We start from the raw sequence: 55,152 nt of genomic DNA, 5'->3' as shown, positions 1-55,152 counted from the left end.
CTGCCAAGCAAGCATTACCGCTTGTTTATCGTCCTGCAAAGCACTTTCTCGGTGCCGTTGCTACTACTTATTCATACCACCTGTATTTCACTATCTCTTCGCCGAACTAGTGCACCTATTAGGTGTGTTGGGGACACAAGAGACTTCTTGCTTTGTGGTTGCAGGGTTGCATGAGAGGGATATCTTTGACCTCTTCCTCCCCGAGATCGATAAACCTTGGGTGATCCACTTAAGGGAAACTTGCTGCCGTTCTACAAACCTTTGCTCTTGGAGGCCCAACACTGTCTACAAGAATAGAAGCTCCCGTAGACATCAAGCACTTTTCTGGCGCCGTTGCCGGGGAGGAAAGGTAAAAAGGCACTCATACTCCGGTCCCAGGTAAAGTACTTTTCTGGCGCCATTGTGTTTGTGCTCGAAGTTATTTCCTTTAGATCCTGCAATTGCATCTTTTTGTTTCTTGTTTACACTAGTTTGGCATAATGGACAACAATGAGCTTCTTATTCTATTTCCCGATTTAAAACATGGATTGTTTGATGCGAAAATTAAAAAACCTATGAAATCTTATTTGCATGTCGGTAGTAATATTAGTATGAACGCTTTGAACACCATTGTTGATAATAATATAGAAAGTTCTAAGCTTGGGGAAGCTGGTTTTCATGATCTTTTTAGTCCCCCAAGCATTGAGGAGAAAATTTTCTTTGATGATACTTTGCCTCCTATTTATGATGATTATAATAGTGGTCTTTTGGTACAACCTACTATGGAGAGTAAATTTTATTGTGATTATACTATGCCTCCTACACTTGATGAGAATAATAATGATAGCTACTTTGTTGAATTTGCTCCCACTATTACTAATAAAATTGACTATGCCTATGTGGAGAGTAATAATTTTATGCATGAGACTCATGATAAGAATGCTTTATGTGACAGAAACTCAATTCGGCTCCCGGGTGCGTATGATCCCTCTACCATAAAAACATATTTCCAAGTGTTAAAAAAATTTGACAAAAAAATTTACATGTACATCTTCATAATATATGTGTATTCGTCAAGTTTCACGAAAAAATGATATTTTGTGTAGTCTAAGCGAAAAAGAGAAAATTTATCTTGTGACAAGTCTTTGTTTCAGCACCGAATTTTGTATTTTTTACACACACCACATGACATGTCGATTTTTTATGAAACGACTTTGTGAGCGTGTAGCACATGAAGATGTACGTGTGAAATTTTTGTTTCAATTTTTTTGAAATTTTAAAATGTGTCTAACATGTATTTCGAAATAAAGGGAGCATACGCTCCCATGTGCCAAAACATCACTCCCTTTATGTGATAGTTATATTGTTGAGTTTGCTCATGATGATACTGAAAGTTATTATGAGAGAGGAAAATATGGTTGTAGAAATTTTCATGTTACTAAAATGCCTCTCTATGTGCTGAAATTTTTGATGCTACACTTGTTTTATCTTCCTATGCTTGTTACTTTGCTCTTCATGAACTTGTTTATTTACAAGATTCCTATGCATAGGAAGCATGTTAGACTTAAATTTGTTTTGAATTTGCCTCTTGATGCTCTCTTTTGCTTCAAATACTATTTCTTGCGAGTGCATCATTAAAACTGCTCAGCCCATCTTAACGGCTATAAAGAAAGAACTTCTTGGGAGATAACCCATGTGTTATTTTGCTACAGTACTTTGTTTTATATTTGTGTCTTGGAAGTTGTTTACTACTGTAGAAACCTCTCCTTATCTTAGTTTTATGTTTTGTTGTGCCAAGTAAAGTCTTTGATAGTAAAGTAAGTACTAGATTTGGATTACTGCGCAGTTCCAGATTTCTTTGCTGTCACGAATCTGGGTCTACCTCCCTGTAGGAAGCTCAGAAAATTAAGCCAATTTACATGCATGATCCTCAGATATGTACGCAACTTTCATTCAATTTGAGCATTTTCATTTGAGCAAGTCTGGTGGCCTAATAAAATCCATCTTTACGGACTGTTCTGTTTTGACAGATTCTGTCTTTTATTTCGCATTGCCTCTTTTGCTATGTTGGATGAATTACTTTGATCCATTAATGTCCAGTAGCTTTATGCAATGTCCAGAAGTGTTAAGAATGATTGTGTCACCTCTGAACATGTGAATTTTTATTATGCACTAACCCTCTAATGAGTTGTTTCGAGTTTGGTGTGGAGGAAGTTTTCAAGGATCAAGAGAGGAGTATGATGCAATATGATCAAGGAGAGTGAAAGCTCTAAGCTTGGGGATGCCCCGGTGGTTCACCCCTGCATATTCTAAGAAGACTCAAGCGTCTAAGCTTGGGGATGCCCAAGGCATCCCCTTCTTCATCGACAACATTATCAGGTTCCTCCCCTGAAACTATATTTTTATTCCGTCACATCTTATGCACTTTGCTTGGAGCGTCTGTATGTTTCTTGTTTTTGTTTTTGTTTGAATAAATGCTTGTGTGGGAGAGAGACACGCTCCGCTGGTTCGTATGAACACATGTGTTCTTAGCTTTTAATTTTCATGGCGAAGTTTCTTCTTCGTTAATTTGTTATATGGTTGGAATTGGAAAATGATACATGTAGTAAATTGCTATAATGTCTTGGATAATGTGATACTTGGCAATTGTTGTGCTCATGTTTAAGCTCTTGCATCATATGCTTTGCACCTATTAATGAAGAAATACATAGAGCTTGCTAAAATTTGGTTTGCATAATTGGTCTCTCTAAAGTCTAGATAATTTCTAGTATTGAGTTTTGAACAACAAGGAAGACGGTGTAGAGTCTTATAATGTTTACAATATGTCTTTTATGTGAGTTTTGCTGCACCGGTTCATCCTTGTGTTTGTTTCAAATAACCTTGCTAGCCTAAGCCTTGTATCGAGAGGGAATACTTCTCATGCATCCAAAATCCTTGAGCCAACTACTATGCCATTTGTGTCCACCATACCTACCTACTACATGGTATTTCTCCGCCATTCCAAAGTAAATTGCTTGAGTGCTACCTTTAAATAATTCAAAATTTATCACCTCTCGATTTGTGTCAATGTTTTATAGCTCATGAGGAAGTATGTGGTGTTTTATCTTTCGATCTTGTCATTTACTTCGACGTGACTTTCACAATGGACTAGTGGCACATCCGCTTATCCAATAATTTTGCAAAAAGAGCCGGCAATGGGGTTCCCAGCCCGATTAATTAACTTGCATTAATAATTCTCTTCACATGTTTTGCTCGATTCATCGAGTAAGCAACTTAATTTTGCAAATAGACACTCCTTCATGGTATGTGATTGTTGGAAGGCACCCGAGGATTCGGTTAGCCATGGCTTGTGTAAGCAAAAGGTTGGGAGGAGTGTCATCCATAAATAAAGAAAAACTAAACTAAAGTACATGTGTAAACAAAAGAGAAGAGGGATGATCTACCTTGTCGGTAGAGATAACGTCCTTCATGGGAGCCGCTCTTGAAAGTCCGGTTGATGAGGTAGTTAGAGTGCCCACTACCATTCGTTGACAACAACAAACACCTCTCAAAACTTTACTTTTATGCTCTCTTTATGTTTTCAAAAACCAAAGCTCTAGCACAAATATAGCAATCGATGCTTTTCCTCTTTGAAGGACCTTTCTTTTACTTTTTATGTTGAGTCAGTTCACCTATCTCTCTCCACCTCAAGAAGCAAACACTTGTGTGAACCGTGCATTGATTCCTACATACTTGCATATTGCACTTGTTATATTACTCTATGTTGACAAACTATCATTGAGATATACATGTTACAAGTTGAAAGCAATTGCTGAAACTTTATCTTCCATTGTGTTGCTTCAATATCTTTACTTTAAATTATTGCTTTATGAGTTAACTCTTATGCAAGACTTATTGATGCCTGTCTTGAAGTACTATTCATGAAAAGTCTTTGCTTTATGATTCACTTGTTTACTCATGACATTACCATTGTTTTGATCGCTGCATTCACTACATATGTTTACAAATAGTATGATCAAAGTTATGATGGCATGTCACTTCAGAAATTATCTTTGTTATCGTTTTACCTGCTCGGGACGAGCGTAACTAAGCTTGGGGATGCTGATACGTCTCCGACGTATCGATAATTTCTTATGTTCCATGCCACATTATTGATGTTATCTACATGTTTTATGCACACTTTATGTCATATTCGTGCATTTTCCGGAACTAACCTATTAACAAGATGCCGAAGTGCCGGTTCTCGTTTTCTGCTGTTTTTGGTTTCAAAAATCCTAGTAACGAAATATTCGCGGTTGGACGAAACGAAGACCCGTGTTCCTATTTTCACCGGAAGCATCCGAACACCGGGAAGGACCGAGAGGGGGCACCGGGCCCCTGGACCATAGGCCGGCGCGGCCCAGGCCCCGGCCGCGCCGCCATATGGTGTGGCCACCCCTTCGACCCTCCCGCGCCGCCTCTTCGCCTATATAAAGCCTCCGTCGCGAAAACCCCGATGCGAAGAACCACGATACGGAAAACCTTCCGCGAGCCGCCGCCATCGCGAAGCCAAGATCCGGGGGACAGGAGTCTCCGTTCCGGCACCCCGCCGGAGCGGGGAAGTGCCCCGGAAGGCTTCTCCATCGACACCGCTGCCATCTCCACCGCCATCTTCATCACCGCCGCTGCTCCCATGAGGAGGGAGTAGTTCTCCATCGAGGCTCGTGGGCTGTACCGGTAGCTATGTGGTTCATCTCTCTCCTATGTGCTTCAATACAATAATCTCATGAGCTGCCTTACATGATTGAGATTCATATGATGATGCTTGTAATCTAGATGTCATTATGCTAGTCAAGTGAGTTTTACTTATGTGATCTCCGGAGACTCCTTGTCCCACGTGTGTAAAGGTGACAAGTGTGTGCACCGTGTGGGTCTCTTAGGCTATATTTCACGGAATACTTATTCACTCGTTGAATGGCATAGTGAGGTGCTTATTTATATCTCTTTATGATTGCAATGTGTTTTGTATCACAATTTATCGATGTGCTACTCTAGTGATGTGTTATTAAAGTAGTTTTATTCCTCCTGCACGTGTGCAAAGGTGACAGTGTGTGCACCGTGTTAGTACTTGGTTTATGCTATGATCATGATCTCTTGTAGATTGCGAAGTTAACTATTGCTATGATAATATTGATGTGATCTATTCCTCCTACATATGCATGAAGGTGACAGTGTGCATGCTATGCTAGTACTTGGTTTAGTCTTTTGATCTATCTTACACTAAAGGTTACTAAAATATGAGCATTATTGTGGAGCTTGTTAACTCCGGCATTGAGGGTTCGTGTAATCCTACGCAATGTGTTCATCATCCAACAAAAGTGTAGAGTATGCATTTATCTATTCCGTTATGTGATCAATGTTGAGAGTGTCCACTAGTGAAAGTCTAATCCCTAGGCCTTGTTCCTAAATATCGCTATCGTCTGTTTGTTTCATCGTTTCTATCGCGTTACTACCGCTGCGTTACTACCGCTTGTTTACTCGTCCCGGGCAAAGCACTTTTCTCGGTGCCGTTGCTACTACTTATTCATACCACCCGTATTTCACTATCTCTTCGCCGAACTAGTGCACCTATTAGGTGTGTTGGGGACACAAGAGACTTCTTGCTTTGTGGTTGCGAGGGTTGCATGAGAGGGATATCTTTGACCTCTTCCTCCCTGAGATCGATAAACCTTGGGTGATCCACTTAAGGGAAACTTGCTGCTGTTCTACAAACCTCTGCTCTTGGAGGCCCAACACTGTCTACAAGAATAGAAGCTCCCGTAGACATCAGGCGGCACGGGATCAAAAGAAGAAGGAAGTAGCCAGAAATCAGGGGTTCAAAAAAATCCAAGAAAAGAAAAAAATATTCGTTCATAGAGGATGACATGCGGGACCCATGATCCTGCATCGTAAACAGCTCAATCGGAGAGCGTTGAACGAGATGGCGCGATCGAGAAAAAACAATGCTAAAGAGGCTGCCATCTGGACCCTACATCCCTGGGCGGTGCGGATTTGCGTTGACTCGGCCGGCGCACCCGAGAATTCATCATGCACCACGTCCCGGGCCACCATACGCGATGTTTTCCACGTTTTCGTCGGGCTAGGTGGCCTCAAAAACGAGAAAAAAAAGTTTTGACATGCACCACGGAGAGAGCAAAAATCGTCGGCCATGGTGCATCAGCAACCACGGCGCGACTTTCAATTCGTCAGCTATGGCAACTTTTCTTGTAGTGGCATACCCTTTTCCAGTATACCGGACCGTATCAATCAGGTGACCTCTTAATCCGGTCTCTCCTATCTGGATTATCCCTCAATCCGGTTTATAAGTATGTTACTTAGGCATATTTTCCATACTCTTGACCTACCGGGGGTCATCCCCCCGACAACCTCCACATTGCGAGGTACAACAGATTATGGCCAGACCTTGGATTTTCACCCTGAAAAGTAAGATTTTAAACTTCTCCTATTTTGTCGCTCCACTTGCATCCCACTGCTACGAATGCCAAAATCACCAAGAAAGTTTCTCATCGCCACAAAAATTTGAACCATCATTACTTGTCCTTAGATCTCAACTTTTATTCCCCACCTCTGACTTCACCATCGAACGAAAAAGACATGTTCCATGATGGCAACAGATAGAAGAGTTGTGGGCCGCTTCATCATGAAACCAAACGGTCTAAAAAAACATGGGTGCTCACGACTGATGGAGCTAACCAACACCAGCAAAAACTCTTAAAACGTTGGGACTAGATACGTCTCAAACGTATCTATAATTTTTTATGTTCCATGCTACTTTTATGATGATACTCACATGTTTTATACACATTATATGTCATTATTATGCATTTTCCGGAACTAACCTATTGACGAGATGCTGAAGTGTCAGTTCCTGTTTTCTGTTGTTTTTGGTTTCAGAAATCCTAGTAAGGAAATATTCTCGGAATTGGACGGAATCAAGGCCCACGATCTTATATTTCCACGAAGCTTCCAGAACACCGGAGAGGGACCAGAGGGGAGGCCCAGGGCCCCCACACAACATGGCGGCGCGGCCAGAGGGGGGGCGCGCCCCCCTGGTGTGTGGGTCCCCCAGACCCCTTCCGACTCCGTTTCTTCGCCTATATAAGTCGTCGTGACCTAAATCTTCGACACCAATAAGCCACGATACGAGAAAAGTTCCAGAGCCGCCGCCATCGCGAAGCCAAGATTCGGGGGACAGAAGTCTCTGTTCCGGCACGCCGCCGGGACGGGGAAGTGCCCCCGGAAGGCATCTCCATCGACACCACCGCCATCTTCATCGACGCTGCTGACTCCTATGATGAGGAGGGAGTAGTTCTCCCCCGAGGCTAAGGGCTGTACCGGTAGCTATGTGGTTAATCTCTCTCCCATGTACTTCAATACAATGATCTTATGAGTTGCTTTGCATGATTGAGATCCATATGATGAGCTTTGTAATCTAGATGTCGTTATGCTATTCAAGTAGATTTTACTTATGTGATCTCCGGAGACTCCTTGTCCCACGTGTGTAAAGGTGACAAGTGTGTGCACCGTGTGGGTCTCTTAGGCTATATTTCACGTAATACTTATTCACCGAGTTATGATTTGAGTTGGATGTCTCTATAAAATTGTGGTATGTTAGTACCTCCTATGAATGCTCACAAGTGACGGCGTGGGGTGTTTATTAGTACTTGGGAATACATCTTTAAGGTTTGCCTACATGATGAATTAGTGTTCGTTATCTTGCCAAAGAGTAATTCAGAATCGCATAGTGAAGTGCTTATTTATATTCCTTTATGATTGCAATGTTGAGAGTGTCCACTAGTGAAAGTATGATCCCTAGGCCTTGTTTCCGAATATCGAAACTCCGTTTATTTACTGTTCCACTGCATGTTTACTCGCTGCCATCTTTATTTCAGATTGCTATTACCACTCATATTCATTCATATTACTTGCATCTCACTATCTCTTCGCCGAACTAGTGCACCTATACATCTGACAAGTGTATTAGGTGTGTTGGGGACACAAGAGACTTCTTGTATCGTGATTGCAGGGTTGCTTGAGAGGGATATCTTTGTCCTCTACCTCCCTGAGTTCGATAAACCTTGGGTGATTCACTTAAGGGAAACTTACTGCTGTTCTACAAACCTCTGCTCTTGGAGGCCCAACACTGTCTACAGGAATAGAAGCGTGCGTAGACATCAGGACTCCAAATGCAGAGTGTGTAGTCTAGGAAGCAATTTTCCCCACAAAGGTGACTCGAGGATTACTATCAAACTCTCGGGGAATTGAGCAAAGAGTTGTCTCTCCCTCTCTTCCTCTAGCAATCCTACAAAGTAAAGTAAAGCTTTATGTCCCCAACTTTACCGTGTGGTTGTCAAGCACAAGGTTTCGCGCAAGTAAATAAAACAAAAGTAGTAATAAAACTAGTAAACTAGATAAAATAAAGTAACTAAGTAAAAAAAGTAAAACGGTTGATTGTTTTTGTTGTTTTGGATGCAAATAGGAAAACATATTTTTGTATTTTCGGATTAAAATAATGCAGCAAATAGAAAACAAGATAAAAGCAAGATAAACGTGTTTCTTATGATAAAAAGTGGACTGGGGTTCATGGGTTCACTTCACTATTATCTCTTTTAAGTTGTAGTGAATAATATCAATTCATCAATGTGATATAAAGATGCAAAATAATAACATGTGAAAGATACACATTCATATGGACATCACGTCCTAACATAGAGATGATGCAACACATCTCTCCTATACTCCACAATAAAGGGAAAACTCCATGCAATCTTGTATTAAGAATTAACATAGCATAGTCATAAGTACTTTGACATGATGTTTGAATGTCAAATATGATACCTTGAACAAACAAGATCATCACTTTTGTCACGTGACGAACATAGCACATGCATTCACTTTATCCTTAGTGAGGTAGCAAAAGAAAAGGCAAAACCATAATAAATCATGAAGTTATTGTCGCTATTCAATCGTTAAAATCATGCTACTCCATCTCATACACACATCACCCCACACACGCTCTTCCATATAAGTTGGATCAGAACAAATACTTAAGAACGGAGTACATAATATGCATCTATCAATACATCTTGCACATAATATGATCAGATCTCATAGCACAATATCAAAAAATAAGGATCCAACACATAGGTATTACAAATATGGCCATAATCATGTAAGGCAGCTCATATGATACTAAGAACTATGAATAACACCCTTCAAAAAAGAACTATGAATAACATGAGAGAAATATATCAAGCTACTGCCACAAACCCGTAGTCCAGAGGTGGACTACCCCTTGATTATGGTGATGATGATGATGACGTTTGAGAAGGTGGATATCCCTCCGGCGGTGATCCCGGGGGAGTTTCCCCTTCCAGTCTTTGTTGCTCCAGCCTCTGTTTTTGTGTTTTTGTCTTCTGCGGTGCTCTCCTCCCGATAACTCTTCGGGGCCATATATATAGTGATTTTTGGTCAAAATACGTCGGTGGGCGAAAGAATCAAGTGAATTGGACGATCGACGGTCGAAAGACCTTGGGTGGCGCGTCCTACATGTTTGGGCGCGCCACCAGGTGTCTCTTGGGCCTCAGGCCCATCCAGGTGTGCTTTCAGGTTCCAGGGTGCTTCTCCCGATGAAAAAATAACGCTCCAAAAATCCCAAGTCAATTTGACTCCGTATAGGTCTCTGAAAGTGAAAAATACGCGAAATAGAGAATTCTTGTTCTGCAGAGTTATAAACCAAATAAATGGGATCATTATTAAATCCCCATAAATCAATGTAAAACATGATATTATCATCATATATGTTACAAATATGTGGGAAGTCAAAATAATAAAGGACAAAGTTCATGTATGCATTTTACATGCATCAACAACCGAATTATCTGATCTAGCTATAACCATACATGAGGCTCCCAGGAGAGTTCACCGGCGGAGTCTTCCGGAACTCGACACTCCACGCAGATCAAGGAGGACAAGTATCAAGCAGATCTTCATCTTCGCGCATATTAGATTTCAGATTTTTCTATAAATCTTGAAGCCCACATTTGTGGCGGCCCATCTGAGTTTGATCCCATATTGGTGGCAACTCACAAGGGAGTGGGAGGTAAGTTTAGCCCCCCATTGAAAGTTGGGAGAAAGTTAAACCACTAGTAAGTGAGTGAGAAGATGAGTGATACACACGCTTCTTTTGCTCCTAGCATTCTACAACTGATCAGTACGTGAGAAGTTGGAACTGCATTGACAACCGCTTCATATACAACCAATCAATACATGTGACATATTCAGATCTATATAGTGATGGTTGTTGTACCCTATGCACTGAGGTTGTTCATGTTTTTTAATACATCTAGTATGTTCAAATTTCACATGATAGTAATTGTTGTTGTCATGCTTAATATTCTGAAATTAATAATGGTTATATTGCCTAATTATCGAACAAGGACTGCCGCCTTTATTAGGCATAACGAAGCCCCCACGCCGTCGCCCGCCGGATCCCAACAGCAGGTCGGAGGTCTCAACAGACACCACCGCCGCCACCCACACCACGTGGAGATAAGGTGCTTAGCCGTGTCGCCCTCGCGGTCACGACGATCGCCGAAGAAAACCGGCGTATGGTTCGAGGATTTCTATGGACAAAACCTTCGAGTAAAACTTAATGCAAATGTTAGTTTATTGGGATTGCCTTTAATTACCTAAATCAGGCATGGGGGCTTTATGCAGTTTCAGATGCTCGCATCGCTGAGGCGGCCGTCTCACGGATCATCCCCCGTGCACCGCCCGATCCTGCTCCTCGGCGCGCTCCGCGCGCACCGTGTCCTCCGAGTCTAGCTCATTTGGCAACAACGATTGGCATTGCAGCCTTCGCCTCCTCTCCCATGCCCTCGGCATACGTCTCGTAGAGCTGGGATCTCCCGTGCATCGAACGCCGCCCTGGCGGCGACCTCGGCCGACGAATGATCATCCAGGTAGCGGGCTAGCGCCATCTTGCTCGGATGGCTCCAAGTCTTGATCTTATTGCCATTCATTGGTGCTGACTAAGATTTTGCACATAAAGCGGCGACGCCGTCCATTTATGGGACATACAAATAGCGGGAAACGACAGACATATGAATGGCCCACCCTCGCGTGGGAAACAATAGTTGTTGTAGAAGTGACGACGAATGTTAATCGCCGGTCCAATTCAGCTCTTTCTGGTGTCCGCGTCGGGATCCAAACAAATCAAAATAGACACATTATGTATCTAAAATAGGTGGGGCTGATGGAGACGCCCTTACTATATGTGAGCTTGGGAGATTTGATCTATTAGTTCCACAATTTAAGACGCTTTGGTAAATTATTTTTAACCTGCCAAAATATAAGATGCCCTTATATGTGAGTACATTTTGGAACAGAGTATTATGGACGAAAAAGCGTGGCGGTTGGTACCGTAGAAACGAATAGGCAACTGATGAGTCGACAACAAGAGAAATGATGTGGATGATTTCGCAAGAGCGTGTTGTGCGTACGGGATCACCGACACGTAACACGTACGTTCGGTGGTTGGGTCACCACTCACCACACTGGCACACTGCCTTATTGGGGTTGGATGGATCTGATCTCTCATCCATATCTGCACTAATCTTCTGAGAGTTTCGGACCATCACAGGCGTAATGAGAGGCTCGGTTTCGTCTGTTGAGACGTCTGGTGCTAGGCTAGGTTCCAATTCTCGTGTCTCTTCACGCGTGATGGGCGCTTGATCAGGAGGACCATCGGTGGTTAGGCATACTGTTTTCATCGGTCAGCAGCTAGCATATGTTCAAAGACGATTTGGGGATACATTTTCGTCCGCGTCCACGAAATTCAGATCATGCTATCCCTCACACTAATCGACGCCACCAACATGAATCACCCGTTTTCGCCTCCCGCCCGAAAACAAGAAACAAATGAAATGCCGAGCTTCAACTGAACGTGTGCTAACTCTTGGGGTAGCATTGGGGCGCACACGCATAGTATTGCTCGATCTTCTGAATAGCACGGTGCACGTACCAACGTACATGTCCTAATCGAACCAAAAACCCTTCTTATCCACCGCATATTTCATCGTGATTATCTGGATAGCAACATCTACATGTCGGGATCAAGCTAGAGGCAGCTCCGGGGCAAATGGTACCGCACGGTGAGGCAGGCTACCCTGTGACTAACCACATTACATCATGGAGGTTTCGTCCCCTTTCAACCACGACGTCGGGTCAAATTATTCCTACGAATTCCCTGATAAATCAGGAGGGATATGCTTTGCTTTCCCGAGCAACGACTGCCAACTCGATCATTCTCGCCGGACGCCGGTCAAGATGCCAGTACGGTGGCGCTACGTTTGGTGTGCATTTTAGCCTTTTAGGTACGTAGTTTTACCTGCACGCACGCTCGGTTTAGAAATTGGAAGGATCGATCTCTTGCGTCGGAAGCACGTAGGATGCGATCGATGGCTTTCCATTAGCGGGAATGCGTAACGCGGCTTCAGGTTCAGAGATGGCGTACGATCGCCGACATGCCGGCATAGCACGTACGAAAGGTGTCATTCAGAGTTCAGCCTTGCAGTTGGAGTGCAGGTGGGGCAGGGTTGATGGGATCGTTGTGGTTGTCCGGGAGTGCTCGATCCGGCTGTGTTGGAAAAATGTCAACTGAAAGTGAGCTGGAAATCCACGCTGTTCTCTTCGGTCGCAAGGAAAGAGGAATTAATCTCGAGTGAAAGCGCCTCCCAGGCTTGAAAAACATTATTCTCATCTTTTTTAGAAACACATTAATCTTTTTCTGCCTGCTGTTACGAAAAAAAGGTTCCTCGAACAGCAGCGAAAGGTCCGATTAAGCTTGCATATCCATGCATGTAACATTAGACGTGTACTTTGATTGACTTCAACTACCTTATGGACACTATCCCGGAAAAGTAGCCATTTTTTCGAAATATGAAGTATAGGCGTGACCTTTGCATCAATCGATGCATATAGCCGCTTTTGTTGTAAAGTTTCAAAAATCAATCCTTAGTTTTCATCTCACGAATCGGACAAGCTGCGCAAGAAGATTAATCAGCAGAAGAATCAGAAGAATAAAGAAAGTGACTCCATATACATCATGCAATCTTCTGCCTCCTACCGTGGTTGTATATATCCCATGCAATTGTCTCTAGACGGATACACTCCGAATCCATATGCGATTGTCGCACCTCTAGAAGAAGATCGAACCGTTTGTGGATCCTATGAGTAGCCATACAAATAACTGGTAAGCAATGGGCAGTTCATGTCTTGTTAAAAACCAAACATTTCTGCAATTTCAAATGGCACATACTAATGCACAAAGCCCCACACGAATACGAGATTTAGTAGACATATCCATTCCCTAGATTGACGTACAAACCGACTTGGACCGCTATCCCAAAAGCCGGTAAGGCATAATTTCTCCTCGGTGAGTTGCAGCAACAAAAACTACTTCATCCTATCCATAATAAGTGTTAGGATTTTATTTCATTCTGGTTTAAATTTAAACTAGAAACTAAACACTTATTATAAATCAGAGAGAGTAGTATTTAAGCCATTGTGGCTTAGCATGTCAAGCAACTGGACACCTCATTGAAAGAAATGCAAGAGTTTTCCGTGATGTTTTCGCTCCAGCATGATCTATTATAGTGGAAATCAAATCATAAATAGCATCATGCAAATTGGCGGACACAGATGATTTAGAAAACATGGTTGTCGAAAGAATTTCTAAAATCACCTCCGTCAATTTTTTTTGGCGAAAAAAATCCGTATTTATTGTAGAAGTTCACACAAGAAGTACAAAGTGCCCCAAGCATAATATAAATTACATCGAGGTCCTTAGACCACCTACCGACCACTACTACCGCTAGAGCAAGATGCAAACACATCGTTGTAGCTAGTCCCCTACGGGCCTGACATTGTCAATGACAGTTGAGAAGTTTGCGTGCACGTTCCCCAAAGGACAAGTTCCCCATAGCCAAAGTCGCCGAGTCGAACCATTGTATTGATCCGAATCTTTTGACACTAAACGTGTAGCAAGTATAGACTGAGCAATATCCACCACTATATACGAGCAACGCCATAGCCGCCGACTCTAACTTTAGTGATTGAACTGCAGCGCCAAGGGCAGGTCCGAGATCCCCACCCCTTCCCACCGTCGGAGTGGCAAGCGGAGGAGGCGGGGACCTATTGATTCCTGGTCAGAGAGGCGGACATTGAGCAGCTAGGGTGGAACCCTAGGCGGTCGCATGTTTCCTTTTAACATGGGCACTCCTCCCTCGGTCTCTTGTTGGTAAAAGACTGAGGGGAAGTTCATGTCTTGCGAAAGAAAACATGCGAGTACTTTGGCGTGGCAAGTGCGGTGAAAACCCGTCAAATACTTGCCAAAATGTTGGCATGGCCGCAATGGTAAACACGTGACGTGAGGTACGGTCGCCCCATAGAAGCGTGAGATCCGAATCCTATCGTGGCGCCATGCATGGAAGCTGACTCGGAAAAGGTGCAGCGTGACAAAGCGCGCCCAGCGATGCACATGATACACCCGTCACCAGGACAGCAGGATGGGACACGACCAGTACATGCGATCCCAGATTCAGTGCAGGCTACCAAAACGGGCCAACGGCGGTACCATTCGCGTGAGGGCATCTCCAGCGGCGCGGACGCGAACTGGTCGCCGAGACGACCGTTTCGTCTCGCCGCGACCGGAATGCATTTGAGCTCTGCCCAGCGTGGCGACGCAAAGTGATCGGCCGTCCAGCGGAGACGCAAACCCGGCCCAAATATGCGCCAGGCTTATGCGTCTCCGCGGACGCTCGGCGGTCGCGGAAAATGTCCGCGTTGGGTACATCCGGCCCTGACCGGCAGTGACTAGATAAGCAAAATATTTTTTCATTACTATTGATTGGCCAAAAGGACCATCTTTACGGAGATGGTTAGTCGAGGTTAACCTAAAACTACAACGGCCGTACCTACTGCCGGCCGCGCGGCCTACACCGGCCTCGGTTACTCGCAGTCGCGCGCGCCCTACTACCGGCCTCCGGATGGGCCGGCGCCGTCGTCGAAGCGGGAGCGCTTCTTGCACTCCGCGCGCGCGCACGGCGGCGAACGGACATCTCGCCCGCCACGAGGCCGTCACCGTCGCAAAGGCCACCTTCGTAGCCGCCGCCTCCGCCGTCGCCCGGCCTCCTCCTTCGCCGTCGCTCGGACCGCCGCCGCCGCCCGGCCTCCTCCTCCGCCGCCGCGTCCTCCTCCCGCCTCGGACCGCCGCCTGGATCGCCGCCACGTCGGCGACGGAGTGGGCCTCCGTCCCTAGCCGCCGCCACGCCTTCGTCCCCGGCGGCGATGGCGACCTCCGGCCTCCCGGTTCTCCTGCTCGACCCGTGCGGGAGAACGGCCCCTACGCTGGAGCGAGTCCAGGTCGGAGCACATTAACCCCCTAGCCATGGCCGTCGCATAGCTAGCGGCTTCCTCCTCCGCCACCAAAGCCAGGGACTCGAAGGACGCGAGCAGAACCCGCTGGTCACCGGCGCACTCGACGTGCCTGGGCACGGGGGGGTCGTCGTCCGCGATGTCGTGGATGACGGCGTCGGCCGGAGGGGCCTCGAGGGCCGCCCGCGCCTCCGCGAGCTCGGCCCTGGCGTCGGCGAGCTCGGCCATGGCGTTGGCGATCTCCGCCTCGGTCGCCGCGAGGCGCCCTTCCGCGCGCTCGCCGCCTCCGCCTCCGCCTCCGCCTCCGCCTCTCGCGACCTCCGGGTCCAGCCGCTGGGCCTCAACGCCGGCGGCAGCTACCTCGTCCTCCTCCTCCTCCGGTGGAGCCGGCGGCAAATGTCAACAACTTACTCCCAACTCATGTGGTCCGCCATGGATGGATGGTAGTGTGAGGTGTGCCCGTCGCACCCGGCGGTGTCCACCGTATATAGCCACGGCGGGGCGGAAACGGCGTTGCGCGCGGGCGCTTCCGCGCGCGCGAAACGCCGGCGAAACTTGCGAATGTATTGGGCGCGCGCGGGAACGATCGTCGCCGCGCGGGAACAGCGACCGCCGGCGGCAGCCTCGACGGACGTAAACGCCATTAGCGACCTTGACGCTGTCCCCGGATAAAATATGCGTCCGCACCGCTGGAGCTACCCCCGACGCAAACGGTCGCCCTGGGCCACAACGCGTCCGCGGGCCAACGCAAACGGACATTTCGGACGTCCGAAATGCGTCGCGCCGCTGGAGATGCCCTGATCTCCCGATGAAGGCCGCCATGGACGTACAGTACTATGCTGCAAACATGATTCGCCGTCATCTCTCCCCACACGCGGGCTCCGTAGGTGCGCGTACGAGGCAATGCCAGGACACAGGCCAGCCATACGTCGCCGCGGCCGGCCGGTCACGGGCGCGCGTCCTACCTCTGTCCTCCCGGCCGTTCGCCACGCTGCACGCTGCCGTCCGCGCGTCCACAATATCTCATCATGTCTCGTACACCCGTAGTGAAACCAAAAAACCAGCTGATTACATCCAACTACGAGTAGAGTAGAAATCCGTACAAATTCCGAGTATAATCATATTAGTTTTGAAGTAATGTTTCTCGAAACCTATCGAACTGACATTTGATCTAGTTTTGTAGGTCTTCGGCGCGGTGATCTGAAAAGTGAAAACAATTCGTAATTTAAACGAATGGTTGCTGAGATATTTTATTTTAAATTAAATAATTTAAAATAAAAATTGAGACAACCCATGTCCTTCTCTTAGTTTCGAGCGGCCAACCGTATTCCGATCATCCAAAGTGACTGTTTTCGTCTGTTTCGAGCGGGCCGCGAACACAAAAATGCATTAATGGTTGTCCAACCTCGTTTGACTGTCTGGGTTTGGGGTTGTCCAACCTATATTTTCTTGCAATAATTTTTTATTGATAGAAATAAATTACAAAGTGTGAAAAAAGGAAAAAAATAACTAAAAATTAAACCCTATGGTAACTTCGACCGCCTCTGCCATTGATACCTACTCGTCGCTGTCCTTGATGAAAACGAACACTCGAGGCGGCCACGGCTATGCCTATAAGTGGTCACGGGCGGTCCACGACGCCGCCTGCCCAGCCCAATTAAATCCATTAAGTGAAGGCCCACAGTCAAGGGAGAAAAACTGATGGACAGTAGCGGCCTATCCACCACCGCCGCCACGCCGCTCCCTCTGCTCACAACCTCCAACTCCGACAAACGCCATGGAAGATCCACCCTCTCTGCTCACCACCTCCGCATCGAGGATCTTCCCTCCCTCCGTTAAATTGGCCGCCTCTCCCTCCCTCTGCCCCCTTCTCCGGCCACCACCAAGCTAACCCTGCCCCTCGAGCAGAGGAGTCCCGGCCAAATCCGTGGGGAGCAGCCGACCGCCGACCAAATCCGTGGGGAGCAGCCGACCGCCGGCCAGGTCCTTGAGGAGGAGATATCCGGCGAGATCCATGGGGAGATTCAGGGCGGTAAGGAGATCCTACGGAACAAGAACAGAGATCCATGGGGAGATTCGTACAGTGCAATTAATGTGTACTCCGTATTAGCGAAAGCTGAATGGGTGTACTGGCTGATTTGGCATTGAGGTGCTAGCCGCGTTGGCTTTTCCTCCTTTAGCGCTGGCGGGTTTAATCAGGCCGACGGACGCCCGCTAAGGATGAGCTATTTATACGGCCATGAAGTGACAGCCCGTTCAACTTCTACGGACAGAAAAGGGCACTTGGTGGGCCGCCGCTAGCCTGCCCACTTACAGGCTGAGCCACGGCCAGTACAAGGTGCCATGTGCGGGTGGAGTCATCGGTGCCGGAGGGGGCTTGCTAATGGTGCAGGAGCTACTGCTGTCGTGACTAGAGGCGGTGGCGCGATCGGGTGGTTGCACATAGGGGTCACCTGAGGGGTGACTGGCATGCCCTGTGCAAGCGCGAACTCGAGCAGCTAGACGGCGAGGCCATTCCATTCGTGCGAGCTCCTCCAGTTTTCTCTGTGTGATGGCTATCTCCATCGCCTCCTCTCGTTGAGGACAGGCGGCTGGACCTCCGGGTTGACAAGTGGCTCATCACCAGCTCATCATCGTCGCCTCCCTCATCATCAAAGGTGCCACGATCGAACTCGCGGGTGAAGAAGCCAACGTCGCTTTTGGAGATATGCCCTAGAGGCAATAGTAAAGTGGTTATTAGTATATCTTTGTGTTTATGATAGATGTCTACATCTCATGCTATAATTGCATTAACTGAAAACATTGATACATGTGTATTTCGTAAACAAACCAAGTCCCTAGTAAGCCTCTCGGTTAACTAGCTTGTTGATTAATTGATGATCAAGGTTTCCTGGTCATGACCATTGGATGTTGTTAATAACAAATCATATCACTAGGAGAATGATATGATGGACACACACCCATAGTAAGCATAGCAACAAGATCAATTCATTAAGTTTGTTTTGTTGTAGCTCTCAAATGCATAGTAACCTAATCGTTCGACCATGAGATCATGTTAATCACTAACTAACACGGGATGAATACTTTGATGACATCAAACACCGCTTCGTAACTGGGTGGTTATAAAAGTGGCATTAGGTACTCAAAAAGTGAGAGTTGAAGCTTATGGATCAAAACTGGGATTTCTCCATCCAAGTGATGGAGAGATATACTCTGGACGCTCTCGGTGAGATAACATCCAATCAGCTTACAAACCTGTGACTATGTCACAAGGGATGTCATATCATGGAATGAGTAAATAGTACTTATCAGCAACGAGATTGGACTAGGTATAGAGATACCGACGATCGAATCTCAGATAAGTAAAGTATCACGCGACAAAGGGAATTGGTAACGAATGCTTATAGTTCTTTCTATCACGAGGTCATTGTTGAATATGTAGGAGCCATTATGGATCAACGGGTCCCGTTGTTGATTATTGATCGAAGAGCTATCTCGGTCATGTCTACATCGTTCGTGAACCGTAGGGTGATACACGTAAGGCTCGAGTTGTTTAAATAGATATGGAATATGAGATGGAGACCAAATGTTGTTCAGAGTCTTGGATTGGATCCAGGACATCACGAGGAGGTTTAGAATAGTCTGGAGAATAAGATTCATGCAAGGTAAGTTACTTTTCAGGGTTCGAAAAAAGTTTCGGTGTTTGACCAAATGTTTGTAGAAAGTTTCAAAGGGTCACCGGTGGGCCCATGACCCGGGAGGGGCTACATGGGCCGAGGGAGTGCAGCCTGGCCTCTTGGTGTGGGAACCGACGAGCGCCCCCTTAAAAGGAAAAGCAAGCAGCTCGCCTTCAATTCCCTTCAATGTCTTGCTATTGAAGCCTAGCGCTGCCACCGCATGCACTGCCGAGCAGAAGGCAAGGCATGCCATTAACGCGACGTAGAAGACGCAACGACGTCGCCCACAAGTACTCGCGCACAGCGTGTGCGTCGGGGCAGACCTATATTTTTCATGACGATGTAAACAGTCACTTTTAGTCTTTTTATGTCGTACACATTCTTTTTCCTTGCAACAATTGGCGGACAGTGATACCACATTACTGTTTTTTTCTTTTAGGGAAAGCTATCATGGCGGATTTTATTGATTTGGAAATAGAGTTACATCATCTGATAATACACCTTTAGTATAATCAGGTTGATACCACATTACTCTAATTTTATGGCACCACAATAACCTAGAGAGTCCTCCACCTTTTGGAAAGTCGGCCATTTTTTACGATTTCCAAACGGTGAACGTTTAAACAATAACAAATTGTAGGAAGAAATGGGCTTAGCCGGGCCATATTCCGAGCTGCACTTATGAGCTCTTTGCCAACAAACAGGCTTGCCGCACAATCAGCTGTAATTCTATTTTATGGGCCTGTGGGCTTTCATTTGGTCGCCTCTCGTCCCAGCTGCGGTCAAGTCCAGACCCTGTTTCGCAGACGAACACGCCGTAGCCGCCAGCCCTCCTCTCTTCCAGCCGCCGCCCGCCGGAGAGTATCGCGGTCCTCGCCTCCCCCGGCCGTCTGCCAGTTCTGCGAAGCTCGTGCCTTCGGAGAGATATTAGGGAAGGCGGCCAGCGCGGCTGCGATGGGGGAGGAGGTGCACCTGGGCCTGCCGGGGCCCTGGGCGGAAGACTACCGGGAGAAGGCCGACCACTACACCACCAAGATCGGCGGAGTACCCGTACGCCACTGCTAATTTGTTGCTTTCCTCTCTATCTTTCCTTGATTTTCGTTTTCCGCTTAAGAGTCGCTCCTAGAGATGAAGGCTACGCGCTCCAAGTTGGAAACAAAGCTTGTTATTGAGTAGTAGTTTGTTGATTTTTCTGCAGGATTGGCCGAAAGAGGATCTGGGCATTGAGCCTGAGTTGCTCCAATGCGGGCTATGTGGAACCAGGCTCTGCCTTGTTGCGCAGGCGAGTTTTTACCAAATTTTAATAGCTGAAGCATGTCTTGCTAGATATATTCATACAAGGGAATGGAGTACTACGAGTTTCTGATATTTGGACATACTAGGTCACAGCGCCCTAAGTTCTTGTAGCATAGCTTGTTTCTATGATGGTAACCAACAACTCTATCTCAGAGCTAGTAGTTTTGCTGTATTTTCTTATATGGGTGTAGTAATTTCAGGTTTATGCTCCTCTGGCAAAGCTTAACATCGAGGAGAGGACACTGTATGTGCTTGTTTGCCCCACACCAAAGTGCAGCCCTAATCCGCAAAGGCAAGTATGTGTCCGTGGTGTCAGTACAATTACAAGTCATCCAGATTGTCCGTTTGGATTGAGGTTAGTTTGTCTGACAATGTCTTTACTTCTTAAAGTTGGAAGGTCCTACGAGTTCAGAAGTGTCTTAGTGGTATGCAAACAAACGGTAAGGAGGATGAATTACTCCAAAGGAAAGAAAGGGTTTGCTCAAATGAGCCTGCCCCTTCAAGTTCTGTTGGAGAACACAAGGAAGAAAGCAATAGTCTCAATAGAAATGATGATGACTTTGATTTAGATGCCTTGGCTGAAGCACTTGAGCAGGCTGCAACGTTGGCATCTAGCACAAAGAAGAAAAATAAATCAAAGCGTGCTAATAATGTGCCGACAAAATGTGCTGTAGTGAAGGAGAAAGTAAATGACCTGACTATACCAGGTGAGGACAATTTCTGAAGAACACATTAGTCCATTACTCTAAGCGTAAAGTCTGAGTGTTTTGTCTCATGATTTTGTTTTATGCAGTTCTTCCTTGTTTCTACATCTATTATGACAAGGAACAATCGAGGGGCAAAAGCAATGTGTGTTCAAGTAGCAATGAAACAGTTTTGACAGAAGAGATCATGGACATGCGAAATGATGAAGAAGAAAAATGGGAAGGTGAAAAATATGAATATGATAGCGCTCCTGGTGCTGACAGAACTTTCTTAAAATTCAAGAAACGGTTGGATGCATATCCTCAACAATGCTTTAGGTAGAACTCATTGCATCCTTATATAAGTATCTTTTGAGTCATGCTACTTTCTACGTGTACATCTTTATTTTCAAAACCTGAATCGAGTTTTGGTGTGTACTATTCTGTAGGTATTCCTTTGCTGGCAAGCCGTTGTTAGCTGCGACTAACTCACGAGATGTTGGCACGTGTAAACTTTGTGGTTCACCACGCCAATATGAACTCCAACTGATGTCCCCATTATCATATTTTCTCCACCAAGCTGGCGATGGTTCCTCAAATTGTGCACCTAATGCCTGGAGTTGGCTGAGTCTTGTTGTCTACAGTTGCTCTAAGGTATGATCTTTAATCTGTTTTATTGAAAATGATAGAGTTTAACGATATGTTAAGGCTACTACTGTAATACCTCGGAACCAGCCATATTGCTTCATAATTTGGTGAATATGCACAGTGAAAATCTGCTTTTGGACAACAATAACTTGGAACGTTTATAAGGTTAAAATACTATACCATCAATACATTACTTCAGATTTGTACTGCGAAATATTCATCTATCCTGATTGATGTTCCTTTTGCATTTCTAGAATGACCAGGTAAGAATAAATAGATGTCATGTAAATGACTTCTTGGAAATAGTGAAGTCTAAATTTAGAGTCTGGATGGTCTCAATGTTCGAATAACGACTTTGTTAGATTTGAGTTTGTTATTTACCCCATAATCAATAATAGACACAAGAAACTCCAGATATGTATTGAGAAGTTGTGTATTAGTATTTTTTACCATTTATATCTTCTAAGTCGGTTTATTTTGTCAATTTGTTTATAAGCAGCTTGTTTTCTCGGTGAGTATATCATATACCTAACATTAATCTACCTTGCACAGAGTTGCTGTCCTTCATCTTGCGGTGGAAAACCGGGCAATTGCTGCTGGGGAGTAGTGGAGGAGGAGATAGTGATGCAGGAGGATGAAGCATGTAATGCGTAACTTGTTTAGTAACTAGTCTGAAGTCTGAACCATGTCTAAAAATTGTTTCACCATTATCCTGATGTCAAGCTATCTGTAATGTTTTTTCTTTGCCTTCTTGTAGTCAGTCGATTCGACGGGTCAATTTTGTAGAAGTTCACCGAGGTATAGAAAGTTGATTGCCTCAATTTATAAATTGAAAGGTGGAAAACATAATTGCACTGTAATTTAAACTCTCCATTCGTTTGTTTTTTTTATCCGTCTCCTCGGTAACTTCAGGGGTTAATGTTCCAACAACATGTAAGCTGGAGGTATGAACACGAATCACGGAATACGAAAGCAGAAGCACTACTGGTACATCCAGGAGGCCCTGAAGGCTGCACGGATTAACGTTGTCCTCTTGCTTCAATCAGATCATCGAAATACTAGTGGTACATCCAGAAGGCATGAAAGCTTTTGTTTTATTTTATTCATGGGTGCAGGGGCGAAGGAAAACTCTAACGGTGTCCTCCTCCTGATCTTGCTTCCATCAGATCGTGGAGCAGACGATGCAGATCGCTGTAGGAGGAGCCTCCTTCCGCGACGGCTGCCTGAGCTTTCACGGCGAGGGCCATTGCCCTGGTCCTCGCGACGTCCACTGGTCCTCCGGGTTGCATGAATGCCGTCAGTGCCCGAGCCACCGCCTCGGCAGGGATCACCTCGTGCTCTTCGTCCCTCGTGCTCCGTACGTCGGCGCCGTCGGGCCAGAGCCGCTCCCCGATCCCAAGCACCTCCGTGAGCAGCCTCTCGTTGAGGAACTGCTCGAACACCATCGGCCATGTGAGCACCGGCACGCCTGCCGCCACGGTCTCAATGACAGAGTTCCACCCGCAGTGCGTCACGAAAGCCCCCACGGCCGGGTGTGCCAGGATGGCCGTCTGCGGAGCCCATGCCGTGAGCAGCTTCCCTCTGTCCCCGACACGCTCCACCCACCCCTCCGGCGGACTCCAGTTTCTCAAAAAAAAAAATGTTTTGGGTTTTGGTTTTGGTTGGTTGTGTCATGCAGGCGACCGTAGGCTGATAGGGAGGCGGCGAGGATATTTTTTGGTCGTGTCGTGCCGGCGGCGGCCGAAGACTACACTAGGGCGGCAACATAGATGTTGTCCTAGGTTTTAGGGTTTTGGGTCGTGGGCGGCCTCCGAAGTTGGGAGCTTGGGCAGCGGCAAGGTTTTTGTCTTGGTGTGTGGTGGCGACAGGGCAAGGCGCTGCGCCATTGAAGGTTTTGAGGCGGCCACGACCAGGAAGTCTAGCGGGAGCAGCGACGGTCTTGAGATCGATCGGCGGCTAGGGTTGGAAGAGAGCTGGCTACGATATCATGTAAAATGACGTTAGCCAGTTCAACTAAAAGATCGATCGGATGAAGAGACTAGACAGGGGCGTACGCAGGAGGGTGTTTGGGTGGACCGGGGCGTAGTGGCCCACCCTAAACTTTTTTAAAAACATTTTTAGTTAGTCATTTATGCAAATTTTTATCAGATAGAAGCAGTGCAAAAAAATTAGTAACGTGTGTCCATCTACGGTAATTTTGTGCGTCACTCAGACTAGGTAATTATTATATTCACACGCATGAGCAGGCCTGATCACGGTCTATGAGCCGCTAACCATTATTCTCATCTTCAAAGTCCAAAATGTAGGTCCCTTGTGCAGCCAGGCATAGATGGGGTTACAAAAGATTTTAGACTGGGTTTAGATACGAAATCTGCATAGGTTTTCTCATCGTTACGTGTGATGCATTGGGGTCAGCTGCACGGCTGCACCCTATCCTTGTACGGGAGCTCCGCCCCTGCGTACTGTGAAGATAGGGTGTGTTCGGTTGCAGAATTTGCTGGAATGGAATGTCACGGTTCCATTCCTGGAGGCCATCCTCGCGTTCGGTTCTGGTATAGGATGGAATTGAGTGATTCCACGAAAGCGAATATTCGTCAGAGATGCGGAACGCACCCGTCCGCCCAAATTGGCCGAACGAGGTGGAACCGAGCGCAATGGAAAAAGAAAAAAAGAAATCACGGGGCGTGTCTCACCCTCCATCCCTATTCTCACCTTTCTCTCCACCCCGCACTTCCACCACGCACGTTCGCCGGCACCTCCAGCCCGCACGGTCGCCGCCACCTCCACCCGCGTCGGCGCCGGAACTCGCACCCACGCCGGCGGCGCCGCCACCAGTCGCACCCACGCCGGCGCCGCGACCGTCTCCCACGCACGCAGCGGCGGGATCGAGCGGGAGCAGGCGGGATCGATGAGCAGGCGCAGCGGGGACGGACGGGGCAGAGGCACCCACGCCGGCGGCGCCGCCACCACTCGCACCCACGCCGGCGCCGCGACCGTCTCCCACACACGCAGCGGTGGGATCGAGGGAGCAGGCGGGATTTCGGAGGTGAGCTGCTCGAATTTGTGCACAATATGTGCTGATCTATGATGCTGCTCTAGAGTTCGGTTGGGGCATGCCAAGTCAGAGCTGTAGTTCACGGGTAAATGCACGGTTCTTTTGAGAGTCACTTTCTGTCTTTCGGCACAAGGGAGTCCAGTTTTGAACAGCCCCTGGAGTCAATCTACAACGATAGCTTGAGTCCCTTATCTGCAACAAATGCTGCTCTTCTTCCTGTTTTTTTTTAACCTTCAGAACTTGATTTCACTCCACTCTCACTTTCATATCAGGAACGAGCAAGGAACATCATGATGAACTTGAACTTAGATATGAAATACATGAAATTTGTGAAAAGTTGCTATGAACTGTATGAAATTTCTTGGAAATATACATGCATCATCTTTATTAACAGTGTATAAATTGTTTGTATGCATGTATATTCTTTATTAGCACTGTATGAATTGTTTGTATGCATTGTAGATGGGCAAAAGCATGGATAAAAGGAAAAGGCTGATTAGGGGAGCTGCTGTTTTTGTTGTTTGGGCTGCGATTGTTGTAGCTGTTCGGGTCTTAAAAAGAAAGAGAAGACCACGTATTTCCTATGGGCCAATGCATGAAAGAGATCGGATGAGAATTGATTATCTCACTAGTAAAATATGGCACTCAGATGTGACTTGTATAAACATGTTGCGGTTTAACAGAGCTTCTTTCTTTAGGCTGTGTGAGATAATGAGAGAACGCAAGTTGCTAGAAAATAGTGTCCATTTATGTGTGGAACAGCAAGTGGCAATGTTCTTGCATACAATTGGACATAATCTTCGAAATAGAGTTGTTTCAACAAATTTTGGTAGATCGTTCAGCACAACTAGCATATATTTTAGGCAAGTCCTTCATGCCATTGGTGAGCTGCGTAATGAATATATCAGGCCACCTTCATCGGAGACCCCAGAAAAGATAGCAGGAAACCCTCGGTTTGACCCATATTTTAAGGTATATACCAAAACCATTACTTACCTACGTAGAATTGTATTCACCCATAGTATTGACATTTCTTCCACTATATAGGATTGTATTGGAGCTATTGATGGTACACATGTGCGAGCATCTGTTGTTAAAGATGTGGAAGATTCATTTCGTGGTAGGAAGCCTTTTCCTACTCAAAATGTGATGGCAGCGGTAGATTTTGACCTCCGGTTCACATATGTGTTAGCTGGGTGGGAGGGGACAGCCCATGATGCAAACGTTTTAGCTGATGCATTAGGGCGTGAGAGATGCCTGCAAGTACCAGAAGGTAACAAATTGACTTACATATGATTGTCCCTATATTGTCCAAAAATTGTCACCAACTTGTGTCTTTTTTATAGGAAAATATTACCTAGTTGATGTCGGATATGGAGCCAAGCCTGGCTTCATCCCACCGTTCCGTAATGTGAGATACCATTTGAACGAGTGGGGCAACAATCCCGTCCAAAATGCGGAAGAACTTTTCAACCTTAGGCACTCATCTCTACGTATAGCGGTAGAGCGAGCTTTTGGATCCCTCAAGAGAAGATTCAAGATTTTAGATGATGCCAAACCGTTCTTTCCCTTTCTGGTACAAGTTGACATTGTTGTAGCTTGTTGTGTTCTTCACAATTATGCACTATCCCAAGGAATTGATGAATTCATCTTACCGGAGGTAACTTGGACCGCCCAACCAATCCGGTCACAAACTCAGCAAGCAAGAGACCATAGAGCCACAGTTGACCGTAGGCAACAAATTGCTACCCAAATGTGGGCAGATAGGCAGATCATGTATGGTCATTGAGTGCGTCAAAACCATGTATTTGAAGTGTTATTTATGTATGCATTCGTTGTATTGAAACCATGGTCCATTTTATGTATTGAAACCATGTATTTGTGAAGTTCTACATCATATTTATGCTCCTATTTCATTGCTGGACAGTATGGTCCATTTTGTATATTGAAACCATGTATTTGTGAAGTTCTACATCATATTTATGCTCGTATTTCATTGCTGGACAGTATGGTCCATTTTGTATATTGAAACCATGTATTTGTGAAGTTTTACATCATATTTATGCTCCTATTTCATTGCTGGACAGTATGGTCCATTTTGTATATTGAAACCATGAACTTGTGAAGTTTTACATCATATTTATGCTCCTATTTCATTGCTGGACAGTATGGTCCATTTTGTATATTGAAACTATGAATTTGTGAAGTTTTACATCATATTTATGCTCCTATTTCATTGCTGGACAGTATGGTTCATTTTGTATATTGAAACTATGTATTTGTGAAGTTTTACATCATATTTATGCTCATATTTTATTGCTGGACAGAAATGGACAATTTTGAAAGCACCGATGCAAGTGGGAGCAACACGTAGGGTGCAACTGTGAGCATCACGCAGGGTACAAGTGCGAGCAACGCGCAGACTGCAACTGGAAGCAAGGCCAAGTCGCTGGTATGCTGGACCAATTCTATGTCCACCATGATGCTTGGCTTTTTGGCTGACCTTGTGGCTAGTGGTAAAAAAACATCAAGTGGTTTCAAGCAGTGTCACCACAACCAATGTGCTCAGGTTCTGAATGAACATTTCAAGCTATCATTGAATCATGACCATATTAGCAACCACCTCAAGAAGTGGAGGAAGATTTGGGGCAGGCTGATCCAGTTGAAAAATCTGAGTGGAGCTCTATGGGATGAGGATACTTGCACTATTCGACTTAGCGAGGAACACTACGTAGGGCATTGCGTCGTAAGTTTTATCTATTACATGCTATTTACTACCATGAAGTTATGTGTACTATATGCTTCTCACTTGTGCATTTTTTGTAGAACAACAAACCTGATATCCCATTCTTGAATACCCCAATTGAGCACTACCGTGCAATGGAAACAATCTTTGGGTCCACTACAGCAACAGGGAAGTATGCCAAGTCTGGGAATGACCCCTTGTCTATCGATCTTGAAGATGAAGGCCAACAGAGTGAGCTGAACACATCGCCAAACATGGGCGAGTCGGCTGGCAAAGCACCACCGAAGAAGAAGGCCAAGCTTGTGCATAAGGAAGATGATCCATTAGCACCACTCTCCAAGATCGGTTCAAGATGATGGCTGAAGCTCTTATCAAGTCGGGTGGAGATGGTGATGATGTACCTAATGGCTTGTGGGATGCGTTGGATGAACTGAAAGGATTTGATGATGAGCACATGGCTCATTATTATGCTCATCTTGTTGAGAGGCCCAAGATTGCAAAAGCATTCATGACTCTTAGCAAGCAAAACAAGTTGGTCTGGGTGGGTAGGTTCATGGAGAAGGAATTTGGAATGGTCTATAATCTGAATTGAAGTGATGGTATGAACTTCAATTACCTTTAGGCTATGTTTGGTACCTATTATGATATATGGACTGTAATGATGTAATGCCCGTAGGCAACTATGCTTTTGGATAACTACTACGCCATGAACTAGACATGGTTGAAATCTGTGGCATGAACTAGTATGTCATTCTTTTGGATGAATGTTGGACTATTTGGACTACTTTGCAATGAAGTTGGACTAGTTGGATGACTATATGTTATTTGATTTGAAATCTGCGTTGTGTTGTTCGAATATACTTATTTTCATTGTGAATATATATTTGTTGTTGTTTATTATTGAAAATATAGGCGAGGTGCTGTCAAAATTGCGATTAATATTGTGATACTAAAAATCGCACACAGCAGTGGTAAGCTCACCATTCCTGTTAAAAAGGTGACCACATGCCACTTGTAGCCATTCCATTCTCACCCCATTCCAAAACCGAACACATGGATGGAATGGTTCCATGACAAATTTTTATCGAAACCGAACGCAAGGATGGAATGGTTCCATGACACTAGAATGGAATGGTTCCATTCCATTCTATCCCATTCTACAACCGAACACATCCATAATGTATGGAATGGGACTGATCATCCCACCATGTTTTGCCCACTCGAAGTATCTCCAAACTTGAACCGGTATGTGAGCGTGAGCGGAAGAGGCGACCAGGAGAGGCGGTGGCCAGAACTCATCTAAGGTTTCGTTCTACTCCTCAGCAATGTCATTGGTATACTCCGTTTCCGGTGTCCTTGAAATCTTGAAGGTGTGGTGGACCACTGCCCCTCGTTGATGGGAGTTTTCCGTTCCTTTTTAGGTCGTTTTTAGTGTCTTTTTTGGATGATGCTACATCCTGTAATAAGGTACACCTCATCTTATTCTCGTCCGATCGGTTTTCGTATTCAATGGTGTGGTTTTATGTTGGTCTCTTCCGATCTACGGTTTTTATCATTGACGATGGTTGCTGCTATGGTGCGCTGGTTTTTGAAAACTTAGCACAACGATTTCCCATCTGCCTACTACAACAAACTGTACTACGACAAAATTTGCCCAACTCCTGTGATGGAGGGGCGAATACACGGGGGCGCGGCTATGGCTCATGATAGTGTTTGTAGTCTTCGCTAATTGGTCCAAGTACCTATTTATATTAATATATCGGTGAAACTTCCTAAAAAAGAATCTATACATAATGCAGTAGCATGTACTACTCCGTAGATTAATTAATTTGGACGCGAGAAGAGGCATGGAGTTTTGTCGGAATTGGCTACTGACAGTTGGACGCCAGGTTCGTTTTGGGGGAGTTTGACCTGAAGAAAACAATGCTCACTCGCTGGAACTCTAGAAGGGTGTTCACGTATCGCAAGCTTCCGAGTCCAAGACGGCACGTCGAGGGCGGAATGGAATGTGGCGCCTCGAGGTTGGACGGGGCCGATCGAGCGCCAGATCTCCTTCCACGCGCTCGCCGCGCCGCGCCGCGTGCACGGGTAGACGACGCGTTTCGCTCGGCGTAGAGCTCAGCTAGCCGACCCGTCGAGCCGCGGCTCGGCTCGGCTCAGGCCGAACGGAACGGAACGGTCGCTAGCTTTGCCTTCCCCTTTGTTTTCTGCAAATCGTTTGACTTTGCAGGCTGCGACCCCGGGCTGGGAGCCTTGTGCCCTGTGCGGCTACTCGATAGTGGAAGCGGTGGATGGATGGAGCACTACTGCAGCGATAGAATGATGGAGCATGGCTGCGTGCATGCAGTCTGCACCTGGACGGAAGTTTCCTTCTAGGACATGCGCGCGTCGGTTGCTCGATCTCGAGAGGGACGTGCGCGCCGCCGGGTGCGCGCGCGTCCACCGTCGCTGTCCGCCGGGAAACGCCACCACCCGCCCGCCGGCGACAGACACGGACCCGTCCGACGTGTCGACGCGCCTCTCGTCGCGCGCCATTGACTTGACACTGCTACGTACTAAACAATTGCAGATTTCTTCTTTGGGGAGAAGGTTTTAGGTCGACCAATAAAAAGATCGGTTTGCCAATTCTCGATCGACCGTACAATTAAGCTAGAGCTGAATCCAGATTTTTTTTTTTTAAAGCTAGAGCTCAATCCAAGAGATATTTCGCAGCAAAGCAACCGTATCCGTCCGTGCGAATAAAAATGGGTCTGCACCCCTAGCCGAGTGCGGTGACGCAAAATGATCGGCATGTTCGATGGGACGCAAACATGGTCCATGTTTAGGGTTGAAATGTGTCGGTGCGGAAGGAGCGCGTGATCACTCGCCTCTGCTTCGGGCCCGCCTACGTGACCGCGTCTGCTTCGTCTTCTGCGCGCGCGACAGCACTACAGACGGCGTCGCTTCCGTATCATGCCAAGTGAGTTAATGGTCGTGCAGCGATTCATACTCCCGAGGCCTAGCAATAGGTGCTCGACTTAATGGCGTCACCAGCCCCCCCGGCTGCCTTAACATATAAAATGGGGTGCTAGGGGCATCCATTCCATCACACAACCCTGGCTACCTCCCTAATCCCCAACACTAGCGCCACCATCCACCTTCTCTCCATCCAACTTCTCCCTACGCGCTCCATGGCAGGTCCAAGGGGCCGAGGCCTCGAACGCGAGCACCGTGGTCGGGGCAGGGGCAGGGGCGGCCGTGCTGGATCTGCATGCTCTACCTCCCCCGCAGAGTGGCAGTGCCCGTCGCCATGCACTTCGAGTTCGGCGTCTACATCACCGATGACTCCCTCGACAGAAAGAAACTCTCGGATAAGTTTGCGGAGTTGCTCGCCAGCGGGGAGCCGGGCTCCGTGAACCTGTGGGAAGACAGTTGCGTCTAGTGTCAGTGGCCCGTCGACGCCATGTTTGACGGGCAAGGCAAAATGTATCTCGACGCCGGCTTCGACTAGTTTGCCCGCGCCCACGGCCTGGAGGTCGGATGCCTGCTGCTCTGCCGCTACGAAGGCGATGACAACATGATCATCAATGTGTTCGATGGCTCATGCTTCCGAATGCAATACCATAGCGACGACTCCGGCGAAGACAGTGATGGCCAACTCTAGGTTCATGTTGTTCTTTCTTTGCAGTGAATATGGGGAATGCAAATTAAAGCCACCGGTGCAGGTTTCTGTATATTCTTCCTACACATCCAAGAACAAGAAGACATACATAACCCTCTAGTTTTTCTAGTTTGAGTGACTAGGTCACTACAAAGAATCGGGTCTATTGCAACAAAAAAAATTGTCGCAATAGATGCTGTTTTGTGGCAATATGCACCTATTGCCACGAAATGACGTTCGTTGGCAAGCGTTGCAATTACATGTATGGTAATAGGCTATTGCAACGAAAACGCGATTGTGGCAACAAAGCGATCTATTGCAACAACCATGCGGGAAGTTGCCACATATTTTCCCGTGGCAGCACTCACTTGTCTCCACAATTTGGTTTGTGGAGATAGCTTGTCGCAACATGCAGCTCGTGTCGTGGCGTTTGCCGGTTTGTGGCGATAGACATTTGTGGCAATAACCTATGCCAACGACCTAAGTTTCGTGGCGCACTCTCTTTCGTGGCGATAGCGAGCTGTGGCGATAACCTATGGCAACATCTACTGGTTTGTAGCATTAGCCATTTGCCACGAACCGCTACGCTCGTGGTATTAACTTATGGCGACAACCATTCCACTCGTCGTGATAAATAGGTATGGCAACGGTAAAAAAATTTGTGGCGAGAAGGTGTTGCGACAATTGTAACATTTCGTGGCGATACTCTATTTCAACAAAATCCAGTTTCGTGGCGCCAAATGCTTATCGCAATGGGGAAAAAGCTTGTAGCAAGAAGCTACTGCGACAATGCGAACTTTTCGTGGAGATACTTTGTTTCAACAAAATTCACAATTGTGGTGTTACATAATTTTTGCAGCGTCCAAAGTGTTTGTAGCAAGAAGTTACCGCCACAATTTGAAGGTTTTGTGGCGATACTCTATCTCAACAAATTTTTATTCCGTGGCGCCAAATAGTTATCACATCATTCATAAAAAGTGTGGTAACAATTTTTTGCAACAATAAAAAGTTATTCGTTGCTACATCCTAACGCAACAAAGCATGTAGTCCTGGCGACTAGGATTTGACGCAACACTATATTTTTCGTGGTGCTAACCTAAGGCAACAAAAAGTGAGTTGTGGCAATAGCTTATCGCAACCATAAAAAAAAATACAACCATTGAATTACAAAATTCAAATCCACGCGTATAATATGTAGGTTCATACAAATCATAATTCTCATATCAAATATCCATCAAATGCAACTAAAGTAAAATGTAGCAATCCAGTATAGTTGAGTCCATTAATTGCCACCATGGTAGTTCAACTCTCTAAAGTATGTGAAGTTTTCCGTGTACTTCAACCCTGTCCAGCTAATTCTTTGGGTCCTGCAATCAAAAAATGAAGAAAAAAAATTCCTTTTAGTAAGCATATGTATCTTCTGATTCATAACTGATTCAGTAAGCAAGTCCACAAGGATATAATCATAAGGAATCTGGTATCACTTTAATTTTAACTATGTATTACAAAAGCATATATCTAGAAATAAATATCTATCTAATTCTATAGGTTCTATGCAGAATCATGTTGATGATGATAAAGGTATATGGTAACTCTAAACACTGGCTTGTTACTTGACAGGTTGGAGCATAAATAGAAACTGAACTTAAATAGCGTAAGCTAGACAGTCGGATAGTGTTATGTATATTTCAATGGAGAATTAAGTGCCACAAGTGAAATGACAGCAGCATATCCATGATAAATATTGTATGTATTAGAGATTAAACATGAGAACCAAAAAGGGGGGCTCAAATTCAATTATCAGGTCTGAGTCTTGATGGTCTCCAGTTAGTACTAGTATTAACACATTTAGCAAGAATGCAATCTGTATAAGGCTACCCTGATGCACATGCCTCAAGGTCAAAGAGTTTTTTTGTACTACTTATGAGATAAATAAGACTAGTGCAATCAGGTTATGCCGAGAAAGGTGCATCATGGAGGCATGATCTCAAGAAGCAATGCGGCAAAGCACTTGAACATGCATCAGGTTAATTTTGCATGCCATACAGTGGCGGAGGACCCATTCTAGCAAGGTATGGCTCGTGCCATAGCTAGCTTTGGCTGTGCATACTACCACAAATGTTATCTTGTAAGATATTAACTCCGCCATAGCAAAACAATTGTTCGTCCTCCGCCACTGATGCCATATATACATCTCACAAATGCATATGAACATAACAAGGATAAAATCAAATGTAGAGGAAGAGGTTGTAGGGAAGTATTGTTATGCTACTACAAAGTTATATTTTTGAGCATACTAGAAACGGTAAATAGAACTGAGCAAGGATTCAGACGAGTAAAGCATGAAGCACAGATAAGTGATCTTATTCATAGAAGTGAGCAAGGTACTGTTGTGACTTACCATTGCTTTGTACATTCGAGAATTCAATGTTGCAGCTTGTAGGAGTGAATTTGTAGAAATCAAATTTGACTTTGCTCCTAGATTTCGTTAGGACTAGAGCTCTTTAAAAGAGTGGTTTGCAAATTTGAATTAATATTTTCTTTTTCATTCCTCTTCTTAAGCACCTGCGAGTAAAAGTGCACTTTCAGCAAGACAAGTTAGCAAAATAAACCTTACAAGACAGGAAGCATATGAAACAGATCACTGAACTCCACAAGGATGGGAAGGTCCACAAGGATGGGAAGGTCAGCAATCTTATTTATGCACTAGCCAAAGGACCTGACCACCTAGCTCGTGTTTACAACCGTACGATTCGAATGGATACTTCTTTCGAATTCCTACATAGAGCGAGGACTTGAGTACCCAAAATAGTGGCGTCGTAGTCAAGGGCGATGAAGCCACGGAAATATTGATTATCATGGGGTGATCAAGAAAATCATATTTCTTGACTTTCCACCGATAAGGAGGTTGTTCTATTCCGGTGTAGACTGGTTTGATGCGCCTCCTGCTAATAGAACTCAGAGCAGGGGGTATAAGAAGGATAAATATGGAATTATTGACCTTCGCACTACTGCACACCGATTCAAGGAAGACCCTTACATTCTAGGTCTCCAGGCTCAACAGGTTTTCTATGTGAGAGATGTGAAGAACCCTGATTGGGCAACTGTTATTAAAATGAATCCACGCAATTTGTTTGCTCCTTCTGTTTTAAATGGTGTTGGCCTTGATGAAGCTGCTCGAAGCCGATGAAGGCGGTGACGCGGACGTCATTGGATGTCGTCGATGCGGAAATTACGAGTGCCGAAATTACTCGTACACGAAGAGATCACTAGTTGGTGCGAAACGATGATGAAGGATCCGGCGTTGATGCTTCGTCATCAAAAGTATAAAACCTGTTGAGTTTGAAGATGTTTACTCCGAATCTGATGATGATATCGATGATGATGATGCTTACATAAATGATGGCCATGTTGCTCCTTTGGGACAAGAAGAATTGGATGATGACAACGGGTTCTTTGTGTAGTTTCAAATATCTTGGTAAGAATTTTCACATGTTATTTCTGAAGTTTTTTTCATCTTTATCTGTGAGTAGTATCTCTCCTAAAGTTAAATCTCCCTGTGAGGTGCTACTTATCTGTTATTCTGCTAGCTTAGCATGCTCATCTATCCCACATATTGCTGCTATGGTATATGGCCCAGCTCCGCATGGTGATGATGTTGTTTGTTGCCATGTGCTGGTTACTAACCCCCGGCTCAATCCTGATTACACTCGCTGCAACTGCCGTAGCAGCTTTGATGTTTCTACTGTAGGCTGGCATGCAATCTGGGTTGTATTTGTAGTTCTAATGTATTTCAAGTGCCATTTGTAGCTTTGATTTTCCAAGTGTAGGCTGTATCTGTATTTCTAATTTATTTTTTAAGATGTACCTCTGAATGTTCTTAGCTTAAATGCAAAGTCAGGTTTTCTATTTTGGATGTGCTTTTCCTTCCTGTTTTTGGGAGTTGCTGCATTTTTGCGAAAAAGCACTAAGCAGCTTAAATCCCAATTCATGCACTATTTTTGTTACTGTAACATGTGTTTACACATGTATGAGATCTGACTCCTCCGCTGCGCTATGGGCTTGTTTTTCTGAACTTTAAGCAATGTGGCTGAGTTTTGGAAAGGTTTGGTCCAAATATATGTACTTGTAGCTGATGGCTGAGTTTTGGACAGTATGTACGTTTCGCTCATTTAAACAAAAGTGAAAAAAATTAATTTAAAGTGAAGGAGTATATATCGAAAGGTAATAATGTATTGGCCCATCCTTTGTTGTGCGTCACGGTTCGCCAGTGGCGGAGCTTCAAAGAAAATAATGGGCGGGCCAGTCTAAGGAGAACAAAATTTCTTTATATTCTGAATCATACATCTTCACCAGGAATTAGTCATTAGTTGGCACTTTTGCTAGTTACATTATCAGCAGATAATCACATGTATGATGTATCTATCAAATTGCTAACTAAGAAATCAGGGAAAATGAAGACTATCTGAACAGGAAATTTACAAATGAGTAGTGGATCAATTCAGTGACTGGTTGCAGCAGCTAGCTCGACGAGCGACGTCGCCCAGGTGCTGGACCTCGGGCGGGTTCCTTGATACCGAAATTGTGGTGACATTCTAGCTTCGGATGGCGCTGCTGGCTTGATCCTGCTCTGCTGCTGCTCCAGTGTTTTCCGGTCCTTGTATTTTTCTGCCTAAAACTAGTGATCTAACGAGAGACGCTCCATGCTGCGAGAAGGATGACAAAAGATGAAAGGAATCATGGAGATACTTGAAGTCTGGGAGTCCAGAGGCAGCGGCCACAGAAATATGTGTTGGCACTTGGTAGGCTGGGCCACTCATAGATAGGTATACATTGTTATTTTGCAAAAAATCTTGGGCGGGCCATGGCCCGGTTTGGCCCTAACTAAGCTCCGCCAGTGCGGTTCGCCACTGCATGTCTGGACTTTTTTGTGTGCCTGCAATGTTCTATTTTTTATACTGTACATGATGCTACATGTTTTAATATCTCATTTTCTATACTGTTGCGCAGGGAGGGAATTCTTGTCATGTGGTTTTGGCTCCTGTTGTGTCCTTGTACCGTTGCGAAGCTACAGAAGAGGCCGGATGCGTGCGTATGAATTAGCTGCTATGAATTTCTCCTCAATGCTTATGAATTAGCTATTTTCCTGGAGTCCTATAGTTAAGAAATAAGTGATTTTGCTGTTTGAAAATTTGTCCAAGCAATGGATGTTTTCATCTATGTAATTATTACCCGTTGGTGTACTGAAGTCATATAATGGATGGGAATTTGTTTGTCCAATGCATCACTTTATGAGTTTTTAAGTAAAATTGTTTCATTCTTGTAATGGATGAGAATTTGTGTTTTCCCAAACTAAGTTGTGTACTGGTAGATGCTAAAGCATTATGGCATTCAGTATTTAAGGTTATCTGCATGTTTACTGGCAGGTGGTAAAGCATTGTGGCATTCAGTATTGAAATTTTGGTTTGTATGTAAGGTTGTGTGCATGTGTACTGACACATAGCAACATCAGGCTCTGATGGTGTTTTGATTTTTTTAGCATGCTGGCTGACTACAAAATAAGTGTGTCTCTAGTTTGTACCACAAATTAAGAGTAGGCCGGATGGTAATCGGTCCGCTCCAGTGTGCTCATGTTAGGTGCAGGGTTCGAATCACGCCTTTGGCAATTAACTTTTTCCTCTGTGGAAAAAATCGTGAGAGTTGCAAAACGCGTGTAGACATACTACAAATTAGTTTTTTCTATACTCCTTACAACAAGCAAGCCTTGGCTTGTTGGTAAGGAGCTCTAGCCTGCACATGTGAGGTTCAGGGTTCGAATCCTGCCTTTGTTAGTTAAGTTTTGCCACAATGGAAAAAAAACGAGAGAGTTGCAAAAAGCGTGTAGTACTACAAACTAGTTTTTTTACTCTTCAGGCTCTAGCCTGCACATGCGAGGTGTGAGCTTCAAAACATAATTCATCTTTTCAATAAAGAAAGAAAAAAAATCCATGATTGTTGCAATATCTTATATATTACCATGGATAAGGAACTTGTTGCAATATGCAAATAATTATTGCAATGAAATGGGGTTGAGGCAAAGTACCGGTATTGCGACAAATTTGAATTTTGTTGCAATACAATCTATTTTTTTGCAACAATGTGAATACTTAGCGCAACATGGGAAAACGTTGCAATATCTTTTCAAATATTTCCACGATTTTATGCTTTTGTTGCATTAGCTAGGCTCTATTGCAACAAGGTGGCAAGTTTATGCAACGAAGCGTAATTGTCGCAATAGGACCAACATATTACAACATCGCTATGTTTTGTTGCAATAAACGCCCTCTTTTGCAACAAAAAATGTGACTACCGCATCAAAACTAAATTGTGGCAATACGTGGAGGCTGTTACCACGAATGGGGGTTTCGTGGCAATATTGCGTTCTATTGCAACGAAAATTGTCCGTTGCAATAATTATTGTTGCAATAGACCGGATTTCCTGTAGTGGGTGTTCTTTCTTTGCAGCAAAGAAGCGAAGACCAACCCAACACACTATAGTTAGATTTCCTCATCTTGTAATGTTTCAAATCATGTACCAAAATCTATCCTGTAATGTTTGAAATCACGTACCAAAATCTATCATGTAATGTTTCAAATCACGTACCAAAATCTATCCTGTTTCAAATCACGTATCAAAATCTATCCTGTAATGTTTCAAATCATGTACCAAAATCTATCTTGCAAAATTTCAATTTATGTACCAAAAATAATGGGAAAAATATTTGGAAACTACTACGTCGGGCCACTGGAGACACCTCCAAACGTAAACGGACAATCGTGACCCAAAAACCAATTTCATGTCCACAGTCCGTCCCAAATCAGACGCCCGCGGTCACTTCTGGTGACCGAAATGCGTTCAGACCGCTGGAAATGCCCATACAAACATGAGTGTACCTGTTTCTGTCACCACCTAGTTTGCTTTGAGATTCGGGTAAAACGAGGAGAGAAAGAAATCTTTCTATCAAGGTAACTGAGAATCCAAAATTTATCTTTCTTCCACATCCCAAACGATAAGTCGATTTTCATGAAAAAATTATGCACGCACGGAGTATGTAAAGATTACATCAGTACATGTTAACTTTTTGTTTGTAAGTTTTAATATTTTAAAATATATTAGGTGTGTTTCGAAATAAAAGGAGGATATAAATTCGAGAGCCAAAACATCACTCCCTAAAATGCTCGTAACACATGTTGGTCAAACTTTATAGTGTTTGATTTTAACCAGAGACATGGTACCGAGGGAATACTCTACTATATTTGTGAAACTTCAGATCCATTGACTCTAGCAACTTTAGTAAATAGCATAGCTGTGTGTTCCAACCGAGGAAGGAGGTTTAACCTTCATTTTCGAAAGAAAAAAAAACTAATCGTGTTGTAGATCGATGGTCGTGGCCGATCGGACATCCAGGAGGCAGGTGACCCACGCGGGGAGTGGAACCAGTGCTTAATCGACACGGGCCAAAAACGAAGCTGTTGGTTGCGGCTGGGCTGGGGCTAAAGCCGAGCGAGCGAGCACCGGAATTCCCTAATCACATGATTGATTAATCGATTTCATCTCTGATGCTCCTCCAGAAGCCCCAAGGGCCAAATTCCATCCCCCCATGCCATAAAGCTCCCTGCTTTTGCTCTCCACGCCTCTTTATTTCCCACATCCCCTCATATCGCCTCACTCGTCTCCTCCACCCGTTCATTCGCTCCGCCGCCGGCTGGTTCTCCAATCTCTCTTCCTTGGTAGGGATCTGAAACTTTCCCTAGTTCTTGCTTTAATGCCAAAGTTTGTACTGTAGCATTCTGCTATAACTTGATAGTTCTTTCTTTTCCCCTGTTTGGTTGATGGAGTTAAGAACCTTGGAAACAGAGTGTTGTGGTAGCAGGGTTATTGTCTATTTGCAAGCTCTGGGGGCCTGGCCTAAATTAATTCAATTTAGTGGGGAATTGGCGAACTGAAGCGTTTTGCTGGGAATCCATGTGAATTATAGTGTAGTTGGGCTGTTGAGGAATCCATTTCCTTGTAGTAAAACTTATTAACTTTCTTCTGTATAATACACGATGCATGATGTGGCCTTGTTTAGTTATCTTTTTTCAGCAATTCCTGCACTGCATGTTGGTTGGCGGCAAAGTTTTAAAGTCAGGATTAAAAAAATCCTTAGTCCTCCTAAGCAAATGCAAAACAAATAAAATGTCTTTCTATTGTCCTTTGGATAGCTGAAGCATAATGAGGCATCTTGATATTTATAGGCATGCAGATTTTGGATAGTTTGATTAAATTTAAATTTTGAGCTGGCTTGCTTGTGGCTCCTAGTGTTTGTCCACCTGATGGTTGTCAGATTTTGCCTTTAGAGTATGGAGTAGGCTGACGATATATTTTTGGTTTAATCGATTTGTTAGTATTATTTGGGTGACTAAATCAATGCATGAGAACAACACATGTGCCCATAAAAATCAAGTAATGACCATACAACTTCTCTATTCTGCTGTCTTAATTTAACCCAGTATACATGTATAAGGAGCTCTGGATGCTGAGAAAATTCAAAAGAAACAATGTCATACGGAAATTTTACTGCCGTTCCTACTAGACAAGGATGGCTTGTACCAAAAAGTTGTAGCGTGTGTAACTGAAACCCAACTTTACAGAGTTGGTAATGAAATGAACTATACATTAAAGTACCACTCCTACCTAGTAAGTTGCGATGTTTAAAAAAAACTAGTAAGTTTCTATTTTATATCATCACAATTCACAATCAAAGATTATGCTGTATGGGTTTGTCTACTGTGGTTGCATGATTCTCTAGGAACTTATAGATCCCAATTTAAATCCACCTGCAGAACTGTAAAAACATTCAGCAGCGGGTCAGATATATTAGTTTCAACAATGGTTCTTGTTCTATTTCATTGCACCTTTGGATGCATGGTGCGTGCATATTGCAGAAACGTTAAACTGATCACGGATGAGTTCGTTTGATATTCTGAGTTCTGCATCATATTTCGGAAACATTAGCTTTGGTCAGTTGCTATATTTTGCTGAGCTCTAATCATGTGCAGCTAAATTTCACCTATTACCGAACTTTGCTTGCAGATCTCACAGGGAGTTTAACTGTGTGATATGAAGTCTGTCAGTGGATTTCGTACGCATAATATGATGTGCTCATGATTTTTTCTCGCGGTACTGCAAGATCATTCTTTCTCATTTGGGTATCAGTAAGCTGAATGCTCATGGACAGAGCTGATACTTCAGGCTTTGTCAGTAGTGGCTCACATTGCACAGACATCGACGTGTATTTTCATTTTGTGTATACTATATACTTCCTCAGCAGTGAAGTTATAAAACTGGGGTTCTGATGGTTTGACGAAGTTCTTGGTGACTGAACAGTGCTTAAATCGCGTTATATCAAAATCCTATTTGTACATATATATTAACTAGGATGGACCTTAGTATGACAAATCTATGGCTTCGAGGGAAGGAAGATATGGATGTTTCATTCTCTCAAGCTGAACCTGCTGGCATAAATTGCAGAAATGAAGACTTAGATGTAACAGCAGTTAACCGTGATTGCCTGGGCAGCTCAGAAGCAGTTGAGGCTTCTAGAAAATCATTCAACCAGAGGAATGAACTTGTCCCCGATGATGACTCCAGGCTGGTGCTAGGACTTGGACCATTGCCAAATCTGTATTCTGCTGATAGTCACTCATCTGGTGGGAACAAAGTTAAATTATCTGCAACTTTGTTCGCCCATTGTACCACAACTGATCCTGGATTAATTTTGGGGATTTCAAGTGACAGCTCAAGAAATTTACAGTCCACAATAGTGCCTGGCAGCAAGGAACATTCACATAAAAGGAAAAATGGTATTTTTCTCCCACTTATTGACGAGGGGTCAACTTCAGCAAGAAGGAAATCGGGTGAATATGTCCTGCCACTTCTGTTTGCTCCAAGATCAAATGATATTTGTCTGAACGGAACACCATCAGAGACTGATGTTCAGCAACACCTTGGAGCCAGATACGAGGCGGATCATGATAGATATCTTAATCAACATGAGGTTCAGCTTAGCCCTGAGCCTTCAGCAACGACTGATTGTTCTTTTGCTGAAACTTCAGATACAACTGCTGAAACTTCAGATACAATAGCTTGTACTAGTAATGGGGAGCAGAGAAGTCATCAACGCCATCTTAAGAAGTGTAGGTTCAACGGGTGTTCCAAGGGCGGAAGGGGTGCATCAGGACTCTGTATTTCCCATGGTGGCGGTCAGCGCTGCCAAAAGCCAGGTTGCTATAAGGGTGCCGAGAGCCGAACTGCGTACTGTAAAGGTCACGGAGGTGGAAGGCGGTGCCAAGAGTTAGGCTGCACCAAGAGCGCCGAAGGAAAGACAGAGTTCTGTATTGCTCACGGCGGTGGGCTCCGGTGTGGGGTTCAGGAGTGCTCGAGAGCAGCACGGGGAAGATCAGGATTCTGCATAAAACATGGTGGAGGGAAGAGGTGCATCATGGAGGGGTGCACTCGGAGTGCTGAGGGATATCCCGGGCTGTGCATCTCGCATGGAGGTGGTCGCCGGTGTCAGTACCCCGACTGCAGTAAGGGAGCACAGGGTGGCACTATGTTCTGCAAGTCCCATGGTGGTGGCAAACGGTGCATATCTGAAGGCTGTACCAAAGGGGCCGAGGGCAGCACATTGTTATGTAAAGGGCACGGTGGCGGGAAGAGGTGCCTCTTCGAGGGAGACGCGGCATGTCCCAAAAGTGTTCATGGAGGAACCAGCTTCTGCGTGGTGCATGGAGGCGGCAAAAGGTGTGCTGCACCAGGGTGCACCAAGAGCGCGCGCGGTCGCACCAATTGCTGCGTGAGGCATGGCGGTGGGAGGCGTTGCGTATCTGATGGGTGCGACAAGAGTGCGCAGGGGAGCACGGACTTCTGCAAGGCGCACGGGGGCGGGAAGCGGTGCGCCTGGAGCATGGGCTGTGAGAAGTTTGCCAGGGGAAGGAGCGGTCTCTGCTCTGCGCATGAAACCTTGAAGGCTTCAAAGCAAGAGCCAGAATGCGGGCAGGGCACACGCATGATTGGGTATGGCGCCTTCAGCGGGATCGGCTCTTCTTCCTGGACGGCGGGCAGCAGCATGGACCGTGGGATCTCCTCTTCTATTCCTGGCGCCTCGTCGGATTGTGGCGAGTCGTTGCAAGACATGCCGAGTGGCAGGCTCATACCACCGCAGCTGCTTGTTCCTGGTTCCCTGAAACCTTCTTCTTCGTTTAACCTGGCGGGTAATGGCCAAGAGGGTGGAGAGGGGATTCGGAGCCAGAGCTTCGGGTTGGTCGTGCCGGAGGGAAGGGTGCATGGCGGAGGGCTGATGTCGATGCTCGGAGGAGCTGGCGGCAACAGCATCCATGTTCCGAAATCCTGAAAACTGCACTTGAATTGCAGCTTGTTTCGTGTGCTTCCACTATGATTCTGCATATGACATCTCGATCTGTGGTTTCAGATCACCATTGCGGTTTGCTGTCACCGTAATGATGATCTTGAAGGTACGTGGCAGTCAGCTAGGACCTTGTGTAGCATGTTCTGCGATCAACGACTGAATATAGTGTCAGCATGTAGTCCTTGTGTACATAGCTTTGTGCAGTCTGTACTTTAAAACTGGTATATACAAAAGTTGTGTTTTTAAAATTGTATTACTATTCATAATTCGCACGGTCTCGTATCCTAATTAATGCACAGCAAACTTGACAGACAAGATAGGTTTCCCGATATATACAGGAAACAAAGTCTGAAACCAACCCCCGTGCGGCCACGATTGGTGGAGTCGTGGTCGTGGTGAGCAGCCGGTAGAAGAAGACGGCACTCGTAGCAATGGCGACGGGAGTGTGGGACTTCCCCACGGACGTCCTGGTGGAGATCCTGCTGCGGCTACCGCCGAGCTCCCTGCGCCGGGCCCGCCTCGTGTGTCGGCTCTGGCGCGACGTGGTCAGCAACTGCACCACGGAGATGCAGAGCCGCGCCAAGGCCCTCCTCTGGAATCCGAACACTTCCGTCGCCTATGTCGTCGACGACCTGTCCACGGGGACCTGCAGAGAGCTGTGGAGGCGGCGCGACGGCGGAAACGACGGGGACGTGCAGCTGGTGGGCACGTGCAACGGCCTGCTCTGCCTGTGCGACGACAAGGAGATAGGTGGCGTTATCACCCTGGTCAACCCAGCTACCGGCGAGACGCTGCCCCTCCCACCTTTGCCGTGCGCCGGCCGGTTCATCGGCCTCCACCACCGGAATATGTGGCACTCGGCGTACAGCTTCGCATGCCACCCGACGTCGGGACGGTACAAGGTGGTGCACGTCCCGTGCATCTTCGGCCATGTGTGTGAGTTCGTCGGCATGCGCGTTCTGACGCTCGGCCAAATGTCGTGGCGGGAGGTGCCCGTGGGGCGCCACGAGCACGGCGGTGCGAGCTGCAACCTGAGCGCCGGCGTCATTAGCATCGACGGCGCGACGCACTGGGTCACCGTCGGTGCCGCCACTAAGGTGGTGTCGTTCGACCTGCAGGACGAGCGCATCATCTCCGTCGTAGCGCTGCCCGTGGCGCCGGCGGGGCCTCATCATTACCACCTGACGGAGGTGCACGGGAGGCTGGGCATCTTCATCTGTGACCCCTCCGTGACGACTGGCGTGTGGGTTATGGAGGAGGAGGGACGCCGATGGAGCCGTCGGTATAGTTTCACAGGGCAGTGCGTCCCGCGGCCACACTTCGTGCAAGGCGAGTATGTGCTGACACGGCAGCGGACGTCGGTGTACGGGCACTACAGGCGGAAAGGCTCCTTGTTACCCGGCGATGTCGTTTGGGTCAGCCAGCGGGACGAGGGTACGCTCGTCGGCAAGCTACAACCCAACTGTTTCTTGTACAGCCAAAATCTTACCTTCGCCTATGTCAAGACAACAGAGCCACTGAGTGTTTACATGGCCAATTAATCAGTTGTATAGAAGTTGTATAGAACTATGGGGGGGTGTGCAATGTAGAATGACCAATATGTGCGATGTCCATACCTTGTCCACTAGCATTATGAACTTGATCACGCCCTTGATATGTGTCATGAACACTGGGTTTGTTCAGCTGTCCGGTGACATGATGTGTAGCCCCTATCAATATACCAATTTGTATCTGCGCCATAAGGTGATCAGGCCCACTCAGACTGCGTTTATGCCAGGAAGACATATTCTGGAGGGTGTAGTTGTGCTTCATGAAACTGTTCATGAGTTACATATGAAAAATGGATGGGGTGCTTTTCAAAATTGACTTTGAGAAAGCATATGACAAGGTTAAATGGCCCTTCCTTCAGCAAGTTCTGCATATGAAGGGTTTCGATCCTATTTGGTGTGACCGAATTAAACAATATGTACAAATGGGGAGTGTGGGAATTCGGGTTAATGATGATGTTGGCCATAATTTTCAAACTAGAAAAGGATTAAGGCAAGGAGATCCTCTTTAATATCATAGTGGATATGTTAGCCATTATTATAAATCGTGCTAAAGAAGAGCGGGAAGTTGGAGGCCTCGTTTCTGACTTAGTCGATGGAGGTTTATCAATCTTACAATACGCAGATGACACTATCCTGCTTATGGAACATGATGTGGTAAAGGCGCATAATATAAAATTAATTCTTTGCATTTTCGAACAACTACCAGGATTAAAAATAAATTATCACAAGAGTGAACTCTTTTGTTTCGGTAAAGCAAAGGAAATGGAGCAACTATATATGCAAATCATGGGTTGCGAGGCTGGTGTTTTACCGATTAGATACCTTGGTATACCACTTCATTATACAACCCTTCGAAATGCCGAATGGAATCCGGTTGAGAGTAGATTTAGTTCTAAACTTGGGTGTTGGCGTAGTAAATTACTCTCATATGGAGACAGACTGGTTCTTATCAATTCAGTCCTAACAAGTCTGCCGATGTTCATGCTTTCTTTTTTAGAGATTCCAAAAGGGGTCCGGAAGAGACTTGACTTCTTTCGGTCCAATTTCTTTTGGCAATCAGATGAAAATAAAAGAAATGCCGTTTATCAAAGTGGAGTATGATATGTCATCCCAAATATCAGGGGGGTCAGGGATTGAGGTACTTGAGCTAAAAAAACAAGTGTTTACTCAGCAAATGGTTGTTTAAACTACTTACCGAAGATGGTGTATGGCAACAACTGTTACACAATAAATACCTTAGGAATAAAACTCTAGCTCAGGTAGAAGCTAAACCCACAGATTCTCAATTCTGAAAAGATCTAATGAGGGTAAAACAAGATTTTTTTTACTATAGGTTCGTTTATGGTCGGAAATGGCTCAACGACCAGGTTCTGGGAGGATACTTGGCTTGGAGATATGCCTCTTGCCCAACAATATCCCTATCTGTATAACATTGTTCAACATAAAAATGTGTTGGTTTCGATGGTTCTTGCTCAGACCCCTATTAATATATGTTTTAGGAGGGGTCTAAACGATCACAAATGGAATGAATGGCTGAATTTGTGTCAAAAATTCATTATAGTGAATCTAACATATGAACCGGATATATTTGTATGGAAATTAACAGATTCAGAACTGTTTACGGTTAAATCTATGTACCTAGATTTGATGAATGGGCATACTAGATTTCTTCGTAAATATCCGTGGAAACTTAAAATCCCTTTGAAAATAAAAAATTTATGTGGTTTCTTCATAATAAAGTCTTGTTAACTAAGGACAACTTGGCAAAATGGAATTGGAATGGCTGTCAGAAATTTTGCTGTTGAGCATTTGTTTCTTAACTGTCCCTTTTAGTTTGGTGTATGGTGTATTTTGGTTATAATATATCGGCTCCGAATAATATTAATAACATGTTTGGCAACTGGTTAAATGGAGTTAGCAAATGTGATAAGGCTCGGATACGTATTGGTATCTCAGCTTAATGTTGGTCTATTTGGATAAATCGGAAAGAGATGGTGTTTAGCAAACATAAATCTATCAATTTCTGATAAGGGGTGGCCCGATCTTCTCAGTAAGCAACGGTGGTGATGATGATCACGGGGCGAACACAGCGGAGGTAACTTGATGAAGTGGATGATAACTTGTATGACGCAACGAGATCTCTCGATTGGTCCCTGTCGCCAATGCAACAGCTCTCAACTCTACAAGATATTCGCAACTCCACACACTTGCGCACATAGCCGTCGACCACGAAGCGGTAAGTTGCAACCTTCTAATTCCCAATGGAACAACAGATCACATAAGACTTTCAGATCTACACCAAATCAATGCAATATGGTGTAGGGATTCAATAGAGTTGCAAAGCAATCAACTATGAACTAGGGTTTATCTTAAACATGGTCTAAAGCAACTTTGGGGGCGTCCTGGGCACTTATATAGGGGTTCAGGACGACCTCAGGTCAAAAAAAGTAGGAAAATAACCGACCCAGAATAGATCTGGTCGAGACAGACTCGGACTCGGCCGGCCTGGGGGCCGGTCGACCGGGCCTGGGACCGGCCGATCCGGTTTGGATCGGGCCAGGGACCGGGTAACGACCGGGCGGCCGTTCCAGGCTTACTGGACATGGCCCGGTTGGCACCGGCGTGACGCCCGGTTTGGACCGGATGGATCCGGCGTAGGGGCCGGTCGGACCGGGCCTGGGGCCGGATGGCCTGGCGGTACGGCCGGTTGACCGGGCTGTGCTCCGGCATGGACATCTCCTCCTCTCGTGCATGCCTCCCGCTCCTCCCTCGCGCGTCCATGGGATGTCTTCATGTCCAGCTCCATGTCTAGCTTCACGTCCAGCTTCTTGTCTAGCTGCTCCTCTCCTCCTCGTGCGATGCTTGGTTCCTCTTCATACCTGATCATACATAAGTAATACGACTTAGGCAGTATAAAGTTCCCATCGATCAAAGTATCACATAGGAACAAGTTCACGTGTTGCTTAAGTAGCTTCACACGAGCTCGTGTCATTGGTCCAATCCTAACTTCATTGTACTTGAGCTTCACAGCATCATTGTCTTCATCTTGCAATGACAAAGGTAGTGTGGTAGGGATGTCCTCATCATCTGCCCCCCTTCAAAAGGCGTCGACCTCGACGCTCCAAGGTCTTCTCCGTCATATGGTGTCAAATCAGCGACATTGAAAGTATTACTGACACCAAACTCATCAGTTGGAAGATCTATCGAGTATGCATTATCGTTGATCTTGGCAAGCACTTTGTAAGGACCAGCACCACGAGGAAGCAACTTGGACTTCCGCAGCTTCGGGAACCTATCCTTGCGAAAATGTACCCAGACCATATCACCAGGCTTGAACAATATCTCCTTGCGCTTCTTGTTCATCCTTGCAGCATTGCTCTTTCCTTTCTTCTCTATCAACTCTTTAGTCTTCACATGAATCTTTCGCACAAAATCTGCCCTCTTGGATGCCTCCATATTAACTCTCTCATGTAAGGGTAGAGGCAACAAATCTAGCGGAGTAATGTGTTTGAAACCATACACCACCTCAAAGGGACACAACTCTGTGGTAGAATGTACCGCCCTGTTATAAGCAAACTCCACATGCGGCAAACAATCTTCCCACTCCTTCAGGTTCTTCTTGATCATGGATCTCAACAGTTGTGACAATATTCTATTCACCACTTCAGTTTGAGCATCAGTTTGGGGATGACAAGTAGTACTGAAAAGTAGCTTCGTCCCCAGCTTTCTCCAAAGCGTCTTCCAGAAGTAGCTCATAAACTTCACGGCACGATCAGAAACAATAGTCTTTGGGACTCCATGTAGACGTACAATCTCCCTGAAAAATAGGTTAGCAATATGCAACACATAGTCGCTCTTGTGGCAGGCAATAAAATGTGACATCTTAGAGAATATATCCACTACCACAAATATAGAATCATGGCCCCTCTTAGTACGCGGAAAACCCAACACAAAATCCATACTAATGTCTTCCCAAGATGTAGTAGGTGCCGGTAACGGAGTATACAAACCGTGAGGCTTCATCTTGGACTTTGACTTGTTGCAAGTAATGCACCTCTTCACATATCTGTCCACATCCCGCCTCATCTTTGGCCAATAAAAGTGGTCATCTAGCTGATGACGCGTAAAGCACACGCCCGTTGGGAATCCCAAGTGGAAGGTGTGATGCGTACAACAGCAAGTTTCCCTCAGTAAGAAACCAAGGTTTATCAACCAGTAGGAGTCAAGAAGCACGTTGAAGGTTGATGGCGGCGAAGTGTAGTGCGGCGCAACACCAGGGATTCCGGCGCCAACGTGGAACCTGCACAACACAATCAAAGTACTTTGCCCCAACGTAACAGTGAGGTTGTCAATCTCACCGGCTTGCCGTAAACAAAGGATTAAACGTATTGTATGGAAGATGATGATTGTTTGCGAAGAACGATAAAGAACAATTGCGGTAGATTGTATTTCAGATGTAAAGAATAGGACCGGGGTCCACGAGTTCACTAGTGGTGTCTCTCCCATAAGATAAACGAGATGTTGGGTGAACAAATTACGGTTGGGCAATTGACAAATAAAGAAGGCATAACAATGCACATACATATATCATGATGAGTACTATGAGATTTAATCGGGGCATTACGACAAAGTACATAGACCGCTATCCGGCATGCATCTATGCCTAAAAGTCCACTTTCGGGTTATCATCCGAACCCCTTCCAGTATTAAGTTGTAAACAACGAGACAATTGCATTAAGTATGGTGCGTAATGTAATCAACACAAATATCCTTAGACAAAGCATCGATGTTTTATCCCTAGTGGCAACAAGACATCCACAACCTTAGAACTTTCGTCACACTGTCCCAGATTTAATGGAGGCATGAACCCACTATCGAGCATAAATACTCCCTCTTGGAGTCACAAGTATCAACTTGGCCGAGCCTCTACTAGCAACGGAGAGCATGCAAGAACATAAATAACATATATGATAGATTGATAATCAACTTGACATAGTATTCAATATTCATCGGATCCCAACAAACACAACATGTAGCATTACAAATAGATGATCTTGATCATGATAGGCAGCTCACAAGATCTAACATGATAGCACAATGAGGAGAAGACAACCATCTAGCTACTGCTATGGACCCATAGTCCAGGGGTGGACTACTCACACATCGATCCGGAGGCGATCATGGCGATGAAGAGACCTCACGGAGATGATTCCCCTCTCCGGCAGGGTGCCGGAGGCGATCTCCTGAATCCCCCGAGATGGGATTGGCGGCGGCGGCGTCTCTGTAAGGTTTTCCGTATCGTGGCTCTCGGTACTGGGGGTTTCGCGACGAAGACTTTAAGTAGGCGGAAGGGCAGGTCAGGGGGCGTCACGAGGGGCCCACACAACAGGGCCGCGCGGCCAGGGCCCAGGCCGCGCCGCCCTAGTGTGTCGCCGCCTCGTGGCCCCACTTCGTTTCCTCTTCGGACTTCTGGAAGCTTCGTGGAAAAATAGGACCCTGGGCGTTGATTTCGTCCAATTCCGAGAATATTTCCTTACTAGGATTTCTGAAACCAAAAACAGCAGAAAACAACAACTGGCTCTTCGGCATCTCGTCAATAGCTTAGTGCCGGAAAATGCATAATAATGACATATAATGTGTATAAAACATGTGAGTATCATCATAAAAGTAGCATGGAACATAAGAAATTATAGATACGTTTGAGACGTATCAAGCATCCCTAAGCTTAGTTCCTACTCGCCCTCGAGTAGGTAAACGATAACAAAGATAATTTCGAAGTGACATGCTATCATAATCTTGGTCATACTATTGTAAAGCATATGAGATAAATGCAGCGATTCGAAGCAATGATGAAGATAATGAGTAAACAAATGAATCATATAGCAAAGACTTTTCATGAATAGTACTTTCAAGACAAGCATCAATAAGACTTGCATAAGAGTTACTCATAAAGCAATAAATTCAAAGTAAAGGCATTGAAGCAACACAAAGGAAGATATAAGTTTCAGCGGTTGCTTTCAACTTCAACATGTTTATCTCATGGATAATTGTCAACACAAAGTAATATAACAAGTGCAATAGGTAAACATGTAAGAATCAATGCACACGGTTGACACAAGTGTTTGCTTCGGGATAGAAAGAATAGGTAAAGCTGACTCAACAATAAAGTAGAAGATAGGCCCTTCGCAGAGGAAGCATTGATTACTATATTTGTGCTAGAGCTCTTCATTTTGAAAACATAGAAACAATTTTGTCAACGGTAGTAATAAAGCATATGTGTTATGTATAAGACATCTTATAAGTTGCAAGCCTCATGCATAGTATACCAATAGTGCTCGCACCTTGTCCTAATTAGCTTGGATTAACACGGATTATCATTGCATAGCATATGTTTTAACCAAGTGTCACAAAGGGGTACTCTATGCCGCCTGTACAAAGGTCTAAGGAGAATGTTCGCATTGGATTTCTCGCTTTTGATTATTCTCAACTTAGACATCCATACCGGGACAACATAGACAACGGATAATGGACTCCTCTTTAATGCATAAGAATTCAACAACAATTAATATTCTCATAAGATATTGAGGATTAGTTGTCCAAACTGAAACTTCCACCATGAATCATGGCTTTAGTTAGCGGCCCAATGTTCTTCTCTAACAGTATGCATACTCTAACCATTTGATCATGAAAATCGCCCTTACTTCAGAGAAGACGAACATGCATAGCAACTCACATGATATTCAACAAAGGTAAAATTTGATGGCGTCCCCAGAAACATGGTTACCGCTCAACAAGCAACTTATTAAGAAATAAGACACATAAGTACATATTCTTCACCACAATAGTTTTTAGGCTATTTTTCCCATGAGCTATATATTGCAAAGACAAAGGAATAGAACTTTTAAAGGTAGCACTCAAGTAATTTACTTTGGAATGGCAGGGAAATACCATGTGGTAGGTAGGTATGGTGGACACAAATGGCATGGTTATTGGCTCAAGGATTTGGATGCACGAGAAGAATTCCTCTCAATACAAGGCTAGGCTAGCAAGGTTGTTTGAAGCAAACTCAAGTATAAAACGGTGCAGCAAAGCTCACATATGAACATATTGTAACTATTATAAGACTTTATATTGTCTCCTTGTTGTTCAAACACCTTAACCAGAAAATATCTAGACTCTAGAGATCAATCATGCAAACCAAATTTTAACAAGCTCTATGTAGTTATTCATTAATGGGTACAAGGTACATAATGCAAGAGCTTAAACATGATCTATATGAGCACAACAATTGCCAAGTATCACATTATTCAAGACATTAAACCATTTACCACATGCGGCATTTTCCGTTTCCAACCATATAACAATGAATGAAATAGTCCAACTTTCGCAATGAACATTAAAGATAAAGCTAAGAACATATTTGTTCATACGAAACAGCGGAGCGTGTCTCTCTCCCAAACAAAGAATGCTAGGATCCGAATTTATTCAAACAAAAACAAAAACAAAAACAAAAACAAAAACAAACAGACGCTCCAAGTAAAGCACATAAGATGTGACGGAATAAAAATATAGTTTCACTAGAGGAACCTGATAGGTTGTCGATGAAGAAGGGATGCCTTGGGCATCCCCAAGCTTAGACGCTTGAGTCTTCTTAAAATATGCGAGGGATGAACCACGGGGGCATCCCCAAGCTTTGACTTTTCACTCTTCTTGATCATATTGTATCATCCTCCTCTCTCGACCCTTGAAAACTTCCTCCACACCAAACTCAAAACAAACTCATTAGAGGGTCAATGCATAATTCATATATTCAGGAGGTGACATAATCATTCTTAACACTTCGGACATTGCGCAAAGCTACTGAAAGTTAATGGAACAAAGAAATCCATCAAACATAGCAAAACGAGGCAATGCGAAATAAAAGACAGAATCTGTCAAAACAGAACGATCCGTAAAGACGAATTTTTAAGAGGCACCCAGACTTGCTCAGATGAAAATGCCCAAATTGAATGAAAGTTGCGTACATATCTGAGGATCACGCACGTAAATTGGCAGATTTTTTTTAAATTTTCTACAGAGACTACTGCCCAAATTCGTGACAGCAAGAAATCTGTTCCTGCGCAGCAATCCAAATCTAGTATTGACTTTACTATCAAAGACTTTACTTGGCACAACAATGCATTAAAATAAAGATAAGGAGAGGTTGCTACAGTAGTAACAACTTCCAAGACTCAAATATAAAATAAAGTGCATAAGTAAAATAATGGGTTGTCTCCCATAAGCGCTTTTCTTTAACGCCTTTCAGCTAGGTGCGGAAAGTGTGAATCAAGTAACATCAAGAGACGAAGCATCAACATCATAATTTGTTCTAATAATAGAATCATAAGGTAACTTCATTCTCTTTCTAGGGAAGTGTTCCATACCTTTCTTGAGAGGAAATTGATATTTAATATTACCTTCCTTCATATCAATGGTAGCACCAACGAGTTCGAAGAAAAGGTCTTCCCAATATAATGGGACAGGATGCATTGCATTCAATATCCAAGACAACAAAATCAACGGGGACAAGGTTATTGTTAACCATAATACGAACATTATCAATCCTCCCCAAAGGTTTCTTTATAGCATTATCAGCAAGATTAACATCCAAATAACAATTTTTCAATGGTGGCAAGTCAAGCATATCATAAATTTTCTTAGGCATAACAGAAATACTTGCACCAAGATCACATAAAGCATTACAATCAAAATCATTGAGCCTCATCTTAATGATGGGCTCCCAACCATCTTCTAACTTCCTAGGAATAGAGGTTTCAAGTTTTAGTTTCTCTTCTCTAGCTTTTATGAGAGCATTTGTAATATGTTTTGTAAAGGCCAAATTTATAGCACTAGCATTGGGACTTTTAGCAAGTTTTTGTAAGAACTTTATAACTTCAGAGATGTGACAATCATCAAAATCTAAATCATTATGACCTACAGCAATGAGATCATTGTCCCCAACATTTTGAAAAATTTCAGCAGTTTTAGCAATTTCAGGTAATTTTGCACGCTTTGTACTAGGAGTAGAAACATTGCCAACACCAATTATTTTACCATTGATAGTAGGGGGTGTAGCAACATGTGAAGCATTAACATTACTAGTGGTGGTAATAGTCCAAACTTTAGCTACATTATTCTCTTTAGCAAGTTTTTCATTTTCTTCTCTTTCCCACCTAGCATGCAATTCAGCCATCAATCTAATATTCTCATTAATTCAAACTTGGATGGCATTTGCTGTAGTAACAATTTTATTATCAATATCCTTATTAGGAATAACTTTCAATTTTAAAAGATCAACATCGAGAGGCAAGTCTATCAACCTTAGAAGCAAGAATATCAATTTTATCAAGCTTTTCCTCAACAGATTTGTTAAAAGCGAGTTTGTGTACTAATAAATTCTTTAAGCATGGCTTCAAGACCAGGGGTACACTCCTATTATTGTTGTAAGAATTCCCATAAGAATTACCATAACTATTACCATTAGCGAAGGATATGGCCTATAGTTGTTACCGGAATTATTCCTATAAGCATTGTTGTTGAAATTATTACTTTTAATGAAATTCACATCAACATGTTCTTCTTGGGCAACCAATGAAGCTAAAGGAACATTATTAGGATCAACATTAGATCTACCATTCACAAGCATAGACATAATAGCATCAATCTTATCACTCAAGGAGGAGGTTTCTTCAGAATTTACCTTCTTACCTTGTGGAGCTCTTTCAGTGTGCCATTCGAGTAATTTATCATCATATCATCAAGAAGTTTTGTTGCCGCCCCCAAAGTGATGGACATAAAGATACCTCCAGCAGCTGAATCCAATAGGTTCCGCGAAGAAAAATTCAATCCTGCATAAAAGGTTTGGATGATCATCCAAGTAGTTAGTCCATGGATTGCGCAATTCTTTACCAAAGATTTCATTCTCTCCCATGCTTGAGCAACATGTTCATTATCTAATTGCTTAAAATTCATTATGCTACTTCTCAAAGATATAATTTTAGCGGGAGGATAATATCTACCAATAAAAGCATCCTTACATTTAGTCCATGAATCAATACTATTTCTAGGCGAGAGATAGCAACCAATCTTTAGCTCTTCCTCTTAAAGAGAAAGGAAACAATTTTAATTTTATAATGTCACCATCTACATCCTTATACTTTTGCATTTCACATAGTTCAACAAAATTATTAAGATGGGCAGCGACATCATCGGAACTAACACCGAGAAAATTGCTCTCTCATAACAAGATTCGAGTAAAGCGGGTTTAATTTCAAAGAATTCTGCTTGTAGTACCAGGTGGAGCAATAGGTGTGCATAAGAAATCATTATTATTTGTGCTAGTGAAGTCACACAACTTAGTATTTTCAGGAGTACCCATTTTAGCAGTAGTAAATAAAGCAAACTAAATAAAGTAAATGCAAGTAACTAATTTTTTTTTGTGTTTTTGATATAGAGAACAAGACAGTAAATAAAGTAAAACTAGCAACTAATTTTTTTTTGTGTTTTTGATATAGAGAGCAAACAAAGCAGTAAATAAAGTAAAGTAAAGCAAGACAAAAACAAAGTAAAGAGATTGGAAGTGGGAGACTCCCCTTGCAGCGTGTCTTGATCTCCCCGGCAACGGCGCCAGAAATTTACCTTGATGACGCATAAAGCACACGCCCGTTGGGAACCCCAAGTGGAAGGTGTGATGCGTACGACGGCAAGTTTCCCTCGGTAAGAAATCAAGGTTTATCGAACCGGTAGGAGTCAAGAAGCACGTTGAAGGTTGATGGCGGCGAAGTGTAGTGCGGCGCAACACCGGGGATTCGGCGCCAACGTGGAACCTGCACAACACAATCAAAGTACTTTTCCCCAACGTAACGATGAGGTTGTCAATCTCACCGGCTTGCTTGTAAACAAAGGATTAAAC

The 55,152-nt window shown here is 44.6% G+C and overlaps 3 protein-coding genes and 1 pseudogene across 3 annotated transcripts; 3 read left to right on the top strand and 1 right to left on the bottom strand.

Moving 5' to 3' along the window:
• Window positions 1-19,989: 19,989 nt before the first annotated feature.
• Window positions 19,990-22,645, top strand: LOC124676686 (probable 20S rRNA accumulation protein 4). Its single transcript, XM_047212730.1, has 7 exons — window positions 19,990-20,183; window positions 20,332-20,415; window positions 20,630-20,721; window positions 20,820-21,136; window positions 21,223-21,451; window positions 21,562-21,766; window positions 22,313-22,645. Exons 1-7 carry the CDS (start codon window positions 20,088-20,090, stop codon window positions 22,412-22,414), a joined length of 1,125 nt encoding a protein of 374 aa, XP_047068686.1. The 5' UTR covers window positions 19,990-20,087; the 3' UTR covers window positions 22,415-22,645.
• A 245-nt stretch (window positions 22,646-22,890) lies between these two features.
• LOC124671250 (UDP-glycosyltransferase 73E1-like) lies at window positions 22,891-24,295 on the bottom strand. The gene is made up of 2 exons (XM_047207645.1): window positions 24,224-24,295; window positions 22,891-23,367 (listed from the first exon to the last, which is right to left on the bottom strand). Exons 1-2 carry the CDS (start codon window positions 24,293-24,295, stop codon window positions 22,891-22,893), a joined length of 549 nt encoding a protein of 182 aa, XP_047063601.1.
• Window positions 24,296-24,668: 373 nt separating this feature from the next.
• Window positions 24,669-28,153, top strand: LOC124671249 (annotated as a pseudogene).
• A 12,402-nt stretch (window positions 28,154-40,555) lies between these two features.
• Window positions 40,556-42,829, top strand: LOC124669854 (loricrin-like). The gene has a single exon (XM_047206395.1). It carries the CDS (start codon window positions 40,663-40,665, stop codon window positions 42,634-42,636), a length of 1,974 nt encoding a protein of 657 aa, XP_047062351.1. The 5' UTR covers window positions 40,556-40,662; the 3' UTR covers window positions 42,637-42,829.
• The last annotated feature ends 12,323 nt before the right edge of the window (window positions 42,830-55,152 follow it).

This window comes from Lolium rigidum, chromosome 7 (assembly GCF_022539505.1).
Source record: "Lolium rigidum isolate FL_2022 chromosome 7, APGP_CSIRO_Lrig_0.1, whole genome shotgun sequence".
Taxonomy (NCBI): Eukaryota; Viridiplantae; Streptophyta; class Magnoliopsida; order Poales; family Poaceae; genus Lolium; species Lolium rigidum.
This window is presented reverse-complemented; position numbering and strand designations above follow the sequence as displayed.

What these genes read in the sequence shown, in the direction of transcription:
- LOC124671250 (XM_047207645.1), bottom strand. Translation starts at nt 24,295, where the DNA reads ATGGCCTCCAGGAATGGAACCGTGACATTCCATTCCAGCAAATTCTGC. An exon ending in GAACACACCCTATCTTCACA is followed by an intron (nt 23,368 to 24,223) that starts GTACGCAGGGGC and finishes AGTCCGCCGGAG; the next exon opens with GGGTGGGTGGAGCGTGTCGG.
- LOC124669854 (XM_047206395.1), top strand. Translation starts at nt 40,663, where the DNA reads ATGGACCTTAGTATGACAAATCTATGGCTTCGAGGGAAGGAAGATATG.
- LOC124676686 (XM_047212730.1), top strand. Translation starts at nt 20,088, where the DNA reads ATGGGGGAGGAGGTGCACCTGGGCCTGCCGGGGCCCTGGGCGGAAGAC. An exon ending in TGCAGCCCTAATCCGCAAAG is followed by an intron (nt 20,722 to 20,819) that starts GCAAGTATGTGT and finishes TACTTCTTAAAG; the next exon opens with TTGGAAGGTCCTACGAGTTC. An exon ending in AAATGACCTGACTATACCAG is followed by an intron (nt 21,137 to 21,222) that starts GTGAGGACAATT and finishes TGTTTTATGCAG; the next exon opens with TTCTTCCTTGTTTCTACATC.